Source organism: Drosophila arizonae, chromosome 2 (assembly GCF_054131065.1).
Source record: "Drosophila arizonae isolate 15081-1271.41 chromosome 2, UAZ_ARI_1.0, whole genome shotgun sequence".
In the NCBI taxonomy this organism is placed as follows: domain Eukaryota; kingdom Metazoa; phylum Arthropoda; class Insecta; order Diptera; family Drosophilidae; genus Drosophila; species Drosophila arizonae.
Genome location: NC_142922.1, coordinates 27,428,944 through 27,489,455, shown reverse-complemented (window position 1 = coordinate 27,489,455; position 60,512 = coordinate 27,428,944). Strand labels below are relative to the sequence as shown.

The 60,512-nt window shown below is 39.1% G+C and overlaps 9 protein-coding genes and 1 long non-coding RNA gene across 14 annotated transcripts; 5 read left to right on the top strand and 5 right to left on the bottom strand.

The window, feature by feature from the left end:
• Positions 1-1,213: 1,213 nt before the first annotated feature.
• fwd (phosphatidylinositol 4-kinase beta fwd) lies at positions 1,214-25,509 on the top strand. Its single transcript, XM_018000086.2, has 12 exons — positions 1,214-2,270; positions 16,238-17,642; positions 19,104-19,215; positions 19,829-20,105; positions 20,175-20,339; positions 20,449-22,896; positions 22,960-23,078; positions 23,137-23,274; positions 23,334-23,608; positions 23,673-23,761; positions 23,823-23,987; positions 24,052-25,509. The coding sequence occupies exons 2-12, from the start codon at positions 16,546-16,548 to the stop codon at positions 24,237-24,239; spliced, it is 5,073 nt and encodes a 1,690-aa protein (XP_017855575.1). The 5' UTR covers positions 1,214-2,270; positions 16,238-16,545; the 3' UTR covers positions 24,240-25,509.
• On the bottom strand, positions 5,552-7,494 carry ddbt (deadbeat). The gene is made up of 2 exons (XM_018000093.2): positions 7,174-7,494; positions 5,552-7,117 (listed from the first exon to the last, which is right to left on the bottom strand). Exons 1-2 carry the CDS (start codon positions 7,360-7,362, stop codon positions 6,980-6,982), a joined length of 327 nt encoding a protein of 108 aa, XP_017855582.1. The 5' UTR covers positions 7,363-7,494; the 3' UTR covers positions 5,552-6,979.
• Positions 25,510-25,914: 405 nt separating the features above from the next.
• On the top strand, positions 25,915-28,174 carry LOC108608628 (rho guanine nucleotide exchange factor 4-like). 3 transcript variants are annotated; one of them, XM_018000090.2, is made up of 6 exons: positions 25,915-26,068; positions 26,164-26,565; positions 26,633-26,795; positions 26,854-26,960; positions 27,022-27,623; positions 27,693-28,174. In XM_018000090.2, exons 2-6 carry the CDS (start codon positions 26,327-26,329, stop codon positions 28,040-28,042), a joined length of 1,461 nt encoding a protein of 486 aa, XP_017855579.1. In that variant the 5' UTR covers positions 25,915-26,068; positions 26,164-26,326; the 3' UTR covers positions 28,043-28,174. The 3 variants fall into 3 exon arrangements, with proteins under 3 accessions (XP_017855579.1, XP_017855580.1, XP_017855578.1); XM_018000091.2 differs by having other exon boundaries at positions 27,022-27,594; positions 27,657-27,792; XM_018000089.2 differs by having other exon boundaries at positions 27,022-28,174.
• On the bottom strand, positions 26,651-42,492 carry LOC108610558 (uncharacterized). The gene is made up of 3 exons (XM_018002771.2): positions 42,352-42,492; positions 34,932-37,270; positions 26,651-34,870 (listed from the first exon to the last, which is right to left on the bottom strand). Exons 1-3 carry the CDS (start codon positions 42,383-42,385, stop codon positions 32,777-32,779), a joined length of 4,467 nt encoding a protein of 1,488 aa, XP_017858260.2. The 5' UTR covers positions 42,386-42,492; the 3' UTR covers positions 26,651-32,776.
• Positions 28,729-31,659, top strand: Atac3 (Ada2a-containing complex component 3). 2 transcript variants are annotated; one of them, XM_018000087.2, is made up of 11 exons: positions 28,729-28,864; positions 28,932-29,087; positions 29,144-29,341; positions 29,408-29,620; positions 29,729-29,749; positions 29,870-29,987; positions 30,045-30,125; positions 30,187-30,479; positions 30,559-30,644; positions 30,701-30,770; positions 30,838-31,659. In XM_018000087.2, the coding sequence occupies exons 1-11, from the start codon at positions 28,739-28,741 to the stop codon at positions 31,315-31,317; spliced, it is 1,842 nt and encodes a 613-aa protein (XP_017855576.1). In that variant the 5' UTR covers positions 28,729-28,738; the 3' UTR covers positions 31,318-31,659. The 2 variants fall into 2 exon arrangements, with proteins under 2 accessions (XP_017855576.1, XP_017855577.1); XM_018000088.2 differs by lacking the exon at positions 29,729-29,749.
• A 98-nt stretch (positions 42,493-42,590) lies between the features above and the next one.
• LOC149270684 (uncharacterized) lies at positions 42,591-43,534 on the top strand. Its single transcript, XR_016268613.1, has 2 exons — positions 42,591-43,120; positions 43,183-43,534. It is a non-coding gene; the product is annotated as an uncharacterized LOC149270684 (long non-coding RNA).
• Positions 43,280-44,345, bottom strand: LOC108612457 (coiled-coil domain-containing protein 124). Its single transcript, XM_018005343.2, has 2 exons — positions 43,745-44,345; positions 43,280-43,676 (listed from the first exon to the last, which is right to left on the bottom strand). Exons 1-2 carry the CDS (start codon positions 44,200-44,202, stop codon positions 43,493-43,495), a joined length of 642 nt encoding a protein of 213 aa, XP_017860832.1. The 5' UTR covers positions 44,203-44,345; the 3' UTR covers positions 43,280-43,492.
• Positions 44,346-44,483: 138 nt separating this feature from the next.
• Positions 44,484-45,522, top strand: Prp18 (pre-mRNA processing factor 18). Its single transcript, XM_018005251.2, has one exon. It carries the CDS (start codon positions 44,484-44,486, stop codon positions 45,498-45,500), a length of 1,017 nt encoding a protein of 338 aa, XP_017860740.1. The 3' UTR covers positions 45,501-45,522.
• On the bottom strand, positions 45,516-46,618 carry P5cr (Pyrroline 5-carboyxlate reductase). The gene is made up of 2 exons (XM_018005307.2): positions 45,746-46,618; positions 45,516-45,684 (listed from the first exon to the last, which is right to left on the bottom strand). Exons 1-2 carry the CDS (start codon positions 46,522-46,524, stop codon positions 45,621-45,623), a joined length of 843 nt encoding a protein of 280 aa, XP_017860796.1. The 5' UTR covers positions 46,525-46,618; the 3' UTR covers positions 45,516-45,620.
• A 556-nt stretch (positions 46,619-47,174) lies between these two features.
• Positions 47,175-60,183, bottom strand: Cad99C (cadherin 99C). Of its 2 annotated transcripts, none has more exons than XM_089462565.1 (10): positions 59,867-60,183; positions 55,537-55,710; positions 54,741-54,919; positions 54,131-54,253; positions 52,736-52,915; positions 52,596-52,661; positions 48,579-52,097; positions 48,401-48,519; positions 47,619-48,338; positions 47,175-47,559 (listed from the first exon to the last, which is right to left on the bottom strand). In XM_089462565.1, the coding sequence occupies exons 2-10, from the start codon at positions 55,703-55,705 to the stop codon at positions 47,418-47,420; spliced, it is 5,217 nt and encodes a 1,738-aa protein (XP_089318691.1). In that variant the 5' UTR covers positions 55,706-55,710; positions 59,867-60,183; the 3' UTR covers positions 47,175-47,417. The 2 variants fall into 2 exon arrangements, with proteins under 2 accessions (XP_089318691.1, XP_089318692.1); XM_089462566.1 differs by lacking the exon at positions 59,867-60,183 and having other exon boundaries at positions 48,579-49,115; positions 49,173-52,097.
• Positions 60,184-60,512: the final 329 nt, after the last annotated feature.

Genomic DNA, 60,512 nt, shown 5'->3' with positions numbered 1-60,512 from the left:
AAAATCTTGAGAATTTTAATTACTTGAATGATTTGGTTCGTTTAAGCTATGGGCCACTGTATGGATATAAGCATATGCATATGTGTATGCAATTGCATATACATGTCCAATGTGCATATGTATTCCAAATAGTGGAATGCAGCATAAAGTGCGGTACAGCTAATTGGCTCCTCTGCAGGGACAGATTGTTGAACTGTCGCCATGGCCACTCATCATTGGCAGCTGGACCACTTGACGGGCATAATCGGCGGCATAGCATCTTATCTTGTTTTTTTCATACATATTTCTATGCTTGTAATTTATATCTGTATATGGATATATGCTTTGTTTGTGTGCGACTGCAACGCTTTGTGACACACTTGGAGTTCATGTCTAATTTGGGCTGTCTTAATCCCGCATAGTTGACGGCCACTTCGACAATTGCACAATTTACTGAAGAATGCTTCTCTAAGCGTCACTTAAAAACGCATTATTCAATTCAAAGAATTTTGTTGAGATGCAAACTAAATGTGTATGTCTGTCTCTCTGTGTATGTGGGCACTTAAAAAGTTGCAATATTCGCTTTCTAGTGAAAACTATATAAATAGAATCTCCTTAAGCAAATATAGCATGAGGACGTCCCTTTCCTTTAGAGAGTCGGAAATCATTTTGACTTTCCGCATTAGATGACTCATTGCGATTTAATGTTTTGGGTGGTTTCTTTTCTTGTTGCTATTCCTTGTGTATGCTATTTTAATCAATGAAGGGCATTGCAAAGATAAATGTCTCGCAAATCTCGTCAATGGGGCAGTCGACAGTCAGCACTTTCTGTGATAGCCAATTATAATATAAATACAACCATATACATATGTGTTATATATGTATATGTACATATATATTTAGTATTCTAAGGCATAGAAATCAAGGGTTGGTGAACCCTGAAAGGAACCTGGTTAGTGGATCTAATCTATTACCACTGTTCTCTGGTCAGTGCTATTACTTAGTGGTTAAACATAGCAAAAATTTAAATGCTCCGAAAATATGTATACTTTTTAAAATAATTGTAATACCCAATTAATAATACTTGGTCTTATAACTTAAAACAAATATACATGTAATAAAATATAATAATTCAAATTCGTTCGAACGAGCCTCATCGTGTATTTATCGATAGCACATGCGATAGTGTGACATCGCTAGGGTAAAATATCGAGAGAGGCATTAAGTATCATCCCTATCGTTCAGTAGCAACAAAATAATTGAACGAATTGGGTGTGTGCGTCGGTACCTAGCTGCTTCACGTAATTTGTTCGTGCAGTGGAAAACCAAAGCGATAGAAAAATAAAAGTTTTTATCGTGCAAATTAACAAAAAATAGGCGCTACGACAAATATAAAAATTCGTTGACGTATGCAGTATAGTTGCAAATACACCTACAGAAAGAAAGAAGTGTACGTGAGCGTCTTGTTTGATTTGCTGTGAATGTGTACGTGCGTGTATGTATGTATGTGTTAACATGCATAGTAAACAAAAAAGAAAAGAATACGCGAGACCAATTAAACAAATATTTGAATGCAATCAACATAAAGCTTTGATTAATATAAAGTGTATCATTTCAAATATTGAAACAAGTGTTGCCCGCTGTTGTCTAATGTCGATTTAAATAAAATTTAGCACGCTGATACACACAACCAAAGGCAAAACGAGATTTTTGCAAGCCGCAATTTGTGCTTGTGTTTACGTGTGTGTGTGCTTAGTGTGCTGTATACATTCATATATACATACATATGTACACTGTGCTCTTGCAATCGCTGTTTGCGTTTTTCGTTTGTATGTGTTTGTTTTGCAACAACAAAAGAAACATCAGTAAGCAACTTAACAGTGAGCTGTATTTCTACGCATTTGACACTTTAAATAAGCAAATATTTAGTGTGACCGCATACAATTCACTTGCAGCTTGTTTTCGTTCGTATTTTCGGATTGCACACTGTCCCAGCAATTGTGCGATTGCGATTGCCATTGTGGGTGTGTGTTGTGAATGCGTGTGTAAGAGAGCGAAACATCAAAATTGAAAAAAATTTTCGCCCCGTTTGTTTGTGATTTCTAATAACAATACTCGACATCAAGTGAAAGTGTAAAAGTTAAAAAAATTGTAACATTTAACAGCCAACAGCGTCTAAAACTGCAAAAGAGGAAAATCATAAACAACTGTTGAAATATTGCACAAACTTTGGATTACCCTGCACAACCAGGAATTAATACTCGTTGCTTGCAACTGTTGCAAATCTAAAGGTAATCATAACACAACTGTATTAATACATATATAGACATGCGTACATATACACTTGCACATATATACAAATTCACACACACACGCATATATACCTGCAAGCACTTGTTTTGGCTCTTTCGCACAAGTTTTTGTTTTTGTTTTCTTTTTTTTTTTTTCTTTTTTTTTTTTGCTGTCGCGTTTATATCTCTTGGCTGCCAATCGGTCGTTAAATATGTTGATGAATAATAACTATGAGCGCCTGACTATGAAATACCCTGTGAATAAATGTCTTAACTTATTTTTCCCACCACTCTGCACATTTATTGTTGATTAATAATATCCGATAATTAAAAGAATTAGCTTTGGACTTTTATGAAATCCCCAGCCATAAATAACTATTTTTGTTGCCGTTCTAAAATCGATTTGGTTATCAGTAAATTAAAATAAACTTTATCTTTATCGGCCTCGAGTGGCGATAACTTATATCTTATGCTTGAAATCTATTCGTTCTATAGTCTATGAGGTCGGAATCAGTCCAATTTAGGTAAATTGACTCGACTGTTGATCGACAATATATTGTACTTTATTGTATGCGCAGATGTTTCTTTAAATCTGTCGATTATTTCGAGTAACGCAGTAAAGAATTGTTTACTCAGATTGTAAAATGAAAATTGGATTAATATGTTAAACATATTCGCTTGAAATCGGTGCTGTCCATAATTACATCGATTATATACCGGCTCGTAGCCTACTTCCTGTCTGCTTAGCCGTTCTTATATTGCGCCTTGTACACATTTTTTTTTTTTTTTTTTTTGACGACCTTTTGTTACTGAAAATAGATTATATACATACATATGTATAAGTTGTGTGATGTATAAGTACATCGTTTATTTGAATTTTGTAAGACATTGCTGAAGTCCTTTCAATGACTTTGTACTAAAAAATAAAATATTTTAGATATGGTATTTTATAATATTATTATATGATATGCACATAAATAAAAAATGAAAAGATACGTATACTTATAACTACAATTACAAAAACTAATTAATAATATTTTATGTTGTATAAATATGTGTATGATATATTTTATTATAAATGTAGAGCTGTAATAAAAGTATAGTACACAAAAATCTCGTCGATTGCTTCAAGTTTTTCCATTACTAAATTTTTTCTGCTGTTTGCATCGGGCTCAATTTTTCTAGACAACAAAGGCGCATTGTTCGCCAAGGCAGTGAGGAAAAATGGAAATCAAAAGGAAAGCTTGGTAAGGGAATAGTTTTTTATTTATTTTTTTTTTATTTTATTTTTTTTTTAAGAGTTTCACTGTACTTGCTCAATAATGTTGCCACGTGCTGGTAGATACACACGCATTCACTGACATGTGACATTTAAGTAATTGTTGTCTATGAAGGCGAATTTCACGTTTCCTGGTTTAATTGCTGGCTATTGACCGCTTATCGATACACACAAATGCATCATATATGTATGTGTTTGTAGGTATGTATAGATTGGCTGCTGTATATGCAGTGAGTACACTCGACCTAACGCCCAGCTGCAAGCATTCTTCTTGCACCCTTATTGCGATCGCATTCATCAAGCTGCTATTATCGTTTATTTATCAATTTATCTGAGCTTTTCTCTCTCGCTCTTGCTCTCTCTCTCTCTCTCTCTCTTTCTGATTCGCCCTCTAATTGTATTGTGTTTTAAAAGCTTTATGAAAGTGAAACTTTGTTTTTTTTTCTGTTTTGTTTGCCGAACGTAAGCTAATATGTAATGTAAAATTCAGCAACGACCTTACGCAGTCACACAGAGCGGGTATGTCGTTGAACTCTTTCAAGCACAACAGCAACAACAACAGCATAACAAACTGTGAGTACGAAAATACCGACGAGGTGCAAAACAAAATTAAATGCATATGTTGTATACAAAACTTTACCGTTGTCTCACCACACACTCGACGTTCACTCATACATAAGCAATTGCGTTATAAGCCAAAGCTCGGCTTGCCGTCGGCGTCGTCGTCGTGGAGGCTTCGTTTCTCTTTGTTTTCGTTTTGTATTCGTTTCGGATTGCTCTTCGACGAGCGTTGTTTAGGCTTCAACTGTAAATTCATTCCGTTTTGCTCAAATAGCATGGCTTAATTGATCGTTTTTTCTTCCTTCTCTTTTCTCGAAAGTTCAACACAACTTGAGCAACTTTAGCGTTAATTATTTATTTGTAAACATTGATCAAACTGAAATTCTGCCTTCTTTTACGGGGTATCTTCTAGCTGAGCAAAATAACTTAGGTAACTTTTGCGTTAATTATTTATTCGTAAACATTGATCAAATCAACAATCACTTTGCATTCTTCTGGAATTCTCAAGTGTACGGAGTATCTTCTAGCTGAGTATTAGGTATACTTTGATGTCTTGTTTTTATAATTTGTTTCATTCTATTTGTATTTCTCTTCTTTGCCGATATTTATTTCCCATTGCGTAACGTAGCGGAGCTTTAACGAAAACAGATTTATTTCTCTGAAATCAGTAAAAAGATGAATAATACGAAATGGGTGAGTGACATAATCACTGAAATCGTCTTAGTCTCCCCTTTAGTCAAAATTGACCAACACTTCAAACAAATTGTTGCCTAACAGCCGCAGACAGTGAGCTAAATATGTATGTGAAGCGAGCAAATTTTGTTTGTTGTTCAATCCAAAAAAAAAAAAAAAAAACGTTACTAAGCCAATGGCAAAGCCCAAGCGAACCAGTTTGGAATTTCAACTAATGATTTCCGACATTAGAGTGCCTGAAACCTGTCGCTCTCAGAGCCTCCACCTGTTTAAATACGAATTCCATTCTCTTCATTGGCTCCACTCAAATTTCTGATTTCGAAGAAAACAATAGAGCGAAGAGGCAAGCCCCATTAGCCGCCGACTATTAAATACACTTTTCAACATATGCCAAACTTGCTACATAGTTGGGTTAGTTGTATGATTGATATGAGATATTTGGCCGAAATGGACGCCATTCATAAAGTAAACTTTATAGTCTAGTTGCTGAATGCTACCACAAATGCAAGACAATCGAAAAGTCATTATCATATAATCATCATATAATTAAACAGTTAAAGTTTTCAGGAAATGGCTTGTCGATAATTGTGCATGGAGATTTTTGATTATATACATATTGCCTTAAGCTTATATAAATGTTTCAAACTAAATAAAATAAAGATAAGGAATGTCTGGGAACTAAAAACCTAGTTTCAAATTCAATTTTTTACTTCGTATAATAATATAATAATAAATATATAACAATATATTATAGTTTAAATTTACAATTTTATTTTGAATTGTAAATTCAAACTACAACAATTATTTTTTAAAGTGTACATTTCGATTTGACCCAGCTATGCGCCATCCAGCCGAATGCTTCGCTTCATTTGTACTTCTGCTGCAATGGATGTCTGAGAGCTGTCCCTTCCCGCATTTTTACTTGATTACGCACCCAATGCATTTCATCCATTTATTGCTGTTGTTTTTGTTGTTGCTTTTTCCCATTGTAGTAGTCAGTCAGGCAGAGAAAAGATTGTTTATGAGGCGATAAAATGAGCGACGAGGTTGGGGATCAAATTCCTATGTAGAGAATTTCTGGGCCTCACATGTGCGGGCAATAACCAAACAAGCGCAAGCCATTGTTTTGACCAGAACAGAACCGAACAGAAAATTTCACATCATTTGACTTTACAAATTTGACTCCAAAAAGAAATATTTTTGAAATGTATTAAAGTTGTTTGCACAATGAATAGATCAGCCAATTTACGTAGGTAAGAGCAATATTTATCTATAAAGAACTATACTTATAAAATGTCTAATTCAGCAATCTGATTTATATATTAACTAATCTTTGCATATGAACATTTCTTTAGAAAAGTCTTAATCAAGAGATATAAATTTCACTATTTTTCAAAATAAAAAAGATTCTTGGCATTGTTTATCACTATAATTGATGTATTTTCAAGATGATTACAAAACCCAAGGGGTTTGCACACTGCAAAATATATGTATCTAGAATTTTAATTTCCAGTTTTCAAACAGATTTAAATCGATTGCGATATTTTGTTTATTTTATTTCTTTGTTTAAGTTTTTTTTAACGATATTGTGGTCAACCGATGGAATATCAGTTCTAAATATATTCGAAAGTCAAACAAGCTCTCTAATAAGTTATTCAAACTATATATTGTAGACGATATATTTCGTCAGCAGTTCTGTGTGATCTGTGTGACATCCAACAATACGAAATGCCCTCTCTTTCTTGGTCTTTCTCTTTCGCATGCTGCAACTGCGGCGACAACAAATGGAAGAAGCGATGCATAGAGCATGCGAAAGTGAAAGTCATCGTCAGGTGTTTGCATATATGTATATATATTTTGTCTGGGGAGTTCCAGATTAATATTGTTTTATATTCTGCTTCGCTTGATTAAACGTTTCTTTTATACAATAATTCAAGTTCAGGTAGTCTGTAAAACTGGAAAAGCATTGCAGTTGTATTCAAAAGGAAGTTGTAAAGTCCCTCATATACATATTAATTGAATATATTTTTTATAAATGTTAAAAAATGGTATTTTTCTTTTTTTTTTATTATTATTAATAATCTAAGTTTGTTATCATTGCTAATTTCGACCTAGTCGCATTTTCATTTACTTTTTGACGAAGCGCACAAGCTAACAGAGATCTATAATCGAGCAGTTATTTCGTTTTTCTTCGATAGCGACGCTTGCATCCATACGAGATGCGCATTAGCTTTGATATGGAACTGCATTGACGGCGGTGCAGGACGCGGCAGAGTTGAACTTGTGGGGAGCGTGCTACCCTCGCCAGGATGCGCTAGAAATCACCAAAGATTATAGATTATTCTGATTGCAGCTTGTGGAGTGGTTTACCTTTTTCTGGAACAGATTCTTTTGCCCCTGTGTCATGGCATCCCATTGGGCGGGAGCCTCCTGTAGCAGCCGACGGACTCCATATTTGGGATGCTTGCGCTTAAAGTAACGTAGAAAGTTGATATAAGGTAGCGGAGCTACCAAAAGTGGATTATCTAAAATATCACGGGCCAACGGAGCTTTGTACATTGTCTTGCCAATGAAACTGACTACAAACTGAATTTAATTTAATCCTGAGCCGATAACAAAATGAAACTATATTACATTTGTGTTCTGTAGTCTAACATCAACTGATTTATGACTTGAATATGGGCGAAGTCAGTTTGTCTAAGCCTGCTGAGAACCTTGCTCTGAAGCATTTCCATAAGGTAACTGTGACTGCAACCCAAATACACATATATCCTATACACATATGCATATGTATATGTGTATGCATATTTTATGCATGTAAATCGAAATATGTCGCATAAAATTATAATATTTTCAGTTTTCAGCTATGTTCAAGTCATATTATGAAAATTCCTCACCGAATTCTTTTGCATGCACAAACAAAACACTGTAGATGAGCGTAGAGAGAGGGAGGAGAGAGAGTTAGCATCCGTCATTATTGTCGAGCTCGAATACCTCGCATAATACGCTATAAATATATATATATATTTTGACTCACTTTTGAACTGAGAACTCGTCGCGCTCTCTCCCTCTGTCTAGGGTATATATGTATGTGTATATGTGTGTATGCAAATCATCATCACTTTTTTGTTATAAATAAATATATGCGCTTAGTAAATTGATGAAACGAGTCTGTGACATTTGCTCATTCGTCTCTCAGTGGCTGATAAGAAATTATATTATATTTTATTCAATTCCATTCCATTTTCGTCAGCTGCTCTATTCGAGCAAAGTCCACACTAAGACGCAAATCATTTTCAATTGCCGACACCGCACACTCTTGACTATCTGTCTATGTATATATGCGTTTATATATAATTTATATATAATTCATAATGCAAGCATATCAGAAGCAGCCCCCATTGGAGACTTGCTATATAAAAAAGTAAATGATAAATTCTGTCAAGTTTGTTTCCTGTTGCATAGCTGTCGACTGAGCTGAGCTGAGTTGAGTTGAATGAAGCATTGCCAGCTGCCCCGCCGATGCGGCAAGGGCTTTGTAATACTGAAATTTCCATCCGGCTTACAAAATGCACACACAAATAAGTATATATATATAGATATATTTAAATTTATATGTAGTTATGTTTGAAGCGTACAGTAATTCCGTTTTATATATGGAAATAATTTTACTATTATTATTATGGCTGTGACGCCATCGCGAACACCCATTGAATATATTTAATATAAAACATATGCATATATACACATGCCACATTCCTGAATAGTACTTATGTGAACTTAAGACTATATATACAGATATATATAGACTACATTGGTATTTTAATTTGTTCAATTTGTGCAAATTGAGACCTTGCTTTTATTCTTTTTATTCTACTCTGAAATGGTTTTACTTCTTGTTACTTCTTGCCATATCTTCCGTATTTGAGATAAGTCTGATTCGCATTATTATGCACACTTACACAATTTGATAAGGAATTAGCAGAAATATGTTAATCGTTACGAGAAAAACAACTAAGTAAGAGCTAAAAGCTTTAGCCAGTTGCATTAAGTTTATGAAAACAAAGATATAGAAATGTTAAATATTTATTTAATACAAGTTTTGTGTTTATAAATACATATACAGAGACAAAGACGACTTCTCATTTTTGTAACGTGCTAATATTTGTTTATTTTTATCGAGAATTATAGTATCAGCAGCTGCCGTGCGTCGACAGTTAAGTCCAAAATACGATAAAAGATAAAGCATACAACATAAAATTGTATCGCGTCAAAGCTCTTGTCATAATAATCAAATAGATATTTGCCTTTGGCTACATGCTGAGCACTTGATCAAATAGCAGAGAGATCACTCGCATAAATTTGCCTAGTGTGGAGAATATACATAATACATAGTTGGCTAGCTGGGCTCTGCGTAATATATCTAGCATTTCATTAATTATAGAAATGCGCCAGCATTTATTTTTAAATGCCCAATAAAATAAAATACCATTCAGATGGTATTTAATGCATAGTCACGCTTTTCACACAGCGCATGCATCTAATACATGTGAGCATTTCACCAACCGCTGAGACCTTATCTCTACGTCATTAAATTTTGTTTTTCACATCTGGGGTATTAACCCATATATCTGGAAGACTACCTAACTTTCATTTGGCAAATTGCATTTCTTGTGTTTACCCTTTGAATTCAGGTATTTATAAAATAATGTTGCATAAAGCAAGTAAACAGTATAGCGGTACTATATTATGAAGTGAAATGGAAATATTATTAGTTTAAGCATCCACTAATTAACACTAAAATATGGTTTGTTGAAAGTGTATTTGACTTTCGCTTAAGGCAGACCCAATTAGAATCAAAGAAATAAATATAGCTGGCACTCCTCCAATAACATCTTGGGCAGAAATTCGCACTCTCAATATATTGTATATATATAAGTATTTTCCACGATGACAGAAGAAAGCCTTGAACTATTTAGTCTTGTAGGTTCTTGTCCCGGTTTTGCGCTCCTCGATGCCACAAAGTTATTCAACCTGATTTCTACGTGTTCTACCAGTTCTCTACGGCCTCACTAGTTGACCTTCATATTATATAGCGACGTTACGTGTTACGTAAAAAGTTCGCAGTGATTATTTTTTAACAACGTAGAAGTATCTTTTTATCACTAAACGATATCTGTTTGCTTTACTTGCTTGCGGTTTATTTACCGCAATTGACGGGATGTAAGTCGCCAGATTCAAGATTCTAGAAGGATGAGCATTGTATTACAAAAAGACTTAGATAAGCAAATAAATATATGTGTATACTATAGATATACATATATGTAAGTCTGTACTCTTTAGAGCAGCTTGATATTGGATATTGCGTACTCGAACTCAATGCTAAGACTTTGAGAGCAATTTTCACCTGTTTCTAAGTATTGGCAATGCGATAACGAAACTTGATTTCGATGCTGCTTCTGAACTTTCAACGGAATTCCACTTAGCAGCGCATAAAATGAATTTCATAGTTTTCCATTTTCTTTGCAAGTGGCGGCGAAAGCCAATCGATAGAAAATTGCGGATGCTGTCCACTGGCTAGCCGACTCCTGCTCGATTGCATTAGGCTTGACTCAGTATGAGCGCCAACTGTGGAGCTAAAACAGTTTTGATTTGGTGATTTCATATCCGCTGCTTGGATAAACACACACACACACACACTCGCAGAGTCACATTCACTATTGGAATTGTGTAAATTGTATTTATTTATTTATTTGTTTGGAGAATTTACATAGCAAACATTTGCGTTAAAGTGTAACAGCTACCAGCTTGCTTTAAAGCTCACAATCGCAACGAGAAAGTGTTGTTGTGCCTGCCCCTGTTGAATATTTCACAAATTCAAGTCTTGTGTATGAAGTCCGATTTACATATTTTTCAAAGGTAAATACTAAAGATTGAGCACATGGGGAGGGAGTTGTCGCTGTTACGACACCGACCATGAACTGTTTTGATCTACAAAGAATCGGCTATAGTTTAAAAAAAAATCATATTTGATTGTGTTTCTATTTTAAATAAATAAAAATAAATTTGAAATAAATAGACTAATTTGAATTCATGAATTTATCTGCCAAGGATCGATTAAATTAAATTGAATATGTACTACAATATTAGCTACAGACATATTTGATTAGTAACACAGGAGTCTATATGGTGTATATATTTATAATTCATTCTAATAAAATGCATTTCAAATTATATGCACTGCATATGTATTTCATTAGTATCGGCTACAGTTCCTATAATGCATATGACATAATAAACTCACTATATGAATAACTCCAAAGTCGTATTAAATTCGCCCTGTCGCTTCTTGTTGCATTTTTTCGCTTCAGCTTTTGCCACTCCCAGTCTATCTGCGCAGCTGAAATGTTTGTTTTGTTTTTATTTTCGAGTGCCACGCCCAGTTGCGAATGAGAGTCCATTAATTGAGAGGAGCTGCCTGTAAATTCTGTATGAGCATCTGTCTCTGCAATGTATATCGCAAAGGCTGCGTGCAGGCTTCAATTATTTAAATGAATTGTGTGCATATGTTGCGGATGCTCAAATAATTGTCATAGTTTATTAATAATACCATTATTAATAATTCCAAATATATATATACACACACAGAGAGGGAAAGAGAGTGTTTTGAGTGTAGATAAGTGGAATGAAACGGAATGGAATTCAAGTGGAATTCTTCTAACATTCTGCAGTTGCCAAATGTTAAATGTCAAAATCTTGTTATACCTGAGAGGTAAGAGAAGGCACCTGTAACACATACATCTGCACTGTGTGATCTGCTGGGCAGCTCTATATATCTATATTTGTTGATCTATATACCTATAGATGTGTACATATGGATATTTGCTTGATTTATTGAAATAGACAAATAAACAGTTAATTGAAGAATGACATTTTTGTATGCGCGCAACTACATATTTCAAGACAATCAAAAACAATTTAGCGTTCAGCTGCTGCCAGATGCCGCCATAAAAGTCGCCGCAGCAACCCGCAGCAGCAGCCAGAGTAACAAAACCAAAAGTGCAGCCCACGTTGTTTGGCATTTGAAAACGTCATTAGATTCACTCAGTACATTTGGAGAGTGTAGCGAATAAAGGCAACAACAATGCCATAGATGGAGAGAAGCTGCAGAGAAGTTCTCTGCCTCTGCTGTATTGTCCCAGTTAATGGCATGAATATTATTGAGTGTGGGGGCTCTGCAGAAGCTATGGAAAAAGTTGTGCTCGACACTAACATAAATATATGAAGACATATGGTACACTCTTAGTTAATATGAATATATTCATGTGTGTGTGTTTGTGTATGTGTCGACTCTGAAATTGTGGAGGCTTTTGGAGCATGAAATCGTTGTACTCCCTTTAAATCATCATCAACAACGCCAGCATAAAGAAATTTTCTTCAGCCATGTTGTCGACTGTTGACTTTCACGTAGGCTTCTGCTGTTGTAGCTCTTGTTGCTGGCATGGCAAAAGAAAATTCAGAAAATTAGTGCACTCGCATAGCCCACATCCTCATCATCATCATGCAGCCAATTGCTAGAACTATGCTGAGAATGTGTCCCAAGTTTTGCTCTCAAGCTAAGGCGGGTGCAGCTGCAATTGAAATTAAGAGTTCATTGCATTAAAATTAGTTTTGCATTAAAATTAGTTTTTTGAATACCCTGTATGTAGTGCCAACAAGAGTTGAATGAACTTACGTGAATATTTGTCCCTGTCTAATGGAGACATTGGGTAATAAATCATAATGTGCAATGAACTTTTATTTATAAATGCATTTTTAAAGTGCAGTTAAAAGCGAAACTTGTTTATGAATCACAAAAGTTGTGTAAGCCTTAACAGAGAGCTGCGGTAAGCAAAACAGCTAAGCTGGGCGCCACCTGAGCATAAAAAGGCATGCAAATTGAAGCCCCAAGCAACGGCTTAATATATATGTATACCAGCATTTCAAAAACAATTTGAATTTTGTAGAGTTTGTGCTGCATTTTGAGGCTGAACGCTGTACAACTTCAACTAAATTGCATAGCCAGGTTTCTGATCGCTTGAGAACAAGAATTATACAGTACAGTTGATGTCAGTAAGTATAGCGGAACTCCTTCAACTGTTTTTCCATGAGTTTTTTCTTTTTGCTAACTGCCTAGCCCAACATCATCAGCCTGCGAAAAGTTGCAAAATCATTCAGGTTACTAAACTAAAATTGAAAATCGCCTTGAAAAAAATCAACAAAACAAAAAAACAAAGCATGCAAAGCATCAAGCCCCAGACATGACTTGAATAACTAAACAGAAAGAAGCCAGCCAACTCATCAGCCAATGATATTCAGGTAAAACGGGAAGCTTAAACAACAAAATCAGCATGAGAACAATTCGATCCACAGTAGCCGCAATAAGTATTTGGTCGTTTGTACAGCGGACACAGGAAGTCCATAAAACATTATCATGCTGTAATTATATATATGTACAATACCTGTTTGGGTATTCTGCTGAGCTGGAGTTGGAGTTGAGGTGGGCTGAGCTGCAGTTGCAGTTAGTTATGCTTAGGTTGAGCCACTTCCTAGAGACGTTGCCAATTTGGCAACTGTATTTTTGTTGGCAGTTCGTGTTTGTTTTATAAAATATATATTTAAGCAAATAAAGAGAAAATGCATATGGCTGTGGTATCTGCTAGTCGGCCCTCTCTGTTGATGTTTTCTTTTTTTGTGGGGTGTTAAGCAGTGATGCATGTAACCACGGTCCATGCTGAAGGGTCGAACTCAAGCATGTTTTCTTGCCGGGCAGAGACGACTTTCACAGACCGGGTAGCTCCGCTGCCTTCAATCGAACCGCTTTTGTGAAGGCAATAAAAAAAAACTTGTTTTTGGTGCTTTGACTGATTGCTGAGTTAAGGTATTGAAGAGTGTCCCAGGTTCGTAGTTCAACGATTTTAAACCATGCAGCCATTAAATGCTTAATTAAGGATATGTGTAGATACCAAACAGATTAAAGTGATGTATATACCCATTAGTGTGGGACGTGTCGAGTGTATATCGCAATGCTGATCAATCGGGTTTCATTGAGAAGTCAATTTGGAATATTTCACCTTTTCAGTTTTCGTTTAGATTTTTTGCTCTGTGGTGTGTATGGCGTGTGGTTCTCGACGTTGTTTTGTTTTTCTTCAATTTGCTATTGAACTCTTTGACTTTTAATTGGATCAAGTTCATCAGCAATTATTTAAACGAGGCAAATGTATTCAAAGCGAGCGGGTACGGCGGGTCGGGCGAGCACATTCCGTAGTCGTCGCACTTGTTGCTCAACTCTCTCAGACTCGTGTACCGGGCTGTAAACCCGTGGCTATGGCTATCTGTGACAGCTGAGCGACCACACGGCAAACAAACCAAAAATAACAACTCCAATCGCCTTGAAATGAGACAGCAATCAACAGGCATGTTCGAGCAAGACAACTTAATGAACATGTTGTAATTACACGACCAAAACTAAAGGGAGGATGTGTTCAGACACCGACAAATTCAAGAACAACTCAACATACAAAAAAAAAAAAACCAAAAGATTTCGATTGCAAGTCATGGCAAACCAGCTGATATATACAAGTATATGTGCACTTACTGCAGATAATATAGTTAGTATCTCAAATCCAGATTGTTTGTTTAATGTTAATTGAACTTGTTCTTAAATTGCATTTGCATTTGCTACGATTGCCTTATCTAATCAGGCGCAGGCGACTGTAATGATATGAAAATTGTCCCAGTAACTCGGTATATTCAAAACATGTGTTACTCATATATAGTACATATATATTATATTTACATATATGTGTATGTTTGTATTCCCTAGCATTTCACTTCCCACGAACACAGAATCACTATGGAATCTCAAGTGGAGCAACAATAAATTCAGTCATTAATATATTGAAATATGAGTTCTGTGGAATTTTACATATATGTATGCGTGTGAAAGGCACTCGAAGCGATTACTCAGTGCAATTTATGGGAATTAGGATAAGGAGCAACGGATATTGATTAGAAACTAGAGAAATTTATGAAGAACTAAATTTAAATGCAGGGAAAGAAATTCAATTCCAGTTTTATTGGAATTCCGTAAAGAAACTCAGACAAATATTTATTTAAATGAAAAATAAAATGAGAAGTGGAGAAACAGTTTGCATAGATATATAATATTTATTAAATATTTATTTAAATAAAAACCAAAATGAAAAACCAACTGAAAGGGATCAAATATTCAACATGAAATAATGATGATGAAGAGCAAAAGTTAAAAAGGTTTTCCCATAAGCAAACATTTATTAAAAGCGGTCAAATTGTATAAGAACCCCCCGTCGGGGCATAATAGACTGTGCGAACCCCCCTATAGAATCTGTAGATGGAATAGCAGATAGCTCCATAAAAACAGAAAGTCATCTTTTACACGTGCCGGTGAATAATACTATGAACAATTTTTATTAGTCCAAAGGTCAACTGAGGGTGCGATGGCATAGTATATAGTATTCAAGTTTACTTGTATGCTTAAAGTTTATTGGCTGCTCTTTTTAGTTCATTAAAAAATTACATTACATTCTGCAATTAATTAAAGGCGCTTGACGCTATTTTTAAATTCTATTATTTTCTCTTATGTTCTGTTTTTTGACGGCCTCTTAAAGAGACTTCATGAGACTTTCATGAATATGAAAGTTGTTTAAAGTCTCAATGAAATAAACATTTATGTTTATTATAATAATTTCAGCTCAATCAATAAGTATGGGACAAACTTTCAGAATAGTTTGCTTGTCTACAATAATAATAAATATAAAATATTTACTTTAAAAAAGCTTTCATTATCTCTATAAGTATTATCAATAGATTAGCGAGCGTGTTTAAAAATTCTGTGTTTGGTGATTTCTGTAGATATGTATGTATGTATGAATATATGGCGAATATAAGTATGTATTTATAAATACACAGATTTTTGAATGTCTGATATACAAGCATACATTGAGATATTGTCAAGGCCATTTGACTGTCTACAGTTTATACGTACCAGATTTATTTATATAGAGTTTTGCCGTCATTGATTTGCGTTTGGTCATGGGCCGCAGATTTTATTTGCTCATATGAATAGTATACTGATATACATATATGTATAACATATACATATATATATGTGTGTGTATGTTCCTTTGCAGCTGTGAATTTTGCGATCAGCAGATGAACGTAGACTCTTAATAGTTGAGAACATGTTAGTATTGTTATTAATATACAAAAGAGACAAACAAAAATAGAAAATGAAACATTATGGTTTCAGATTAGTTTAGCTGCGCTGCGCGTGCACACCTTAACTTATTCACTGATTATAATAATTAACAACAAATGACTAATTAACACATTTTGTCTTTTTTTTATTTTGCAGTTAATTCGAAACTATGCTAATTTTACAAACCTGCTCGAAGCATTCGGCAAGGGAATGACTTAAAAACTATATATTCCATTCATATTGTTCATACTCGAAAAGAAAGTATATTAATTTACGGTACAACACCCCATTGAGCGACAACAGGCCACAATGGGGCTAATTATACAAGAGATGAAATCACATCCGAGGCACTAAAGGAACTGACTCAATCAAAGTCTGAAGGCTGAAACACTCTTGCTGTGAACACTGAACGTTGAGACTCTCAAGACTTCCTTCCCACTTTCAGCACTTAAAATCTATCCAAAATGAACTCCGTCATCTCAGCATTTAAGACCAAGAAGAGCAACGCGGCCAGCCCCACGGCCGTGGCACCCGCCTCCAATGTTGCCACAGCGGACGGTAAGGTTGGCCTGACTATAGCCAGCGCCGGCGGCGGGAACAGAAAGAAGCCAGTGGTCCAGGACAATGGCTATCAGTATCTCCGGCAAATCCGTGAAATTGAGACGGCCAACAAGCTGCTCTCGCCCGTGGTCGCCGTTGCCGCCGATGATCTGAACAGCGGCGATAAGCTGCACTTCCGTCCAGCCACTGATGCAGCTATCGTGGGCGCCGACGTCGTCGACCACTGTCCACCCGCCATGGTGCGGCTGTCGTGTGTGGATGCAAAGTCTGATTACAACATGAACGGCAAGGGGAATAGCACACCGAGTAATCACAGCATGAAGCTGGCCGAGAATGGCAACATGGACATTTACGCCTTGGGCTGCGATCAACACAGTCCACCGCTGCCGGATGACGATGACAATTCCGAGCATTCGACAGCCGCTTGCAACAGCACCAGCAGCTCCAGCGACCACAGCAACAGCACCGTGGTGCAGAGTCCAACAGTCGTAGTCCAGCCCAATCCGCAGACCAGCAGTCCCAATCTGGGCAGAGATTGCAGCTTGAGCAGCTTGTCGGTTAATGGCGAGCCGCACTCAGCATCGAGCACCACACTCTCCTCCTTGAATTTGGAGGAGCCCCTTGTTGAGTGCAGCTCGGAGAGTGAGAATGGATGCCAGCCGCCGCTCGGCTCGCCAGTCCTAACAAAAGCTCATGACGATTATGTGCCCGCGTTTCTGAAAGCCCCGCCCATTACCTTGCCGCTGAGCGTAGCCGCCTGCAGCCTCTCCACCGGCTCAACGCCAACCATCAGCTCGGCAGCGAGCACACCCAAGCACGTGCGCTACGCCAAGCCACGTCTGAGCCTCAGCCGGGGATTCAATCAGTCTATGCCCTCCGTGCATGGTCGCCCCAATCTGAGCTTGGCCCCAACTGGCGCTGGACTCAATGGCACCCAAACGGGCGGCTTACCACCGAAGCGGATTTCAACGCATCAAAGAAACTTGAGTTTGGATTTTAGGTGAGTGCCAAATAAAATATTGAAGAGTAATTGAATAATATCATTATCGATAATGATAATGCTTGATTTTAAGGTACTATGATTATGAAGTCTTGTATTGTTGCACTCAATACTTGTTGCTTAACATTTACTGATTATTATCAGGTCTGTGAGTCAAATTGTCAAACGGCCTTAAGGAAAGGCCCCTCAAAAAGCAAAAGCAAAAACAATGCGGACATTCTTTCTGCAAATAAACGTAAAATGTTATCAAACATTTGCCTGAATCACATAATTCTACTATATAATCGATCAATGAGAATGCGTTTACTTTTTTGAAAAATATTCGTATTATTATTTATATACTTTTTTGTTTATTTATATTGGTTCGACCCTCATATTATAAGGGAAAAGATATCTAATCTTTAATACTACAATCAGTTATTTTTATATTGCTTTTGCTTTGGTTGTCACTTGATAAAAATAGTTTGCTGATGACACACGAGCATTTGTTGTTATTATTATTATCTTCTATTAAATGAATTATCAGAAGCAAGTTCATAAACAAATAAAAATTAAAAAGTGCAAAAATGTGAAGCATTAACATGCCACTTTGAGTATTAACATGCACTGTTGTTAACATGGCTATTAGATTAACAGACAGAAAGTCGCGATAACAGTTGCAGTTTAGCAGAGCTCTGCGCCACGGAATCTACACTCATACATATAATGAGCACTTGTTGCTCTCACTCTTCTCCGCCAGTGCGGGGCATTTCTATGGGCTCGCGTGAATTTATTTTTTTAATATAATAATATTTTTATAATATTTTTATATATAATTGGAATTACCACAAAGGTAATGTGTTTCAAATGCAGACGGAGCTACATAGAGTATTTAACCAAAATTACATATATTTGGGATTGTAACCGAATGTACTGAATATATAAACCTTAATAATATAAATTATTATGTTACCCATGCATATAACTATAGTATAGTATATATATAGTATAGTAGATCGATAAATATTTGCAAGTAATGTTGAATATGTATATGTAAGTAAATTTCCTAGTAAAGTGCACAGAGGGTATTTGTTAGTCAGCTCAACCAGACTGGAGACTCATTGTCATTGTTTTCTTTCTGCTCTAACTTTACCTACTAAAAATTGATATTTTATTTGAGCAGGCATTGTTTTATAAGCCTCCTTCCCTCCTACCGAGCACGTCGATGTGGGCGATTGTAGTATGAAAGCAATTACCTTAATATTGTTGCCGTGTTGTGAGTGCAAACGTCTATTGAACATATGTATTTGGAAGCAGGTTCTCTGCTGCTGGCGCTTGAGTTCGTTTCGAGTTCGTTTTGAGTTCAGTTTACTTGTTGTTTAGCAATGATTACAGCTGCTGGCAGTGCGATACGGCACCGACAAGGGCTTAATTGATTTTTCTCATTTGTCCCTAATTAATTGGATTTTCCTTCACTTCCAGATCGATGGGCATAATGCTGCCACCTGTTTCTCAAGTGACCAACACTCGCATAAATCACACACAACATCATCGCAATCGAAGTCTCGACAGTGCCTTGCAGCGCATACCAGAGGTGAGTAATTGGACATGTGGACTCTACATGAATCACTGTGAGAGGCCCGCCTAATTCTCACGTTGATTTGGAGATTGTTACACATATTGTGTGTGGGGGTGTGAGTGTGTCTGTTTATATCAGTTCTGTTTGGATTCGCGCTGTTTCATACAATCTGTTAAGGAATATTTATATTTTTGCACTCTCTCTGTAGATATGTTTATATTTTTGTTTATCAGGAGCACTGATAATAATAGCAACAAAGCAAACAACCACATTGTGGCCCAAACGGGGAGAGACGGAGACGGAGAGCTTTCGTTGTCTTAGAATAATTTTGATACGTGTCGTTCTCGAGCAAGATTGAGCACGACTCGTGTTCAGCTCCTACTTTTTGCATGTCGTGTCGCAACTCGAAATCACTTTTAGTTAGATAGTTGGTTAGTGCGAGTTCGTGTCACGAACCAACTTTTGAGCAGCGATTCGTATTCCATTCAACTGCAATATTTGAAGAGAGAGTATGAGTGTGCCACATATTTGAATTTTCATTTGCCACTTGAGTTTGGGAGGCTGTCGAAAACAGAAAATGCTTTTGTCGACAAGTTAATGTGCTAACTGAACATTTTTACACCTACAGGTCGAGATCTCCTCGCCCAATGCCGAGAGTGAGACTACATTTTGTTCACCAACAACAATACTCAGCACGAATATGTGCTCGAGAATCGCAACAACAGCGGCCAGTGTAACGGCCGCACTTGCCACATCCCCCCCAATGCCAGCCCTAACGATTGCCCAATGCAATGATGCAGCGTCTGGGTCCGGAACAGTTATTACTGACCGGCCGGTCACGGACACGCCCACATCTGCAGTCACAGTCCATGCGCAACGGAATCAACCTGTGCCCAATGGAGTTAGTAAGTATTTAAAGTCAGTTGGCATCCAAATTCTCTTGCTCTAAAAAATTTTCTTTTTGGATATTAAAGTTGAATCCTGTCCAACATTGCGATCACGACCCAAGTCGAATGAGCTGGGGACCTTGGGCGCCCAGGATATGGTCGATGGGAATGCTGGAAGCAGCAATAGCTGCAGCAGAGCTGGTAGCTACAAAAAGCGTGAGGATCTAACTAGCCTCGGCTCGGATGATTCCGGTAGGCCAATTTCAATATTTGTAGATATCTCCAAATGGAACGAATTTATTTTTGATTGAACGTGAAGCGATATTAATTGTTTGCATACCTTCTTCCTTCATCTCGGTAGGTATTATATGTGGCTCAGAGTCAGACCAGATATCCCTAAATCGCATCTGCCATTCCCATGAGTCTCTTGATTCGGGTGAAATGGATGCCGATGCGGACGCAGAAGCAGATGCCGAGGAGGAATGCATAGACATGTTGGACACGACGTCTATGGACGAGGACTACAATCTAATGGAATCGGACCTTTACTTCTTTCCGTCGCATGCCGCCAACGACTTCGACTGCCGTACATTGCGACCCTCGCGCAAGCAAAAGCAGCAAAAGCGAGAAGAAGCCAAGCAGGCAGCACAACAACAACAACAGCAGCAGCAGCAGCAGGATCAGGAACAGCGTGATGAGGTCGATCATATACGTTATCGTGTAATGAACATGTGCGTGGGCGTGGTGCCCGACGAGCCATCGAGGGTCGAGCTTGAGAATGAGCCCGATGCATTGCCCACACCACACACACTGTCCAACAACAATGTGACAGCAGCAGCAGCCGTAGCTACAACAACACCCACAGCCACACCAGCAGGAACACCCACACCTGTGGCCACGCCCACTGAGAGTGCCAAGAACGATCAAGTGCTCTTCAAGAACTTTTTCGGCGCCACTAAGAATGCAATTTTCCGCACCGCTCAAAGCATAATTGAGAACCATGAGAAAAAAAATGCGGCCAAGCAGAAAACTGGTGAGCAACAAGACGTCTTAAAGGTGAAAGCTTTGACGAATACAGCGCCACATAATGTTGAGCAAGTAGCGCAGGATCTGGTCAAGTCCCCCACGGATATTTCCAAAAAGAAGGAGTTCTTCAGCCTGCTCAGCTCCAATTCCAGCAAGAAGGCTGCTGCTGCCGCTGCAGCAGCAGTTGCTAGTACAACAACAACTCCCACAACCTCATCCACAGCCGATGTGCCCACAGAGGCTGCCACAGATGTGAAGATGAAGGAGCTCACCTTGAATCTGCGTCTGCCCGGCGCAGAGACTGAAGTCGGTCACGATGTCACGATGCGGAAGAGCTCCTCCATCAGTTCTCTGCACCAACTGAAGATGCCAGTGCCTGGCGTTGTGAAGTATTTCATCAGCGACCGAGCGCCCACTACGTGTCCCCAGCAAAATTATGAGCGAGGTCCCAGCGGGCTATTGCGATTTTTCGAATCGCCCGTATTTAATATTCACTTTGCTGTCCACTACTTGTTCTACTCGAAGGAGCCGGGCGTTCTGAGTTTTATTGGCAATAAGATCTTCAGTTTCCCCGACCAGGAAGTAGATCTCTATATACCGCAGCTGATATTAATGTACATTCAAATGGACGAACTGGCCGAAGTTCTAGATCCATATCTCACCATACGCTGCCGGAAGTCCGTTGACTTTTCCCTAAAGTGCTTCTGGCTGCTGGAGGCGTACAACTATCAAGTGGACTCACTGGGCAACGGAAGCACCAGTCGGAAGTCCAAGCTGGCGCTAATGAAAGAGATATTTCCCAAGAAGGAGAGCAAACAACCAGCGAGGCCCGATAGCATACAGACCCCAGCCGTTGCTCTCGCAAAGAAAACTCATCATCGCTCTCAGTCAGATGCCACAGTGCTGCTCGCCGACTCACGCAGCCCCCACACGCTCAGCATATCGCATAGGATGTACCAACAGCCGCCGTACACCACGCAAACGCTGCCCACAGCTCCTGCGAAACTCTTCCTCGGCGATCTGACCTCGGGATTGGCATTCGACAATGGCTGCACTTGCTTCGAGACAGTCCGTGGGCAGGTGAACGGACTGCTAGGACAGCGTACACTCTGCAATTGCGGTGCACCCAAGACAGCACCGCAAAAGGAGTTCATGAAGGCCCTCATGAATGTGGGAAAGAATCTAATCTCGCTGCCTTCAAAGGCGGAGAAGACGTCGGCCCTGCGAATGTTCCTTAACCTGATAAATAAAAACTTGCCCGCCCGTGTCTGGCTGCCGCTCTACTCGGATACTCCACACCATGTCGTGCGCATCACAGAGGAAAAGACTGCAGTGCTAAACTCCAAGGACAAAACCCCGTACATCATATACGTGGAAGTAGTAGAAGTGCCAGATATTTACACTTCGCCACTGATACCCAAGCTAATGCCATCACTGCGGCACACCAAGAGCGAAGAACACTTGGAGGGCACTTGCCTGAATACGCACCAGGGCTGCAGCCGGACCTCCACCTGTAGTAGCACTCATCATGGATCCAGTTGTCGACGCAAAAAAGATACGGAATCGCATGCAGAAAACGGATGTGGTGAGCCGGCCAGTAACAATTGTTGCAGCGGTAACAACAGCCGCTTGCTCTCACTGGGTGGTCTCCAGGTCCACGAGGATGATGTGTGGTCTCAGGAAGATGACCAGATCACCGCGCAATATCTATACATGAGCAAGGTCAGTGAACGCGACGCCATCTCCCAGATGTCAATGGACTCGTGCGACTCCAGAGATCAAGGTATGTATATATTATTGTGAAGCCTAGATTATCTTTACTAATATACTAATTTCTTATTTACAGGTCCCCCAATTGTCTTTAATATTGGCGATGTACGCACGCGACACTGCAACAATTTGAACTGCGAGAACACAAAGTCGTTCAGCAATGATCCGGAGGATCCATCCGCGGCTGCATTAAAGGTTTGTGTGACCGGAAATTATTAGCTCAACTAGCTTGTCTAATCTATTTTCATTGTAGGAGCCTTGGCATGAAAAGGAGAAACTCATTCGGGAATCCTCCCCGTACGGTCATCTATCTAACTGGCGTCTGTTGTCTGCTATTGTGAAGTGTGGAGATGATTTGCGCCAAGAACTGATGGCAACGCAACTCCTGCAGGTACGTGATCCCTAAGCGTAGATCATAAACTTTGAGTACATCGTAGACTTTTTATGCAGATGTTTAAGATCATCTGGGAGGAGGAGCATGTCGATCTATGGGTGCGGTCATATAAAATAATATGCCTCTCGAATGACAGTGGTTTGATTGAGCCTATTCTGAACACCGTGTCGTTGCATCAAATCAAAAAGAACTCAAACAAATCTTTGCGCGATTACTTTATCGATGAATATGGACCTCCAACTGGCGAACGTTTTCGTCAAGCCCAAAAGAATTTCGTGCAGAGCTGTGCGGCTTATTGCCTTATATCCTACCTGCTGCAAGTTAAGGACAGGTGAGTTTCGTATATGTTATGGAAAGGGTTGTTTGTATGCTGACTTGTTTTTTACGTTCCATAGGCACAATGGCAATATACTCTTTCATGCGGATGGTCATATAATACATATAGACTTCGGATTCATACTAAGCATATCTCCCAAAAATTTGGGTACGTATCAGACATATTCCCCAATCGTAAAAGAAATGTTAATTTTAATTTATTGATGCAGGCTTTGAGCAATCACCATTTAAACTTACACACGAATTTGTCGATGTTATGGGCGGAACCGGGTCAGAACATTGGCGGGAGTTTAATCGTTTACTGCTCGTCGGCATGATGTCTGCGCGCAAACACATGGATCGCATTATAAATTTTGTGGAAATTATGCGCAGCAGTATGTAGACAAATCTGTTTGTTTGAAAGCATTGTAAAATAATTGTTTCTAATTTACCTTTTAGATGCACAGCTGCCGTGCTTCAAGAATGGCTGCTCCGGCACCGTACAGAATCTCCGTAAACGTTTTCATATGAATTTAACTGAGCAGGAAATGGAACGCAAGGTGGAACAACTTGTGCAGGACTCTCTGAAAAGTTTATCGACCAAGCTTTACGATGGGTATCAATATTATACGAATGGCATATTGTGAGAACGGTTTTTTATGAAAATCTAAGCTTATGAATTGATTAATAATCTTGTGTTCTAAAATGCCGATCTGATAAACCAAAAGTATGTTTAAAAAATTTTATATATATGTATATAAAAACAAACAACAACTGTTATTGTAGCCAGAATCGTTAATAATGCGTTGTGGTAATGTTATTATTCTATTATATTATGTTAGGCCAAAGTGAATGTTGTCTAGCTTTTAAGCAAAAGTGTAAATGTCATTGACTGTATTCGTCTGTCAGCCGTGTTTCGGTCTTGCATTGCATTGCATTTCATAAAGAAAACATACATGATAATCATCGACTTGTATATATTTAAGATCTTATGACTGTAATTAGAAAATATTGTAAGTCGCCACGCAAACTAATTTTAAAAGAAACTATTACATCTGCACAATATAATTCATTCGCTCTACTACTCACATAATTATGCAGCAAATTTACTATTCGTATATATGAGTAATTAAAAATTGAAATTCCAACATTAATCGGGTTTTTAATCATAATTGAATCAACTTAATACTTTCCAACAATACAGACATCAATTTATTTATAAAGAAACAAAAATAAATATATAGTATAATGGGATTTAAATATTCTTTCGCTTTTGCCCTCCAAATTCCGCATATGTGTAAATGTTCTATATAGATTTATATATACACGTAGTTAATCGAAACATTTTTCTTACTTTATAGTAACTAAGCGATACGAAAGCAAAAATCAAATTAAATTCAACTAAACTTAAAAACATAGTTAGGCACTCAAAGTGTTTATTTCAATCTTGTGTATGTCAACACACAATTATACAGTACTCATATGTATGGCTTAAATAATACAGACTACTTGTATGATAATTATAATTACCTAATATAAAATCAAAAATTTAGCTAAAGATATTTAAAAAAAAAATAAAAGTTGCATTTTTCTACAAATTTATTTAATAAACTCGATCAACAATAAATATAGCTACAGTGATCGCTTGTGAATTATAATTGATTTGAAATGTAGCACAGGTTGCCGAATAAGTGGGAGTCTTCGGATACAATAAATTTTTCCAAATCAGAATTTATTTAAAAGTTTTTCGCAAATAATGAAGTGACCGATATTAGTAAATAATAGCACTAATAAAAATTCTGTCACGCGTTTATAATTTTGCGACCACTGTACTGAATATACAACATATTCAACATCTCTAAATTACATTATAAAATTATTAATAAACATGAAAATACCCAAAATTATAAAAACAAACTTTTACTTTTTTCTGAGTCTCTATACATTTTACGACATGGTGATCAAGGGGAATAAAAAAAGATATCTTTCTTCTTGTATTTTTTAGAAAATTTTGTAATTTTAATTTCCACTTCTCAGAGTCCATTTAACAAATTTTAACTTTAACATTCACTATAATACACATTTTTAATAAAAAGGTATATATTTGAAGGTGTCATAGGAAAATATTTTGCGACTTTCGTAATTTTTTTCGTAGAATATATTTCCCAAGCGTCCTCGGTCTGTGCGTCTGGATTAAAATCATTCAATAAACTGAAAATGACACATAAATGAAATGAAAATGAAATATATATATTGCAATATTAAAATTTAAGATATGTTAATTTTCAGCATTAGCTCAACTAATAACCAATAATGTATGTTTAACTATATCTGTGATATAGTCTGGAATTGATAATTTTCTACATACATCATTTTATTTATTTTTTTATAATTTAGCGAAAGATTTATATTTCAAATTTAAACTTTCAGAAATCCATCAAAATTTGGTTTTAAATTGGTCAAATATGTAATATAGGTAAAGAACTCGTCAAGTGTATTCGTAATCACTGAAATCGACGTTAATTGTTCGGTGAGACATAAGTTACTAATGCACATCAACTTGTCCTACAGCAACCAGCTGCAAATGCTTTTGTGCGGAAGCGCTGCAGAGTCTCGTTGCGACTGGTCCGCAATAGCTGCAGCTAGATCTGGGGCTAGAGCAGGACCGGGAAAGCATCACAATATTTTAGAGGGAAAATAGGGTAGCAAATTATTCGGTCTTTTACATTTGAAGATGTCAGAGGGTCCGGCGGATGATTGTAACCTGGCAGCAACCCAAGCGCCTCTTTTCCTTGGTGAATCGAAGAGCAACAGTGTAAACACCAACGACAGCACGATGGGCAACAGTAGCAACAAAACACATAGTGCGCAGCCTGAGGATAATGAATTTAACGCATTACGGCAGGCAGCGATTAGAGAATTGCTGGAAACTGAAATCAATTACGTGAAAGTTTTGTCAGTTATTTGCGATGGGTGAGCAACGAATGAAAACGAGCAATGAAAAATCAAAATAACATCGCATTGATTGTCCATTACTCAGCTTTTTGCCAGCCATGAGAAGTCATACAAATATCTTCCCAAGAGACAGCATAGACATCATCTTTTCAAATATCACATCCATATACAGGTTTCATCAAGTCTTCTTGGAGGCCCTGCGGAAAGGCGTTGAACAGAATCAAATAGCAAAAGTGTTTCTAAGTATGGTGAGTATGTTCTCTAAAATACTGTAATTATGTCAAAAAGGGAATTTTATACAACCAGCATAAAGGATTCCTATGTTATTCCACGTATTGTAATGCCTACACACGAGCTGTAGCAGAGCTTGCATCTTACCGGGATGATAAAGACGCGCGAATCCTACTTGAGAGGTAAGTAAGTAGACCAATTAATTGAATTGTTATTAATTGTGCTTCATTCATGACTCAAAAGTTGTTGCTTGGGTCAACTACCTCTCTCGGCACATCTGTTGGCGCCCGTCCAGCGCATCTGCCGCTATCCACTCCATTTGAAGAAGTTAATGATAGACAGCAGCACAAACGAAACGGGAGCAGAGAGTAATCAATTGAACTATGAACATGTCGACCTGATCCAGCATAATGTACCTGATACGCACGCAACCGTTAACATGGCGCTGCAGAAGATGCGGGTTGTCATAGAAGCTGTAAACGAGGGCAGGCGCCACAGCGAGATCATTGCAGGGTATCAGGACAGCTTGCAGAACTTTAAAGGACTTCCCCTTCACCTGTTTAGCACGCGTTTTTTCCTTCAAGCCGACGCCAAACGATTAAAGCACAATCTGTGGAACTGCAGATATATCCTGATCATTTTCGATAGACAACTGGTCTATTGCAAGCGAGATTTCATTAAGCGCAGGAACTTTGTCTATAAGGGTCGCCTGCTTTTGGACTGTTGCACCATTGTGAACATGCGAGATGGCGCCAAATTCGGTTTGCACACAGTAAAAAATGCAATACGTATCTACTGCAGATCGCGAAATAAATGGTACGACTTTAGTTTTGCGACCACCCTCCGTAAGTATATATTTCTTAATTCGCTCGCCCTAGAGCGAACATTTTGTGGCCTAACGTTGAATGTGTCAGAGATAAAAAGGATTGAGTTCAAGGACGAGCAACAAGTCAACGAATATTGTGACCTATTCGAGTGCAATGCGACCCACTTTCCGAACCAATCAACTCATCATGTTGACATACGATCCAAAAGAACAGAACGGAACGATGATATTCCCAGTACCAGCAGTGGAACTGGAAAGGGTATTTTGGAAAAATCTGTCAAATTGCTCCACCGTCTTCCATTCATCAGATGGTTTCGAAAACCAAGTGATTCCAATTGCGATGCCGCCGTGGCGAATGTGCCACCAAAACAGATTCAACCGACCCGTAATTCAAACATCACGCTTGCCGAAGCAGAGACCGATATTTCTTATGCTTAGTTATCGTTTTATACATTATTATTTATATACAATCAGAGATATTATAGTAACCGCAAAATTTGTACCCGAAAATGCAATATATATGAACTCCAAACAATTAATATATATTAAAAATGTTTTAGCAAATAGTAATATGTAGCTTCCTTTTCTTATATTGTTTATATTTTGTGCGCTGTATCCTCTTTTTGGATGCATATAAAATATATTATGTACCATAATGATGGAACCCATTTTTCTCATTGACATTGTATTTTATCAACCAAGTATTATTTTAGAATTATAAGTTTAACTACTCCTATTTCCGTTACGTTTCTCTGCTTAAACGTCGTCACATTAATCGGTGCCAATGCAAGTTGCAACTTGCAAGTATTTAAATAGAGTTGATTTTAATATTTATCGATAACCAAATACTGATATGTAATCCAGTAATAAGTTAGCATAGGGTCGGACGCTATGTTAAGTAAGTGGATGCCAATGTTTAGTAAGAAAACAAGAGCTGAAATTAGAGGACGCTTTAAACATCGATATTCATATCGATATAAGATCAACAAATGGGTGATCGTATTCTCTCACTCTCGCGTATATACAGATGATCATTATAAATTATTAGCGTTTGTTGTGCCTTACCATAAATATTGACAAATAGTAATGTTATTGGAGCGTCACTTGTGTCACTAAAAGTTCTTGCTTGCTAAAATGCACAGCGTAGCTGGAGCTACGGGGAGTAGCAAAGTTGTGGCCACATTGCGCGCCGATGGCAGTGTGGCAATGGAGGCTCAATCCTTGAACCAGCAGCTATCCAATTTGTTGAATTATGAAATTGTAAGTATTAATACATGTGTAGAAGTCTCCGAACTATGAAATTAACTTATGTATGTTGTAATTGTAGCGGACCGAGGGTGAGCTTCTGTTAAAGAAGGGTAGCACGCACGGGCCAACAACTGTCGTTGACTTGGGGAAGCAGCTCTTGCAATGTGCGCGAGACAGTGACGTTCCCGGTGTGAAAGCTGCCCTTGCACATGGCGCCCCGTTTGTGTCGGACTGGGTAAGGCAAAAACAATCATAAAATTATTACTATAGCTGCAATCTTCTAATTTTTAGCTGGGCATGTCAGCACTTCACTTTGCTGCGATGAACAATCAACTGGAAATCTGTGAAATTCTCTTGCAAGGCGGGATCAACATGGAGGCGAAGACAAAAGTAGACCGAACTCCACTGCATCTAGCCTGCTATTTTGGACACGAGCGGATTGTAAACCTGTTGCTAACCCTACGGTGTGCTGTAAACGCACGGGATATGGTGAGCACCAGCTTTGGAATTCATAGTATTTTCCTTCTATTGAACTGAGATTATTATTTTGCAAAGCTTCGCATGACACCCCTGCACTGGGCTGTGGAGAAGAAGCACAAAAGTATTGTTCGCATGCTATTAAAGAGTCATGCAGATGTAACGCTAGTCTCCAAGTTTGGGAAGACCCCCATCGCCCTGGCCGTATTAACAGAGCAGGCAGATATCTTAGCGGAGCTCGAAGCGGCGCGCCAATCCCAAGCCAGCCGTAAATTTAACGAAGAGACGGAGGTAAGTCGATTATGGACTCAATTTTAAACTTGAGACTGCTCAGGATTAATTTGAGAATCGAGCAATATATATTTACATTGTCTCATTGTTCCCCACGGCTTACCACAGCAAAGAGCACGCAATATTAAAGTACGTTAAGTTTAAATATCTTTGAAACATATGTGAATCCAGATATAACTTAATTACATAAATATTTTTTAAAAAGTTGAAACATATTATAAGTACAAATGCTTTGACTAATTTTTCTAGAAAGAAACCAGTGAAGCAGTTAATTCTATTATGGATGAGTCTAAGTCAATACGAAGCCTTGACGACGCCGACATGTCGGTTGAGGATAAGATGGATGTTCTAGAGACGTTGCGCGGCCGTAAGTTGTTTTTAACTGTTTGTCATAACTAAATTATTGATTTTCTTGTTTGGATAGATACAAATATGCTGGGAAACTCTGCCTTAAATATGCTCAAGACGCATGGCATTGCAGACATGATGCAGGACAATCAAATAGGTAATATATAGCTGATATCAAGATAACATAGTTCTTTGAATATATACATTGGCTATTGTAGACGACGAAGCTTCGAAAAAGATGTTAAACACCGCACTTCGAAATGGTCGACAACTGGTGCTCTCTGAGGGCGGGCGTATGTTGTTACATGAAACAAACCGCGGCTCCAATGTCAAACATAGTACAAATGGATCTATAAACAATAGTTTAAGAAACAGCGCAGTCAGTGTGCAGCATCCCAGTATAAATCAAACAACTCTCAATTCTTCCCCACAAAAAATTCGTATGAATGTTATCAAACAGAAGGAGTCATCATCGTCAGCAAGTTCATCAGGTGGTGTTACGAAAAACAAGGTGTGTTCTTCACAGCTTTTGGCTAGTTGCCAACAGAGAATTTATCGGAATAAATATATATAACTATCTCTTTAAACAGAATATAAGAATAATATCGCTGACTGACTTCAAAAAACTTTGCGATCAACCAAAATCCCTTCAGAAAATACCTGCAACCTTAGCAAGGTAAGTCTGGTTACAGACGTGCATTGTTTGTATTTATTGATTGATTACATTTCTAGCTCTGGAGTCGTACGCCAACTTGCTGATGGTACCAAATTGGTTAATATGCGACAGATACAAACTCGTCAGGTTTGTTTTAACCTTGTGCCATGACGACAAATATGTTTTAACAAGATCTATTCTCTATTCTGTTTAGTTGAAATTACCCTCAGTGCCCAGATCCGTTGATAGTAGTGCTATTGATGATCAGCAGCAAGTACAGAACGAAGTCATAGTCCCATCGGCAACACACAATCCCGCAACAACGAGCACGATGCGGGGGCAAGTGGGCACTGTGCAGACTATTCAACTGCGCCCTTCTCCAGCAGCCGGAACTGCTGTCGGCGCTACTAACAATGGCATTGTTAATAAATCTTCACCAAATACAACGATGCGCACAAATCTGCGCACTGGAAATGAGTTCAATACTACGAAAGGCCCCAACGTTATGCAGTTGCCAACATCCACAGAAATCTGTCGACAGGTGCACGAGCTGCGACGGCACAATGAGGAGCTAAGGCGTCGTGTTGATGTAATGCAGAAGGAAAAAGAGGATATGCTGCTGCGTATTGAACGATTGGAACAATTGGTTCTGATTCGAGAGTCGGACACAGAAATGAAATATGTGGATATTTAGCGAAGGTGTAGTTTATTTACTTTGTAAATATCGATAACATTACGCTAGGAATCATACTTAAGTAAGTTTTAATGTAAGGAATATTTTTTCAATTTTTAGTTTGACTGCCCGAACACATTTTGATAACTTTGACCTATCATATGCTAATAACAACTTAAACTATAAGGAGTATATCGATTGTAAGATATATTTAAGAGTCTGTAACAAGTAAAATGTTCAAGTTTAAATGTTACATATATATAAAAATGTTGTACAAGGTGCACGCATTTATTGAATGCGTTATTGATTAACGAGTTTTTATTATGATAATTTTTACATTTAATAAAGTTGTAATAGAACAAAGTTGTACGAGTGCAAAAAAGGCAGAGTAGAGGAAATATCTTTTAGCTTATAAGTTGCTCGACGTCACTTATAACGATGCTCAACTACGTACTTTTCTAATGCGTAACCTCATACTACTAAGCAATGGTATCGATACTTAATGGCAAAATGATACTTCGTGGGTTTTATCACCATTGCTTATGTTGGCGCTTATTGGACTCATTTTCCTCGTATATTAAAGGTGGGTCCAGTTTTTAGAGGGTGTAACACGTAAATATACACAATAATAATTTAAAATAATGGTAACACTATTATCGAAAGTTCTTGATGATAATTTTACAATTACAATCGATGACTTTCTGCTCTTTGTGATGAGCAACTACGAGCTGTGCACTATCGATTAAAATATGTATATTATATTCTTTTTAAATGGGGCGCCAAAAATGTTTAAGCAAGCAAACAAATAAATATTTTTAATTATTTTTTGCTAATGGTTTCCCCCTATTTTGTTTCTTAAAATTTAAATGAAAAAAATTCATGTACTAGATTTGCATATTATTACTTCAAAGCGTATTGAATTTTTCTAAACACAGAGAACTTCGCTGTTAAAATTAATGATAGTCGAATTATATATTTCCAAAGGCAAATAAAAATATATTCAAATATTTTATTCTCTTCGAATTTATTAAATTTTAAAAGGCAATGACAATCTGTTAAAACCATTAATACCCATAATTACGATGTAATTTCACAATGTCAAAAGTGTTTTGGATTGTTTTGTTAATGTATATTCATATTTTTATTATTATGAATAAATAAAAATATAATAAATATTTATGCGCATCGGTTTATGTAAGTATTAAAGAGGTTTGTACGTATGTAGATTGGAATACATGCTTGTAATTCGATAGCGACGATTCGGGAGTCCAATAAGAAATCAAGAATATTTCAAATCAGACTCGCAAAAGTCTTAAGTGTATCTTCATTGGTGGCTAGCGTGTAGCATGGTGTGAGCTTACGACTAATGATCAGCTGTAATTACGCAATTTTACAAGATTCGCTCACAAGCTTTATACATTTTTAATAAATAATACAAACTATAATTTTTCTAAACGAAGTAAATTATGCGTTAAAACACTTAACTAAATGCTAGACTTCGAGGACCCATCCGGGCTACATTTATTGGCCGAGCTGGTGTGTTTTCTTTCTTGGGAGATTTTCGGGCTCCATCCTCCAGTTCCTCATCGTCGCCGAAAAGCAGAGCAGCGAGACTTGTTTCAAATGTTGATTTCTTATGCTTCGTGGGCTCGCTCTTGATTACGGGTGCGTTTGTTGATGTCGCCACTGACGCAGCGTCACCGTCAACTTTAGCTGTTGGCATTTTCGCTGTTGTTGTTGTCGTTGATGATGACGATGATGATGTTGCAGGAGCTGTGCTACTGTCAGAAGACATAGACGAGATTGACGTCACTGTACTTACAATTGAAGGCTTTGTAGGCTGCGATCTGATCAGTGCCAGTGCCATGGGTTTATTATTATTGTTTTCGCTTAGCTCAACATTTTCGTCCTTTGCTTCGCCTTCAGATTTCATGTAGTTAGCTGGGAAAATTGGTTTGAAGCCGCCTTGCAATTGGGGCTGGAAGCTATCCAAATCCGAATGCTTTTCAGTCGTAACATCAGTGGAGTTCTCGGGTTCCTTTTCCTTTTTATATGCACTGGGCTCAACATCGGCACGATTGATATTATTTTTTTCGTAAACCTTTTCGCTTGAGGCTGATTGTACAATCTTCCAATTGCTTAGAGCAGGATTGGCCATTTCACTCACTCCGCTGCTGGCGCCACCCAAACTCACGCTTGGATAAAAGGGCGCCATGAAGTTTTTCTCGAAGTTGTGCCCACGCAAGTCAAAGTCGTTGCCCAAAACTTCCTCGGTTTGGGTTTCAGGGCCCATTTCGTTTACACCGTATTTTCCGCTGAAGAGTTTCTGATCCAATTTCATCGGTCCGTTGTGAATGAACGGGTTTGGCTCAGTCGGTGTATATGCTATCGCGATGGGTGCTTCGGTTCCGGTATTGAAGGAGCTTGTGATGATACGTGGTGCAACTAGGACGCCTGGCACAGGCTGCCGCAGTGGCTGCAGCTCGGTGTATGCGGCGTCTGGCTTTTCTATCGGATATGGAAACTTCTGTTTGTGCAGTGGCTGCAGTTTCGCCTGCTGCTGAAGGGACTGGGGCTTCTTGTTCTTCAGAATGGGCTCTTGCGGCTGTTCACGAACTACGGAAAAGGGCGTATTCTGGTATTCCACGGTGCCAGCAGCTGACGAATCTTGATGCAACATCGTATCCCTTTTTTCATTCGCACTTGCTTCACTTTCAAATTTGAACTTCTGCTCGATTGCCGTGGTCGCCAATGTTTCTTGGGGATTGTTCTCGGCTGTCACTTGAATTTCACCGGCTCCAGTATCTTCACCATTCAGCGGTTTCTTCTGCGACTGCAGCATTTGCAATGTCACAACTGCCTCTAGCTTGGATTCATTCGTATTTTGGATATCCTTGCTCGGTGCCTGTGGTGGGTCATTGATAACCAGATCTTCCTCTTCATAATCTAGATCGCCAGGATTCATCTTCAAGGGCTGTGGGGTAATTGGGGCGTGCCGCTCAACTGGGTAATAATTATCGATCGCTCGCAATGGACCGGTGGGTCGACGTGCGTACATGCGATCCCGCAACTGTGGCGCTCTGTGGCCACCACTGGGTGGCAATCGATAGACTCGTCTGTTAACAGCCCCCGGAGCATGTGGATTACCAACGTGCTGGTCATATTCCGAAATGCGGTTCATGGGATAACGACTTTGCAATTGTGGCTGATGCATCGGCTGACGCCGATTAGAAAACTGTGGCTGAGTCGATGGATTGTAGGGCATCTTCATTCCATGCGTAGGCAGACGAAGATTTCCGGGCTCATGTTTCATATGTGAAGGATGGCCACTGGAGATCTTTGCATTGGGTCGGAACTGTGGTAGAATGTTTGGCAGGTTTCCGTTGGGACGTGGACCCGTGGGATGCTGAGGCTTGCGGTCGAACTCCTTGTAGAACGGCGACGTTGGTGGATCGCTTGGGCGGATTCCTGCAGTTAAATGGCCCTGGGAATTATGCAATGCTTCGTAGCGAGGCGGCGGCACCATCTCCTGTGATGGCTGTTCAGTTTTGCTCGGCTGCTGTGTTGGAAATTTCTGCAAAATAGATTCAATTGATCTAAGTATATACCTGTTCGTAATTATAATTTCAATTTACCAGTTGCTGTTCGTGCTGATTGATGTTGACGACTTCGTGCTGTTGGATTTGAACATTAGAATCAGCCGCTTTCTCGTCGCTGATCTTTGGGAACACCACGGGATTGGCATGCTGCAGCTGCTGCAGACTGACCGGCTGTGCATGTCCATTGATATGTGGTGAGCTGGGTGGACCAGGAGCTGCGACGGAAGAGGGCATCTCAAGCGAATCCTCGTGATTGGATGGGAATCGAATATTGGTAGACACCAAAAGATCCTTAGTATCTTGGCTATTGGACATGGCTTGAGATTGCGATGACGTTGGCATCGTTGGCTGCTGCTGCTGCTGTTGGTGACTGTTTGCGTTGGCCAATACCGTGGATAGAGCAGCCTCAGGCATTTTAGTTGCTGGTTTCTTTGCTGGTGGCGAACCTATCAGCGGCAGCTGTTGATATGGAGAGGGTGCCTCTGGTGGCGACTCTTGATAGCTGCCAGGCGCACCTCCGGCTCCAGCTGGAGCAGTCTCAGGAGCAGCTGGCGCAGCGTTAGCGTTCGATTGATATTGAGGGTTTGGATGATAGCTTGGTCGTTGCTGATATGGTGGAATTGGCTGCTGCGGCGATGGGAATTGGTGTTGTTGATGGGGAGGCTGTGGCCGGTTCACATTGGATATGTCTTCATTGATGACCTGGCCGTATTGGACACTGCCCGTTTCCTTCGAGAAGAGCTCCTCGTTTTGCACATTGCCAAAGTTACTCGGATGACTGACTTGTTGCTGACTTCCTAGCACAAAGGATGCAGATTGCTGTCCAGGCGAGATCACCACATTGTTGATCTGGCCCGGCATTGGGCGGTACTGCATAACGTTTGGCTGCTGCACCTGGTACGAAACATACTGGTTGGCATAGCCTTCCGGATTGCCAGAGATTACCTTCTGATCGTTACCGAATTGAGGACCTGAGTGCATTTCCTGATTAACATTCTGGTTCTGAAGCGCTGTTGGACGTGGCTGCAGCTGCTGCTGCTGCGGGGAGTGCATGGAAAATGGCGAAGGCTGAGAGGGTGCAATCGGCTCAATCAAATTGCCCTGGGAGTCAAAGCCCTGATTCTGCTGGTAATTGTTGGCAACTGCTGTCTCCTCCTCAGCTAGATTATTGAAGATATCGCTGAGGGTCATTGGTGGCTTGGGCGATTGCTGCGCCGCCTGCTCCTGCTCGAGTTTCGTGTTTTTCTGGCCCAGCGTATGGTAGACGTCCGCAGGGTCCAGATTCGGGATTTTGGTGCTATCGGTAATTTGAACTTGAGGGCGTGGTGTTGTAGAGGCTGCACCACCAAGTGGTCTTATACTAGGGGTTGAATACATTTTCGTGACAGTCGTTGGCTCCGTTGGAAAGATGTCTGCCTGCGGCGTTTGATGATGGGTAGTGAAGGTCACTTCGAGGCTACTTTTTGTGGGCTTGGTTTGCTGCTTTGGCAGTTGTTGCTCGGTTATTTTGGCAGTGGTGCTCGGGACGCTTGGGGGGCTGCTGGTTGTACTGTAAATATTCGGCTTCTTCGAGGGAATAAACTTCTTCCGGGTGGTACTGAAGCGTAGAGGTTGACTCGTTGTCGATACGGATACGGGAATCGGACGACGAGTTGTGGTTGTTCGTCTTGTTGTAGTAGTTGTTGTTGCTGCTGTTGTTGTTATTGTTGTGGGTGGGCGAGTAGTCGTAGCCAGCGTAGCGGATACTGTGACCTTAGTTGGACGACTCGATGAGGTGGCTACTGTTGGGGTAGTACCCGTAGGTGTGACGGCCGTCAACTTGGTTGTCGATACAGTGTAATAGTTTTCGCTATGGTACTTGGGCGGCACGGGTGTGACTGGCGCTGCCACCATAGTCGGCTTCTTGTTCGTAATGTAGTTCTTATTGCTGCCTTGGTACTTTAAGTTGGCATACGAGCTGGAGACCAGCGGGTAGACAAACTTTGATGACGAGTACTTCACTGGCAGATTGAGGAAGTCGTGAATGTTTGGAGTCGAGATGCCGTTAAACACAATTTTCTCTTTCGAGTTAAGCACTTCGTTCACCTCTGGCTCAATACCAGCTGGTTTCTTCGCACTGAAGTCCAATTGACCCGAAATCGGATCTTGACGTGCGTAGTAGGGTTTGCCGTCGTTAAAGATCTGATTCGGCAGAACATAGCTGCTTGAGATAACATCTTCCTCGGCCGATGCATCACCGTTGCGTGCCTCCACGGGCAGCAGGGCGGAAGATATGTGTTCAGATCCATTAGCCGAGCCATGCCTCACGTTGCACAGCAGCACGAGCAGCCCTGCGACGAACCATCTAACTCTCATATTGTTGCTGTTTATGGGAACTGCAATAGACAATGATAATGATAATGATAATGATAATGATAATGATAATGAAATGCAATGCAGTAATAAGAAGAGTCGTTGGTTAAATAACTCATTCGCATACTTTTCCTATTATATTTCTAGCAGCAGTGGACCTGTTTCAAACTAGAATAAACAGAAACTCTCGCTTGGCCAAACAGTTGCTGATGATGCCACCCCTTATGTTACAGTCTTCCATTCAACTGGAGCTCACCAAATTTGGTAATGGCACTTCCAATCTTGCGGAGCGACTGTCATGCTTGCTTTTTGCTTTTTATGAAAACAAAAACAATCGGCAAATAAAAGAAAAAGTGAAAATTTCTCAAATAGACGCTATTTAGCTAGTTTATACACGTTATTATACTCTGCACCCATATCAGCGGCAGGCAAGGGTATGCTCAAATTGCGCAGATGTTACACTAATGTCATGTATGTAAGCCTTTCAACACCGGCGGTTTCTCTACGGTGTGATTTAAAAGTAGGAAAGCCGTTTTCAATATTATTACTCCACGTTATTCTCATGACTTTAAGTCAGAGCTGGAGGCCAACATGCTTTGATTAACAACTTGATCAACGTAAAGCATATTCTGATTTTTATTTTCTTTCTCCGAAGACCGCTTTCTTCTCACATTATTATTTAAATGATGTGCATAGATGAATGTGTTTCTCTTCGGTTTAACTAAACGACAAGAAATAATCTCAGAAACATTCATATTTTGCATTATAAATCATTTTGTCTATTTAATTTTGCATTGCAAATCATTTTGTCTATATAATTTGACGTATTTCGAATGTTGTGATCAAATCTTTTTCTGATTTATTTAGAAATATATATATTACATATGTACATGTATTATATTTGAATATATATTATGAGTTTTCTCTCGTTTTTGTTATCAGCCAACCAAATTATAAAAGTTCAATTCCTCATTCGCTACGCAGTAGTCGCTCTGTGGCTGTGGCAATTGCTCGAGATTTACTCTCAAACAATTGTGGCAAAACAATTGGCAATGCCAACGCATTACCACAACCGCTCTGCATGTCCATTAAGCAGCGACGAGTTTTATTGCTGCTTTCAGCGAGTGCAAGTGGTGCGTGGAGATACCAATCAACTTTCATTTAAATTGTCAAACGAATAGTCAATTATTCTCAAAGACCATGTCTTCGAGTAATTGCGTTTTACACAGCTAGTTTTACAATCAACATTGAGATGCCTAAGCAGAAGGTATTTGCATTGCTATGCGTATGGCTCCATATCGCTGATCAGAACACTTGTTAACTGGGTAAATGGGTCATATTTTAGGTAAACTTGTTTACGCACCATCGATAACTACATCGACGACAACCGTCTGACAGTTGATTCTATCAGCATGCTAAAAAATAACAGGAAATTTTTAGATAATAAGCAATAGTCAACTAAGATATACCCTATGAATAAATGTATACAGAACTAATGCTGCTACACACTGATCTAGCAATATTTGCATTCAAATGCTGTTCTTAAACTCATTTGATATTTCTCATAACATAGCTTATGCTGCTCCTGCATACCCTTTTGCACATTTTAGAAGCTACAGGATATATTGATTTCAATGGGGCACGAATTGAAGCCAATGTATTCAATTCAATTTATTTTAAAACACGAAAAACCTGTCAATGAAGCATTCCTCGCTCGCCGGCCAGCCACCAGCTTTAGGGTGGCAAACGAAAGACTTAAGACACGAACGTTCAACTCATTGATGTACTGCAGTAGTTAAATGTGTTTGATTATGCTATATTGTCACTAAGAAATGAAATTTTCATTTCTTCCGATTCGACTTCACCTGCCAGCACTTTGGACAGCCAATTTGGTTTTGGTTTTGTTTTTTATAATAATATATGCATTGGGGTCACTGTGCTAATTGTTTAAAATTATTATTCAATATGAACCACCGGCCAAATCAAATTTTACGGCTAGCCAGCCATAGCTATAGCCATAGCCGTTGCAGGGGAAAACGTGTAGAAAGTGCTAATTTAATTAAATTTAAATATTGAAATGAATTATGGCATGCCTTGGCATTGCTCGCTCTCTACGGCTGCTCATGGAGGCATATGGGCAAAAGTTCGCTGAACTCTCTGAATAATTGACCCACTTTTCGTAATTTAGTATTGCCGAAAAGATGTTTATTTTTAATATTAGATTAGAGCGATGCATTTGAAATGCATTTAGAGCTGCTTAGGCAGCAATGATGCTTTCTGTGTTTCCCACGCACCCAGACGAATGTGCCAGACAACGAAGCCTAATTTGTTATAAAGTACATCGTATAATGAGGATAATGGGTGCTTGAATATAATATTGCCGCTTCAAAATATGAAACGCAAAACATAATAACGAAAATGTCGAGTCTTAAATGATTGTTGAGCAACAAAGAAAACAGAGCTTACAAGCAAATGAAGGCGCTTCGCAAGCCTCAACTTTAAACTGGCACTGGTAAGTTGATTCATCAGGCGGGGCCGCGGCTACCGCTTTTCTACATTTCTTTCAACGAACGGCATTGGCTGCAGCTGCAACTTTCACTTTTGACAGTCAAAAATTTCTCGCTCAACTTCTGACGCCGCGCACACGCGCAGACGGCTTTATGCTCAACTTTAACCACAAATTTAACAAAAAAGAAAAAAAAAAGCTAACAAATTTTTATATAGAGAAGCTAAAACTAAGTGGCAAGAGCCATAAGACAGAGCCAAAGCCAATGCGAGAGCCAGAGTCAGAGCGGAAAGGCCCGTAAAAATGTAATGAAAATCAGTGAAACTTATTTTGTTCTTCTGTACAACGGTCTCTTATCGGCAGCACATTTACTTTATATTAATTTACGCTACCTGGCTAAATCCCAACCAAAACAAACTCCATGTAGCCAGCCGTGCAGCGTCTAACCATTAAAAAGTTGACCTCGTTAAAGACCAAGTACCGACGGCCTGCCGCGGTGACTTCTTCGTATTCGAGAATGGAATGTGGACAGTCAGCTGGGCCTGGCCTGGTCTGGTCTCAGTGTTTGCCCATTGTTTAGCTGGTAAACATTCGAATTCCAGTCGAATGGCAAACTAGCTATTGGCAATACACTTTTCAGACTAAATTATTTGAATAGTGATGCTGGTATAATTATTATTAAATTTGATGAACTGATTCCACTGGTAAGAGAAAAAACAAATAGTTTTCGATGGTGACTCAACTCCACGAATCTCATTAAATTAACCAAAGTCCGTATCGTTTGTGTAGCATTCGTCATTTTCTTTGCGAAATGAGCAGATCGCGTGGAAACAGAAAGCAAAATAATACAATGCCAAAATTTTCACTTTTTAAGGTGCGTAATCGGCTTCGGTCACTCAAATTTACATACATACATCCGAAACATACTCATACATGACGTTTCCAAATATACATATGTATATATGTGTGTTTATGAGTATGTATGCATATATGATTGTTTATGGTTTGTCGTTGTGGTAGCTCAACAGCAGGTTTCAGTTCGTTGGCTGGAATTTTATAAATTTGCTGACTTGGGTAACTGCTACAATCAAGAGCTTAAGATCTTACTATCCAAAAGCAGCAAGAAATCAAAATTCGAATCTTGTGAGTCTGAGACAGAAATGCACCGCATTTGACTGCAAATAATGTTGCGCAAAAGATGACAGACCAAAACGTATATAAAGTTATGTTTTTATTCATAGATTGGTAAAAATAAAAAACACGAAGAAATTCAAAAGAAATGGTGAAATTGTCGTTAGCTTGCGTAAAAGCATTGAAGTTCGTGTTGGTGTTCACAAATGGCTAGTCACAAAGAAATTATACATTGGGAGTAAGTAAGTGGTCAATCAAAGCTGTCACATTAAATGCTTCGATATCGAGGGAAAGAGTCTAATTGCTAAAACACTAGACAAATGCTAAATATATGTATATGTAAAAAGTAATATGAAAGCCCCAGTCAAGATTTGCTCAGACTCTCTCTCTCTCTCTCTCTCTCTCTCACACACACACTCATTGTCTATCTATCTCACCCTGTAATTACTATAAACACAAAACAAATATAGATGATTTTCATAGCCCATTTAGTCTTAGTCTTTCCTTCCTATTTGCCCAGATCTCAACGAAAACCCACCTGAAGATTGCTAAATACTTGCGTATCTGTTTATGGTCGCTTAACTTTATAGCACAAGAGTGAAAAACCTAAGTTGCCTCACAGAGAGCAGCGGCATTGATATAAATGCATCGATGCACCGGTCTCTGTGAAGTCATGCCTTACCTCAATCGCAGTTCGGCTGGCCACCCTGTGATCTAATAACCCACTTTGTTTACTTTTAGAATACTAAACTCTGTTTCTCTCTATCTATCTGTGTAATATCTTTCGCGTGTAAAATTATGCATCCACATCTTTTTTGTTGTATAACAGAAGAAATACAAATCACGCAATGATTAGTGAGTTTGTGCACATTATTTAGGGAAACGCTAGATCGAATACAAATCTGTGCTTATGTATATTTATGTAATTTTAGAAATCGTTACACATTTCTACATAGTGTTTATATGTCCATTAGGGCAGTGCAGCATGAATAGTTGAGGAAAAAAGCAAATGGAGAGACATACATATGTATTAGGGTCAAGCAACAATTGCAACAAAAAAGAAGTAAATAATAGGAGCTCTAGATTAAAGAGTTCCACTTTAGCTATAGACAACAACAAGAATGAACAATTTAATGGGCACAGAATGTAACGAAAAACTAATGACAGAAGCTTTTAGAATGGGCCGCGCAGTAAGCTTGAAGTGAGATTTGAGTAATTTGCGTTTAATTTTGGCATTCTTACAGAAAATGCGTTTTGGGAGTGGTATAGGGAATACTAATTAGATAAAACTGTAAAGACTTTTTTCATACGTGACCAATATTATTGGAAATGGGCAATTTCACTCAACGGTTTTAGTTTCGTTTTCAAATTTCATAAATAGCTGTAATCAATCCTTTCATAATTCGAATTAAGTCCTCTCGCGGTACGAACGCTTAAATACACTGCAGAGCGAGAGGGCACAATTACCGTTTGCGATTTCCGATGGCGATGGCGATGGCATACAAAATTCAATTTATTTTTCCTACCACGTCTTTCGTTCGTTCGTATCGACCGCCTGACAGTTTATTTACTTCTTTTTTTTTTTTTTAGTTGAACCCGACACACTCGTACGCCGAGCAAATTTCAATATCGTATTGATTTCAAGTTTTCATTTCTCTTGCACGTACATATAAACTGTCTCTGGGTTGAACGACGCGTCTGCTACTGTTAACGGTCTCGCACTGAATGAAGAATGAAGCAGCGATGCGTCTAAAGAAATTTTATTAAAAAAGAAAGCACCGACAAATGAATGGCTCAATGAGCTATGCGCCAGCAGCTCAGCTAACAGAAAGCTGTTACGACTGTTGCTCTTGCTGTTAACGTAACAGATGGACCTTGGGCATGGGCAGCAGCAGTCAACAGTGAAGGAGTCAATTTTAGCTATGTATTTTCAAATTTAAAATAGAAAGTCTACATAAAATGCGTGTAAAATTAAGTTATAGCAAAATTGCAAATATCAATATTTATAAAAAGAAAGCGTATGTGTTACATGAAACACCCAAATTTTTTATATCCTTTAATTATGTATGCCTGTAAGTGAAAGCGGAAATTTAATAATACAATTATATCTTATTCAAAGCCACTTAAAGCTACATAACCGGAACTAGATCAGAGTAAAAAAACGAGGTAACAAAACATTAACAATTTAATGGAGGAAAGAAAAGCAATCGTCAATTATGTCTACACCTAAATGAAGGTAATGCAAACATAGGTATCATCAAATTTTTTTTTAATTTTGGTCGTTTTGTTGCACAACAGACCTGTAGGTTACTCGGAAATAAACGCTTGCGTAGTTATGATTTCTGCAATGGAATAGTTGTTTACATGTTAAGTTTGAAAATTAAAATAAAAAATGTTGTCTGAATAATAAATAAAGCTCGTTCATTTATTCTTCATTCTAATAATATAAATTTTAATTTAAAATTCTAAAATTATAATCACAAACTAAATAATAATTTTACAGCTTTCATTTGATTACTTCAATTGATGGGATCTTTCTGCTTGGCAATTCGACAATTGAACAACGTAGTGCGGTAAATTCATAAATTAAGAAACGGGCTGCGCGATTTTAAGAAGCCTGATTGAAAGGATTGTCCGGCGATTTGTTCCACTCCTTCATCAAAATTTGCTTCCATTGAGACATACGCAATGAGGGGTTATCAGCTTTGATGCGAGGCATATTAGCGGCTTCGAATGTCTTATAAGCTGCTCGCATTCGCTTCTCTGGATGTTTGTCTTCCTCGTCTTTGACACTAAAATTAAGGATAATTGTCATTCAATATTTTAACAAATATTATAAATTTTTACTATATACATTTACCTTAGCACTGCCAATGCCTCGTCAACATTTGTGGCTATGTCGGTATCAGCCAGAGATCTGTTTAAATTCTCCTCAATAATGTGATGTTGAACTACCACGCGAGCCGCTGCAGGTTTGTTAGCTTCATTGATTGCATCCATTACACGTTGTTTTTTCTCCATCTCGCTTAATATTTGTTGACGATTTATTTTTGCCAATGGCTGTTTACCGTGCGTTTTAATTGAGCTAAGCTCCTGATCCAACAGGGCCTTTGATTCTGCTTTACGACGTGCAGCTTCAGCCCGTTTCCTCTCTTCTTCTTCACGTCGTTGTTGCTTTTTAGCCAGATTTTTGTCATCGTCTTGCCACAGACGATCTTCTGCTTCCTTGGCCTTGCGTTCGTTGGCAGCTTTCTTGGTAGCATCCTTACGCTCACGCGCCTCTACGGCTTTTGAATTCATTCCCATTTTCTTTGGCATCTTGTATGTATATTATTGATGCAAAATAATAGTATTATCGCAGAAAACTGCGTATTCTCGAATCAAATGTCTTTCTAAACTTTGTCTCAATTTTGATATCATATGGTAGCCAGGGATGGATGCATCACTTTTTATTTTCAGTATATTTTAAATGCTAGCCTATTTAGCCTATGGTCACTCTAATACTTGCATACTAGATCTCTCATCTATTTCGGGCACATTGAGTGCTGCCATTTGTTGGCTATTGTTTATAGAAATCGTTTGATGTAAATAAATACACAATGGACATATTAAAAGCAGAAATAGCTCGAAAACGCAAGTTATTAGAAGAAAAACAGTTAGTGGACGACAAAAAGAAGTTTTTTCGTCGGGGCGACCTAAGTGCTAAAGACACCGAGGAAGTACTACAAAAAGTGGGATACAAGAAACAGGAGCAAATTGCAGAGCCCAGAACCGAGGGTGCATATAGTTTTGTAGCTGATGGCCAGAATATTTTACCCCGCATAGAAGTTATACGCCGACTGCGGGAGCGTGGAGAGCCTATCTTATTGTTCGGCGAGACGGAGCCAGAGGCGTTCGATAGGCTGAGAATTTGCGAAATCTCACAGCCTGAAGCTAACCGTGGCTTCCGCAACGATTTTCAAGAAGCTATGGAGCAAGTGGATGCAGCATATCTACAGGAAATGTTTGCAAACACACCCACAGCCAAGGAGGATAAGAAGTCGGACTTTGCAGAGTTGGATGAATCCATAACCTGGGAGAGTATACAGACGATGGCTCTAAAAATGGGCAAAAACAAAGACTATGACATGGACGTCATCATAACGCTCTTAACCTTTCTTCTAAAACTGTGGAATGCACAGATCGCCAACTACACAAAGCACGAGAAAATGTCAACGAAGGTCAAAATGACTCGCGTGATTTACACGCAGACTAAAGAGTATGTAAAGCCGTTGTTTCGCAAGCTAAAGCATCACACCTTGCCTGAGGACATCCTCGACAGCTTGCGCGACATCTGCAAGCATTTACTCAACCGCAATTACATATCGGCAAGCGATGCATACTTGGAAATGGCTATTGGCAATGCCCCATGGCCCATTGGTGTCACCATGGTGGGTATCCACGCCCGAACGGGTCGTGAGAAGATTTTCTCAAAAAACGTCGCGCATGTTATGAACGACGAAACACAACGTAAATATATTCAAGGCCTAAAGCGATTAATGACAAAATGCCAGGAATACTTCCCAACCGATCCCTCGAAATGCGTAGAGTATGTAAGCAAAAAGGATCGTGAATAAATAAATGCTTATATGTTGATTATATCACCGACTTTAATATATTTACATAGAACTATTTGTCCTATATATATGCCTAGAGAGCTATAACAGAGAAGGAACAAACATTCTAAACTGGGCATTTTACTTTTTTCCCAACTCCGCTGACCGCAATGATGCCTTTTCCACAGCATTAATAATTGTGGCTCTGAAAAGTGAAAAGCCATTCTATAATGTTTTTCTCAATACCCTCTGCAGGGTTTGCTTACCTTAGATTGCCCTTTTCGAGTTCGTGCACACCCACAATAGTTGAACCGCCAGGTGAGCAGACCTCGTCGCGCAGAACGGCTGGATGCTTTCCAGTCAGCAGCACCGTCTTGGCAGCACCTAGTAATGTCTGGGCGGCGAATTGTAATGCCATCTGGCGCGGTACTCCTTGCTTTACTCCACCATCAGCAAAAGCCTCTATAATTGTGTAAACAAATGCTGGTCCGCAGCCTGTGACCCCTGTAACTGCATCGATCATAGTCTCTGGCACTTGCTGAGCGAGACCCAACGAATTAAGCATCAAGTGGACCTTTTCTAGATCTTGGTGAGAGCAGTGTGGGTTGCCTGCGTACACAGTGCATCCCTCTCCCACTTGCATCGATGTGTTAGGCATTGTTCGTATAATCTTTAGTGCCGAAGTTTCAATAAATGCGAATTTCTCCTCGAGGGTGTTTAATGTTGTGCCCGCTAGAACAGAGACCAACAATTTACTTGCGTCCTTTGCCGATGGAACGTATTTGTATTTGAGTTGCGCTGCACAAGGGGCTAGCATGTGAGGCTTAACACAAATGAAAATAATATCTGTGTGCTCCATGACATCGTAGTTTTCATCAGTTGTCACTGCGCCCAAATCACGCCAGCGGGACAGATTTTCAAGATGCGGCCCCGATACCATAACTTGGCTGGCTTTAACAATTCCTCCAGCAATCAGGCCGGAACCAATGGCAAAGGCCATATTTCCGCCTCCAATAAATCCAATACGCTCATCCAACTTTGCCATATCGCCGGTTAACAGAAACGAAAATAGTTAACTTATCGATTGCGAAAATTGTTTAATTGTGTGACCAAACAGCGCAAAGAGAAAAAAGTTGCATAGTTTAGTACTTTCATACTAAATCCCAAGCATACTGTGTTTGCATATTACCAGCCTTAAATAACGATTTTTCAAATACTTAAAGCCGCAATGAAAGGAAAACCAGAAATTGACATCCTATTGAATACTAGAATTAAAATACTAATTTGTTTAAAACAAATAAAAAAAAGGAGTTTCGAACTTCTAAATTAATATAAATAGTAATCATAATAACATGATGAATGTATGTTCATCCTCTAGACAACCAAACAAGATTCGTTCAGTTAAATTTCAAATCAAATTGTTAGGTAAATAAAAAACAGGTTGACAGCTTTGCTTAAATAACAGTTTTTGTTGTAAGTTACAAAAATAAAGTATTTTTATTGTAAAATTATTGTTGCTAAATGCATAAATACAAACGTATTTTTTCTTATTCTTGTTATTACTTCTTTTTTTTATAAAGTCTAACATGTAATTTTGTATCTAAAAATGTATATTATATATAATTTTTATTTTTTATAGACCCTTTCTTAATATTACGTGTACGCAAAAAACTAATGACTGCAGTTGCTGACTGCTTATGTACAAAAATAGTTAAATTTTATCAGTTTCATGTTGAATATTTTAAACAATATTTACATTTTGTTGGGCTAACATTTTCAGTATAATGGCAACAGCTCATTCAGTTAAATTATCTAAGACATTGCTCGAATTCACAACTATCTAAATATCTATATTGGCGATGACATACTTGTTCATAATTATATATGTACATTAATAAATACACCCAATTTCATACTAAATTGCAGTTAGTTTACTATTCATAGCTCCGTTGTTGTCTCCACCTCGGACCGATCCAAGTCGTTCAGATATGAGAAACTCATTTGACCGTAGTCGCGCTTACCAAAGCTTACGTTCTCATTGGTAAAACTCAGATGATTTTGACTGATATCTGCGTTAGATCTGGAAGTAATGAAATCATAAGTAGATGATCATTTATTTGAGGTCTGACTAGAATTTACCTTTGAAATAACGGATTGGCAATGGGTAGCTCGCCAGCATATATGCGATTATTCTGCTGATTATTCCGACCTAACGTATTGGTCATAAACTCGCCGCCGTTCAAGGAGGCCATTCCGCCAAAGGTGTTGCCACGCCTACCCAACGTGCTGAAGCCATTATTTTGAGCATTGGCCAAATTGTTCCGACTGGATGAGTCGAACTTATAACCATCATTCTGATATTGATTACTATTATGGTGCTTAATCCGACCCAATGTTAGGGTGGCTGGGTTGCTGTTCCCGGCGAGGGCCAGGGGGTTAGCATTGTTGCGCGAGTTAATTTCCAGAGTCCGGTTAAATGTATTCTGTCGATTGTTCAATGTTAAATTGTTGTTGTTGTTGTTCATGTTGTTCAGATTGTTGTGGCGGATTGTCGACATTGTGCCAGTGGACGAGTCCAGGTGAGTGTTGCCCGATTGTACATCCCCGGCACCGTTCGGCTTGTGCGTTATGTAGCTGACATTGTCCAGGGAGAAAGCGTGATTCTTAGCGCTGAAATCAAGCTGCAGGTCCTCATCGCCATCCGGTGGCACAGCCATGGCCAGCATTTGGGTTTCGTACTCCTTCAGGTTGGCCACTGCATCGCTCGAATTCGTAGCCTGCGAGTTTACGATCACCGGATCGTAGCGCGTTGGACTCGGGGCCGAGTAATGGCGGATGCGCTGCTTGAAGTTCTTATACCTGACACGGGATTATAGAAATTAGGTGAAGAAGTCATATTTATATCGGAGTTGATTACTTACTTGGACCACGATATGCATATGTATATGATGCCAATGGTACCCAGAATCAGAATAATAATGGATATGGATATCAGCGTAAAGGAGAACACCTCATCATCGATGGCAATCGCTGCTTTGATCTTTAATGTACGATGTTAATATGTATTATATTATAAATTATTATATATTATTCTCATACCTTGTGCACTTGCTCTCTAATCTGAAGCGGAGCGTGGATTCCGTCGGCATTGGCATGCGCCAAGCTCGAAGCGGCCAGATTCAGTTCCGTGGCCGCCGCTGGCTCCAGCAGCGTCTCCTGGATAATGCTATCGTTACGGCTAAGTAGCCTCTCTGATTTTGGGTCGATGAGATAAAACCAAACATCGGTAGCCTCTGGATTCTCCATTACCGTGCCGTTGCTCGTTGTGTACTTGCGATAGCTGATTCGCTCAATGCCACTGACTAATCCTTTGGTTTGCTCCTCGAAAAGCTCCTCCAATCCTGTGTAGTGATTCCGGATCTTATTCGGAGCAGCATCTGAGAAGGCCAAGGCCAAACGGCTTGCGTCTGTCAACTGATTGATGACGACGCGTGCTCTAGTGTGATGCGACCCCTGCTCTTGGGCATCGTTATCACTCGCCTCCACGTAGAATATCATGGGGAACTTGGCATCACTGAAAAGTTTTGCGGTACTCAAAATGCCCGTATCCTCGGTCAGTCTGAAGTACGTGGATGGCTGCAATAATACTGGAGTTAATAACTTCGCATTGAAAGGAGCTAGCTGATTACTTACCAATTGATCGTTCTCGTTGCTAAAGTCCTCTTCATCGTAGAGCTTGTATCTCAATGACCCAAATTTACCCGAGTCCCGATCGATGGCTCGTACTTGCAGTACGGTTGTGTCAATGTCCATTTCCGATGTGACCACAGCGTAATATGTTTCGTTCTGGCCATGGAGTCGATTGAAAATGAACTCCGGTGGATTGTCGTTCTCATCTTGTACCATGATATTGACGGTCGTTCGATCCTTCCGTGGACTAACAAAATACCGCTGAGAGACCAGTTGTAGCTCGAGTGTGTAGGATGTTTTTGTTTCATAGTCCAATGGCTTGGCCAGCACTATCAGGCAACCATAATCCTCGAAGCTCAGCTCGAAGATTCCCAACTCATTGCCTCGAACAATTTCGCACTTGAAGTTAGGTGCCCCTTTGGACGGCTTCTTCGAGTTAACGATTTGAATAAGTTTCAGCGTACTATTCACAGGCGTTGACTCTGGCACACTAATGACGTAGCTGTCGTCGCCAAAGGCCAGTCCAACTGTCTCTGAGCTAGGGACTAGGCCCTTGTCATTGTCCATCTTGCCTTCCATGAAGCTCTCCTCATTGGAATCAACTAACAGATGCCGAACATACACTGGCAGCATGGCCACAGAGCTGAGCTGTGGATCGCCCATGTCATAGGCTCGAATGTCCACTTGGTATTCAGTGTCCTCCTCCTTGCGCAGCTCATCCCGAATGCGAACTGCACCCGTGTCTGGATCGATTTGGAAGTATTTGAGTGCCTTACCACGCCCCACCAACTCGTAGCGAACGACGTTGCCCGGTGGAGTTCCATCGCCATCAATGGCGGGCATCGTTGCTATGACTGAGCCAATGGGCTGGTCATCGTTCACAGTCACCGGACCGGGCACTGAGATGAACACGGGACTCACATCATTGCGATCCTCGACCTCTACTATAATTTGCACCGTATCACCGAGAGCATCGCCATCATTTTCAATTGTCCCGATAACCAGCTGATGCTGTTGTTTCTTCTCATAGTCCAAGCCCTTCGTTGTCCGAACTTCTCCAGTCTTGGGGGAGACTTTAAACAGCTCGGCGTCGCCCTTTCGCAGCACGTAAGTGATTTCTGGAACGGAGTCCGGATCATGGGCTTGAACTGTGGCCACCGGAAAGTTTTCCATGTTCTCTGGAATGCGTACATTGATGCTCGCATCGTTGAACTTCGGCACTTCGTCGGGTAGATCGTGAATAATGACCGTGACACTAGCTGTTCCCAGCCGTGCATCGGGCGCACCATCTTTGGCTGTGACCACAAACTTGTATTCACTCAACCGTTCGTAGTCCAACTTGTCGGAGGTGCGTATCTCGCCCGACTTGTTGTTGATGCTGAACGGAATATCTGTGGGTATAGAGTAGGTTATCTCAGCGTTGATGCCCTCATCCGCATCCGTGGCATGTACAATGCCCACGAATGCATCGTCCAAGCCCTCGTCCACATGGAATACATAGGGCTGAGTGAGCTCATCAAATTCGGGATTCTTGTCATTGATATCGGTGACTTTAATGTTGACTGTGGCACTACTGGACAACCCGCCATTGTCCTCCGCCTTCACAATTAGCTGATAGCGCGTCAGGCTCTCGCGATCCAGCTTGCGTATGACCATGATGATTCCACTCTGTTGACCAACAGAAAACTGCCGCAGATCATTGCCAGACATAATCGAGTAGACAACGGGATCGTTTTCCGGGTCGTCTGCATGCACCACTGTGACCGTAGAGTTGATTTCGGCACCCTCACTGACCTGCACCTCGTAGAGGGCGTTAGTAAACCGAGGCGGTTTCGTGTTGGGCCCCGGCGTTACAGTTACCTCCACGATTGCCTGCGATGATAGACCTCCAATGTCTGTCGCCTGCACCGTAATGCTGTATTGCTCTCCGGCGAGCAGACGTCCCTGAGTGTGAATCTCGCCGGTTTGTTCGTTGATATGGAACTTTTGGAGGCCATTGTTGGAGACATGGTATATTGAGTAGGTCACTTCGGCGTTGGGCCCCTCGTCGATGTCCGTCGCCATCATTTGTGCCACCAGTCGCTGCTCATGCTCATCCCCAGCCGATATAGAAACAGGCGCAACCATGGACAACTTTGGGGCGTTGTCGTTGACATCGCGCAGATGTACGATTAGGCTCAGGGGCGCACTGGCTGCATTTGTACGAGGCTCTCGGGCCACGACCTGGAACTTATAGCGCCCCGGTGCAGGCGGATCACGGTCGAGACCCTCCTCGTTAACAATCAGAACTCCAGAGCTTGTCACGTTGAACGATGGAGTCGTCAGCTCGTATATGTAGTCGGGTTTGGGATCGTCTTCACCCAAATCATCATCGGTTGTCCTTAACGTAATTGGCACCCCTTTCGCATCCACAACTTTGGTACCGATGGGTGAGTTCTCGTCCACATATCCCACAATATCAGACGACGATATAACCGGTGGATTTGCGTCCACAGGCTTCACAGCAATCGTCAGTTTAGCCGTCGTGAAGCGACGAGGCGGTGGTGAGATTTCTTCGGCTCGCACTACAATGTCGTATCGTTTCGCTGTCGATGTATCAACAGCTTTGATTTGCTTCAACACTCCGGTCTCCTCATCAATCTCAAAGTAGTCTGCGTAATTGCCAGGCACTCCACTTGCAAAACTATAACGTATTCGCGAACTAATCGTGTCCAAATCCACGGCCTGTATTCGTTCGGGTAGAACATTAAGCACGCCCTGTACCGAGCCTGCCGGCACTGATGCCGTATACTCGGGATTAATACAAGCACCATCCAATAGCACGCATCCACGATAGATGAAAGACGGATCCATATCATCGGAGTCGGCGATGTTTACAGTAAGCGTGGTGGTCGAAGACAGGCGATCTGCGACATTTCGCGCACGGTCCTACAGGAAATAAACAAAGAGGATTTAGAATAGGTATGGATAATACTTTGCTAATAAATAAATAAATATTTATAAGCTATTAATAAACTGAAAAGTGAAGACAAAGGCATATAAATTTTATATTTAGTTATAGATCTACATATATAGATAGTTATAATTGACTTTTTTTAATATTGAGATGTAGGTTAAAATACTTTAAAACAATTAACGAATAATCTAACGAAAAATTAGAGTTTGATTCTCGATTAAAAAATTGTGTTGAGCCATATAATTTGAATTAGTATTAATATTTACATACTTAGTCCAACGGATTAAAGCATTGGCCTCACTATGTTTGTTTGTTAATCACTACAAAAGTTTAATTTAATATCCCATGACTCAGATTTGTTGTTTGTTTTAGCACTTTAAATGTTGATATATCAAAAACATGTCTTGACATAAACAAAGAAACTGGAATTGGCTTAAATAACCAGTTTGTGGCCATTAAACTGAACTCACCGATGCTACAATGGTCAGATAATAGCGCTGTATCTTTTCGTAATCCAGTGTCTTGGCTACTGTCACCTGTAAATAAGGGCGTGTCAAGGCCAATTGCCTTCCATTATCAAAGCCATGTGTTGGTCGGGCTTGTAGCTAACCTGTCCTTGGTGTGGAAATGATATGGCAAAGGTTCCATAGCCATCGGCGCTGGTTAGCTTCTCATCCTCGGTGGAGTTCGCATCGCCCTTAACTATAAAATACTCGACTAGTCCATTCACGCCAGCATCTTTGTCGAGGGCCTGTATGTTCCGATACACAGTCGTTCCCAAGGGAGTGCTCTACAAAGAATTATTTGTTTTGGAGAAACAATATTTCATTTATGTAAGTCGAGTTTTTCTTTTCCTTATTTTCATCTAGTCTTTTGCAATGCCCTAGACAGACCAAAAGGAAAGAAACCTTAGATCAGGCCGCGCAATGTAGATACATTTGACTTATAGATGAAGAAACAATAAAAGTTACGATAATGATTGTTACCGTTTTATGCCGTGCAAATATGCTAAATACGATGCGCCGGAAACCAAAAATGGCATGTTCATGAAAATTAGGTAGCGAGAGCATTGCTATTGTTAAGCTACCCAAACTACCCGGATGGGTTAGTCAGGACAGACGGGGCAAATGGGGAAAAAGGGGCGGACGGTGCGGACAGTATTGGCGGCAAAAGCCAACGAAACAAAAAAAAACAAGCTGGGTGACAAAACGTGCCCAGCCACATTGAGATGCACCAAAAGTGCAGTTATATAACGGGCAAGAGGCAAACAGCCTTTTACATTTAACTATCACTATGTAGGCTTGTAATGCGAGTCTGTATGCTGGCCCCGCCGCATACAAGTGGCCCATGTGCCTCTTACCTCTTCAGGGTTACCTCTTACCTGCCCAGCTGCCCCATCGATCGCCTGCTGCTGGCTGCTAACTTACTGCTGCTTGCTGCTGGTTGCTGGCGAGAAGTTACTTAGTCATCGGATTGAACTTTTCAATTGGTCTCTCTACCTGCCTAGTACATATATATTAAATGGCAAATGCATTTGTTGCAGTTGCTGTTGCAGTTACAGTTGCTCTGGCTGTTGCTGTTTAGCTGTTTGGGAGCTTGTAGTAGACGATTTTTGGCAAGGTGCAACATATCAAGGAATGTTTCAAGCTTGAATACCCATCGCAAGGGGCAACGAGACTGCAGCAAAGCTTTTTGTAGCAGCGAAATGTTAATATCGTAAAGCAATCGTATATGGAATATCGTATATGATTAGCCATATAAACTACCGTGCATCAATACATTTAGCCAAATTTCAGTATGAATTTAATCTGTCTTTGGCTTAGAATAAATTTCATGATTTACCTATAAACGGGTTTTATCTTAATCTTTATCCAAGAACTCGTTTTCATGTTTGAGTACCAAATATAGATCGTTTACTGAGATAATATTACCTATTGTTAATCGCGAAACTTTATATACTTCATATATATATGTATATTTGAAACATTTAAAAACATCGACTTACCTCTGGTACTGTGATCTCATAGGGTGTGTTCATAAAATGTGGTGCATTGTCGTTGACATCGGAAACCCTAACAATGAGCGGGATGTTACGCTTTTTGTTTGACTCGCGAATGGTGCATGAGACCTGAAGCAAAACAATAAAAATATTTAAGTATAAGCAATTATGTTCTTATATTATATATAGCGAGACTCGGCTTGAAGAAGTCTAACCTCAAAGACTATAATGAGATTATGATGAGGTCGGAATGCGTTTACAGAAGAAATAGAAATGTGCAGACATAAAAACATAAAATAATTAAAAAAAAAAAATAGAGAATTACATTGACATCACAAATATAAATTATTTAAAAAATAATTCTTTTGAAATTCAAAAAAGATTTTATTTTTAAGACTTGATATTTGCTTTCCAATTAACTGAATTGTACTGCGAATTAATTCAGTATTTAATTAATTTATATTTTAATTTTAGCTACATAAATCATATTTAATATATGACTAAGAAAAAATTTTATAAAATACAAAATGAATTCTTGGAACCATTCTTTGCTCAAGCAAACTCAACTGAATTATTAACTGAAATCCAACGAAGAAGAAGCTGTGGTAAGACTCACCTGAAACACAATGTGACTAAGATTCTCCTCGTCGCGGTCAAGTGGCTGAATCAGCCTGAGACTCTTCCCCTCTAGTAGGAATGTCGGGTGTCCCTTGGGAAAGACTAGATCGAGCGCAATTTCCGTGTAGGGATCGCCAAAAATGGGCAGCTCTGCCGGCGTCGTCGTTTGTCCAGTGACTGTGGAAGTTACAAGTTATAATTACAATGAATAATTAGGCTATTAAAACCAAGTTTAATGCTTAGAATGTTTCTTTTTTTTTTACAGCTCAGGTAGACTAGCTATTAAAGACAAGCGCCTCGGCGGCCAAGAAACGCGTCGACATCAGACCTCAGACATCAGCCTTTCTCTTTGTCTTTGTGTCTGGTGCATTTAGTTATATGAAAGAAGTTGAGACAATCATTTCTATTCAAGTATCTAGAAAGCCAGATGTAATTATTGGAAAATGTGCACAAAGGCAGACATAGAAGAACAACGGAAATTACGGAGTTGGATTTCCATTTTCCTGTCTAATAACTTAAGTACTATTGCTATTTTTATATGTGTACTCAAGTTTCTTCGATCTATACTTGGTATATCATAAAGTATTGATATAAAATATTAAACTGATTCAATTTCAAATCTTTGCTAAACTCCGCATAATCTGTCATTGAATTATTATAATTTGTGTTTATAATTAGGCTTAATGACTCGGAAGTCTTCCGATGCAATTATCTAACAAATGCAGACTGCAGCGAGTAAATGTGAAGCAATTTGCTTAAATGAGCATAGAGGCATCTACAGTTAGATTACTTACAGTTCCCTCGACTCTCTTCTATATCCAGTATTATGTTAGTTTGGCCCGTTTCCACCTCGCACATCTGCGATTTGCCCAGAACACCGACTGTATATTCGCAACTGCACAGCAGCAGAAGAAGTCCGAGAAAACATGGCCTCAAAGGTGTTGTCGCACGGTGTGAAATCATTTTAGCTGCAAGAAGAAGAAAAACAAAAGAATAGGTAGAAAGTCTAATTAGCCAAATGTATATCACCTAATTTTGGGCTTAATTTATAGCTCTTTAGTGGATATAATGACTGAGAAAACTGCCGAAAAAAGAAAAAGAAACAAAATTGAAAGCAGTTTCTACCCTAAGATCTACATTTAAACAAGATTCAAATATCTGATAAAAGTGCCTACAACATTGCGACCTAACTAGTTTATTGTAATTTTAGTTAGTTTTTTTTTTCTTTTTTTTTTTTTTTTTGGAAGAACAGGAATGTTGACTTGCACCAATTGAATAATGGAAAGTTTAGTCAAAGATTAAGTGAAATGAAATTTGTAAATTTAATGTTGGTGAATACTTGAATTTACTTCTGGAATCATATGCATGAAAATGATTTAAATATATGCACTTATTCAGTAAATATACAATATATTTAAAACATTTTAGAAGAAATTATAAATATATAATATATATATATATATAACACAGTTGGTATATTAAATATATATCTTAGAATCAACTTGAACTTTATATTTTAAATATGTATATACAATATATCTAATTTAAAGAGATATAAAAATAATTTAAAAACCATTTCAATTTCATATTTGTTTAGGTATTAGAGATTACTTACAATTAATACTAACTTAAAGACTGAAGAACTTGCTGCAATGGCATGCTGCTTGGGAGATCAATGACTAGTAGTGTTAATATATTTACAGGCCTAATTAAATGATTACTAAATAGATTTTGGGAATCTTCAAATATTGCATTTGTTTCCATTTGTATGGAATTAATGAATTAAATTTTGTCATAAGACATTCCAATTTACATATATATTATATATAGACACTGTACATATGTATCTTAACTATGTTGGACTATATGTTTACTATTTTATTAATATATATGTATAAACTACAATATATACACATATATCATCGACTTTCTGAAAGCCGGGCTCAAAAACACTCTCGTTGCTCAATATTGACTCAAACTGTGTTGATTGATTGACTGATTGATTGCTCAGCTTGCGGTTAGGTGTGAGTTGAAGAAGAACATACATTGCCCAAGGTTCAAAAGTAGTTGAGAGTGGAGTTCTGCATGCTCATTAACACTGAGCACAGGGTGTTGGAAAACTGGTTTCTTGATTTACGATATGGGAATAACAAGCTCTTGATATTGATTTGAACAATACTACGCATGCAAATTGAGTGCAGGATAATAGGAATGATGTATAATGGTAAATCCAGTTTTGGCACGCCAATAAAATGTCGGCTGCATAAATACATATAAATCAAACATAAATTCAAGTTTTGCGCTCAAGTTGATGCTACTGCGGCTGCTGCTGCTTAAGGATATCTTCAAAAGCAGCTGTACATAAGTATGTATTTATATATGCAAAAAGGTGGCTGGCAGAGCCTTAAATGGCATGACATCAATATGCAATAAATATTTAACTTGCCCATCTTGGAGCTGTCTACGCGTTTTTCTTGTTGCCCACTTTAGAACTGTCCATATAAAGGCCTCTGGGACTCACAGATAAGATTTTCTACACTGTACATGCGCGAACGATGGACGAACTTCAACAAGAACAGCAACAACAACAACAAATGAACGTAATCTTGGGTATATTGCGTGGAAAACTTCACACGTCGTTTGTGCACAGTTGGCAATAGGGCCCAAAGCAATTAAAGTATTACATTTTTAAACTGATTTCAAATGTGATGAATATTATTATTATTTTATTTAACAGTATCTAATATTGGATCAATCACTAAATAACTGAGTTCCTATAATAATTATTATTTTTATTATTTTAATGATATTAATTCATTAACTTTTGAAATTTTAGCGTTCCACATTCACTAATAATTAAATTTTAGCATATACTTTAAAATTTTTAATAATGTTCGAGTTAGCCCTGTGCGCCTATTGAATGCATGTAATCTATATATAGTTTTAATCCTTCTCCTCCTAGGCGATCTAGTGCATTGATCTTGAAAACAAGCTGAGCCAGAACTGCTAATTTTACACATATATACAAATGTATAATGGCACGCGCAGTTTCCAGTGGTCGAAATTATTTTCGTTTACTATGATCTCGATAAAAATCAGTTCTCAGCTAGTTGAGTATAGAGCTCACGTCTCAGAAAGCTATTGTGATATGCATATATTTTACTAAAGTACTATAAACAATTATCGAGTTCTCTATAAGTGAATGCTTAAACTATCGACTGTCCGCATTATAGAAACTTTACTGAACACCTATTTGCATTTGTACAAGTACGACCGTTTATGCTATCAGAAAACCCAGTATCTTACAGTAGAGAAGGCCAGAGATTTCGCCAGTCAATCATGCAAAGCTTTTACCATATTTATCAGCACAACCTAAGTGTATGTTTGTTTATTTGTTTATATATTTACCCATGTGTATACTTCGTTTCAGATATTTGAGAAACTTTGAATTGCGGTCAAACTGGTAAGACAATGATATGTATGCCAAAGGTTAAAACTTAGATGTGAGCCAAAAAGTTCGTCAAGACCGGAGGCATTTGGAGACATCAATTTTTTTGATTTGCCACGTGAAAATTTCAGCTCGGTGTCATTTTAACAATTTCGACAGACAAATTTATGCCGAACTGTCCCAGTCAGCAAAAATGTAAATGTCGCTCTGTGTACGTGCACACATCAGTGCGAATGCACTTATTCGCAAATATACATAATCATAGCTATATACATAAATATATCTATATGTATATATATGTATGTACTTAGATCCGCTGTTTCGCGAATATTGCCAATGCTATCTATATGCCATGTCTATAAAAAGTGTTGGTGTGCAAAAAGCGTTTACTTATTAAAGCACAAAGAATATTTAGCCAACAAGTTTTTTAATATTCTCCAGAAAAAAAAAAAAAAAACAAGTTTCTGAATTTGGCTCTTGCCAATACATTTCCTAGTTTCTGATTGCGATCTTATGTAGATTTCAGTTTTTACAAGTCATTCTTATTCTCCTCCTCTGTTGATTACTATTTTATTCATATTTTCCCATCATATTTAGTATCGATTAGTTGTGTGTTATGTTAGGTCCGGCACGAATCCGGTTTGATAAGGATAACTTTCACTTGATTTTTCTTGCGAAATTTGGGATGAGCACAGCCAGCGAGCAAGACAAATAACAATAGAGAGACTTGTTTTCCTTGTTGACCATGTTCAAGAGTTTTTATACTCGTTAAAATTAATTATACCTATATATATTTATGTGCATAAATATTTATGTGCACCGGTAGTCGATTTGTTTTCAGGATTTGCATAGATTAGGTTTTCACTTTTGCCAACATGGCAATGGCCGAGTACACACACAAAGAGAGAAAGAGAGGGAGAGAGACACACACCCACACGAGTTGTCCAAAAAATCATTTTAACCTGCTAAAAAATTCGCAAAACGTGCAACACAATACAACAACAACAACAGGGAGTAAAAGTAGTGTGGCAAGTTGATTTTTGTACGTCGTCTGGGATGTCTCTCCATCTACCTCTACCTCTCTTCCTCTTCTCTCTCTCTCTCTCTCTCTTTCGTTGTCTCTCCCTCTCTCAGTCTAAGTGTACTTGTGATAGCAGCCACAGCAGCAGCTGCGGCAGCAGTTTATTTGCAAACGCTCTCCACACATGACCCCAATAGACAACCCCAACATAATATTGCTTTTCCCAAGCGAAATTGGGGTCAGCCAAAGTAACCCAAGACGTCCTACAATTAGAGCCGACGGAAATGCAATGCAATGAATCAGGCAAGCATCAAACAATGAATCAAACGCACACACACACACTTGTTCTAAGTTGGTATGACTTAATAGAACTACATATTATTATTATGAAAATTATTATCATTTATGTAGAACGTTGAAGCTGTCATCTTTTGGGTATCTTGGCTATTTTGGCTAATTTCACAAAGATTTCACTTTTGATTTATTTTGTATTTTCGTTTCCTGCATTAGCAGGTTTGCTTGCTTTTCGAAAAAGAAAGTGCAAATGAAACGGCCATTCAAGCATCTTTCATCAACTCACTCACATTTTATGCACACGATTTCGACATGGGAACTTAACAGAATATTGTTATATAAAACTCCATTCGTTCGTTACCTTTGTTGTAACTTCTTCTTGAATTATAATTTATTTCACAAAATTGCGAACATCATTAGAACGAAAGCCTTCATTTGCAGCCAAAATGAAACAACACTACTTAGAAGGAATTCCGTTGATTAATAATCCCAAGAGCTGTCGTTGTTTGGCAGTTTGGCAGACTTGATTTTTACAGTTCGTTTTGTGCAGACATATTTGTGAAGCGGCTGGGACTAGCGCGAAGTATTCGTATGAAATAGCTTGTGCCAAGCGCGTACGACAATTATAACACCTGAAATCACAGGTAGCTGGCGTAGAACTGACTTTGGCGACCATGGCAGCAACACGGCAACAAGTGGGCGCTCGGTTCGAAACGGTTAAGAAATCTGGTTTGCTTGTGGTAAACAGAAACTGGTTTTCTAGTAGTTGTTCAGCTAGTGATACAAGTAAAAGGATTATGTACAAATAAGTATTTATACACAACTATGTGTACATGCATATGTGTTGGTGTTGGTGTGTGCCTAGAAATAGTTGATGAAAATATTAATAATAATAATAATTCTATTTGATAGATAATACATATTGTCTAAAGTCATTTATTATTCTAACACATTATATTTATTACTTTTTACTTTCCTGCACATACGACAAGAATTTCAATCAGCCC

What these genes read in the sequence shown, in the direction of transcription:
- LOC108610558 (XM_018002771.2), bottom strand. Translation starts at nt 42,385, where the DNA reads ATGCCATCGCCATCGCCATCGGAAATCGCAAACG. An exon ending in GCCATCGGAAATCGCAAACG is followed by an intron (nt 37,271 to 42,351) that starts GTAATTGTGCCC and finishes TGTCTATTGCAG; the next exon opens with TTCCCATAAACAGCAACAAT. An exon ending in ATCAGCACGAACAGCAACTG is followed by an intron (nt 34,871 to 34,931) that starts GTAAATTGAAAT and finishes TCTATTTTGCAG; the next exon opens with AAATTTCCAACACAGCAGCC.
- Atac3 (XM_018000087.2), top strand. Translation starts at nt 28,739, where the DNA reads ATGCACAGCGTAGCTGGAGCTACGGGGAGTAGCAAAGTTGTGGCCACA. An exon ending in ATTTGTTGAATTATGAAATT is followed by an intron (nt 28,865 to 28,931) that starts GTAAGTATTAAT and finishes TTGTAATTGTAG; the next exon opens with CGGACCGAGGGTGAGCTTCT. An exon ending in TCTAGAGACGTTGCGCGGCC is followed by an intron (nt 29,988 to 30,044) that starts GTAAGTTGTTTT and finishes TTGTTTGGATAG; the next exon opens with ATACAAATATGCTGGGAAAC.
- Cad99C (XM_089462565.1), bottom strand. Translation starts at nt 55,705, where the DNA reads ATGATTTCACACCGTGCGACAACACCTTTGAGGCCATGTTTTCTCGGA. An exon ending in ATCTGACCATTGTAGCATCG is followed by an intron (nt 52,098 to 52,595) that starts GTGAGTTCAGTT and finishes TATTTCCTGTAG; the next exon opens with GACCGTGCGCGAAATGTCGC. An exon ending in ATATGCATATCGTGGTCCAA is followed by an intron (nt 48,339 to 48,400) that starts GTAAGTAATCAA and finishes ATCCCGTGTCAG; the next exon opens with GTATAAGAACTTCAAGCAGC.
- fwd (XM_018000086.2), top strand. Translation starts at nt 16,546, where the DNA reads ATGAACTCCGTCATCTCAGCATTTAAGACCAAGAAGAGCAACGCGGCC. An exon ending in GTGCGACTCCAGAGATCAAG is followed by an intron (nt 22,897 to 22,959) that starts GTATGTATATAT and finishes TCTTATTTACAG; the next exon opens with GTCCCCCAATTGTCTTTAAT. An exon ending in TGGCAACGCAACTCCTGCAG is followed by an intron (nt 23,275 to 23,333) that starts GTACGTGATCCC and finishes CTTTTTATGCAG; the next exon opens with ATGTTTAAGATCATCTGGGA.
- ddbt (XM_018000093.2), bottom strand. Translation starts at nt 7,362, where the DNA reads ATGTACAAAGCTCCGTTGGCCCGTGATATTTTAGATAATCCACTTTTG. An exon ending in AGAATCTGTTCCAGAAAAAG is followed by an intron (nt 7,118 to 7,173) that starts GTAAACCACTCC and finishes GGTGATTTCTAG; the next exon opens with CGCATCCTGGCGAGGGTAGC.
- LOC108612457 (XM_018005343.2), bottom strand. Translation starts at nt 44,202, where the DNA reads ATGCCAAAGAAAATGGGAATGAATTCAAAAGCCGTAGAGGCGCGTGAG. An exon ending in GAGGCATTGGCAGTGCTAAG is followed by an intron (nt 43,677 to 43,744) that starts GTAAATGTATAT and finishes CCTTAATTTTAG; the next exon opens with TGTCAAAGACGAGGAAGACA.
- Prp18 (XM_018005251.2), top strand. Translation starts at nt 44,484, where the DNA reads ATGGACATATTAAAAGCAGAAATAGCTCGAAAACGCAAGTTATTAGAA.
- LOC108608628 (XM_018000089.2), top strand. Translation starts at nt 26,327, where the DNA reads ATGTCAGAGGGTCCGGCGGATGATTGTAACCTGGCAGCAACCCAAGCG. An exon ending in TTGTCAGTTATTTGCGATGG is followed by an intron (nt 26,566 to 26,632) that starts GTGAGCAACGAA and finishes TCCATTACTCAG; the next exon opens with CTTTTTGCCAGCCATGAGAA. An exon ending in CAAAAGTGTTTCTAAGTATG is followed by an intron (nt 26,796 to 26,853) that starts GTGAGTATGTTC and finishes TTATACAACCAG; the next exon opens with CATAAAGGATTCCTATGTTA.
- P5cr (XM_018005307.2), bottom strand. Translation starts at nt 46,524, where the DNA reads ATGGCAAAGTTGGATGAGCGTATTGGATTTATTGGAGGCGGAAATATG. An exon ending in CTCGAAAAGGGCAATCTAAG is followed by an intron (nt 45,685 to 45,745) that starts GTAAGCAAACCC and finishes TTCACTTTTCAG; the next exon opens with AGCCACAATTATTAATGCTG.